Source organism: Phocoena phocoena, chromosome 1, assembly GCF_963924675.1.
Source record: "Phocoena phocoena chromosome 1, mPhoPho1.1, whole genome shotgun sequence".
In the NCBI taxonomy this organism is placed as follows: Eukaryota; Metazoa; Chordata; class Mammalia; order Artiodactyla; family Phocoenidae; genus Phocoena; species Phocoena phocoena.
The window spans coordinates 38,921,560-38,993,100 of NC_089219.1; the positions used below are offsets into that span (position 1 = coordinate 38,921,560).

Consider the following 71,541-nt stretch of genomic DNA (forward strand, 5'->3'; position numbering starts at 1 on the left):
TAAATAGACTGAATATATACTGTGCTATTCTTTGACCCTTGCTTATATATATTTATGTCATTTCAGGACACCATGGAATTGCTATTGGCCCCTACAGAGAAAAGCTACCGGTATTATTTTTCAAATTTCTAAGCACTTTAATTTGCTTCACAGAGAACCATTTCCAGTATGTCATACTTTTCGTTTTTTTTTGCGGTACGCGGGCCTCTCAGTATGTCATACTTTTAAAAAAATGTATGAATTTGTCACATAAACAATGCTACAAAGAAAAAAATGTAAAGAGAAAAATTAATCCAAAATTCTACATTCTAACATATCAATTGTTTTCATTTTTCTTATTCCCTTTCAGTCCCTGACCACGTGACATGCTCTTTATGATAAGACCTGGTAAATGTTCAGTGTTATAAACCCTGATGTGCCTGCTATTAGGCTAGTCGTGGGATTTAAAGAGCTATTGTTTTCACCAGGAACAGGGAAGTTGGAATCAGTTACCGGTTCTGCCCTTATTTACTAAATTTCTCCAAACACCCAACTTTCCCTTTCTGTATTTACACTTCTGAGCTAAGCTGGACTGCTGCTTTTTCAAAACAACTACAGCTTTGCTTTTAAGCAACATCATATTTTTAAGGGGGACTGTTAATCTGTTAATTTATGCACAATTCCTTGAGACTCAAACCTCTTGGGAGAGGTAATAATAATAATTTATGTGTCAAGTCATGTGACTTATTTTACTTATTTTTTAGAGCTTGGATTGTTTGGAATAAAGACTAGAATGAGCAAATAACACACATCGGTAAATTCTCTGTAAGTATTTGCCACACTGATTTTTTTTACCATCATCCTGATTTTGCAGACAAAGACACTGTAGGCATAACCAAACTACCTAGGCTTGCAAAGTTAACAGGCAAAAACACTGTAAGACCTGCCAAAGACAATCTCCCTTCACTGGTCAGGCTGCCATTCTGCAGTATGGACTGAGCTTAGCCGACAGTCACTCCCAGGAGGGTTGGCATATTGTCTGTTGCCAGATTTGGCACATCAGCCTTTAAAAGACCATGTTTCTTTTAACCAATGCTCTCAGAATCTTTGATAAAAGCTCCTTTGATAAAGCATTACAGCAATAACCATGCAAATCTGAATAACGTGAATCTTCATTGTAGAACCTCCGTTAAGCATCAGGCTGTGTAATGGGCTAAGCATCCCTCCAGGAAATAGATCACAATATAACAGATGGCTGTGAAGTCCTGAATGCAAAGCATATGGCCTGCCACCCACCCACCTGTGCCACCCACATGCCCTATCTTTGCTCCATCACCCAGACTGACCCTAGAAACCAGTTCCTAGGTATACTCAAGAAAGGTATTTCTGGAATTACAAGGAAGTAGTTGCCAAAGACCATTGTAGATAGAACTTGAGTGGCAACAACCAAGATATATATTCTGAATCTTCCAAGAACCTTGGAGTTCCCTTAAGAGAGCAAATCACGTTATAACAGTAAGACATTGTCATGTTGTACAAAGAGTAATCGGACATAGTCTCTTCCTTCAAGGAGCTCTAAATCTAGTATGGAGATACACAATACGCCACAGTGTTAGGCCAGAAGTAAACAAGGAACGGAGTAAGTGTGGTGGTGGTGGTAGTGGGTGTAGAAACAAAAGAGGGGCACCTAACCCAGTCTTGGGAATTTAGAGAGAGCTTCCCAGAAGAAGTAAAATCTGAGCTGAATCCTGAAAAATGAACAGCACATACCAGCAAACAGGTGTGGTCAAGAGTGGGAAAATGAAAGTATGGGAACAGATATCTAAAGGACAATTATGATAAACAGGACATAAATGGTGACAAGGCCCTACTTCTCAAGACCCTCAAGAGTTCACTAGGAACATAGCTATACTCTGGGAACAGTATGCATACACTGAATATATGCCCCAAAGACCTAACGTACTTGATAAATAAACTCATATGGGTAGGAGTGGGTTTTGAGGATAGCTCTTGTTATAAATCTTTCTGAGATCAGTCTTCTCATCTGTAACAGAACTTACTTTGAAGGGATTTTGTGAGTATGGAACTTTTTATCTCATAAAGGGTCAGTAATGTATAGAAAGAACGCATATTTTGAAGCTATACACACTAAGTTTGAGTTTGACTTTGCTATCTACTGCCTCTGTGGCCTTGAACAAAGTACTTCTACTTCCTGGTTCTCTTTTTCAATCTGCAAAATGACAGTACTAACTTCATAGCATTACGAGCATTTTATAAGGCAAGGCTTGATGTTTAGCCAACAGACAACTGGTGAGATTGTGTTGGTGGTTAAAAGTGAATTATTTCCATGAGTTAGATATAGCTTCTCTCCTGAGAACTTTGAATGCCCTCTTCCCCTCTCCTGGGACACCTAGGACCTCCTTAAGACCCCACAATTAAAGGACTGATGCCTGGCACAGCAAATCCCCGGCACAGAAATCTCTATAAATATTCTGATTGTACTGATTATTTAAAAGTTTGAATATCATCCAAAAACTAAGTAATATAAGTGAAATCCTTGGCACATAGTGGATATTCAATAGATATTAATCAAATTTATGTAATCTATGGATTCAATCTATGGATTTAGGTAGGAAATGGCCCTCTACCATTTACAGGTGAAAGCCATTTACTCAATATATTCTTATTGAGACATTTTCTTATTGAGGGTCTGATTGTTTGCATCTAGGTGGAACTCATTGCTTCTCTGCCACCTCCAAGGAGTAGAAGCATAAGGCTAAGGCAAAATGAATGCTTTGGGGACAAATGAGGACCAAGGCGCTGAGAGTTAGACCTTTCACTCTAGACAAGCAGAGGGGTTAAATGTTCGAGCATCAGAGTAGCACCGTGTCATTTACGGATCCTAGCCTCCTTGGCTTGGCTCCATGGGACTGCCTGGTGTGGTAAACAGGTGTCTTGGAAAGACACTCCCATGTGTCTCCTCTCTCTACCCACAGCACTACTCAAACCGAACACTTCTGGTCACCAAATGTGTGTGACGTTTGGGCTGGGGGTGGTGTTCCCACGTCAAGCATTTCTTGTTGTTGTAATCCACTAAGGTTTGCTACGTAAGAACAGATAACCAGAATAGGCCCAAAGAGCCAACAAATAATAAACTGTCCTTTTGGCCTAGTCTTGTTATTCCTGGAAATAACTTCCTGGAAAAACCTTGGCAGATGTGGGTATCTAGGTTTCACTTTTTTTTATATCTTTCTTCTTTAGTATTTTCCTCAGTTGCCTAGCATGGTTGGCAGGAGATGGGCAAGGTGGAGGATACTAAGGACTTAGCCTACTGTAGTCAAGTTCTCCAGGGAGTCAAAGAGAGAAAAGTCACTACATATTGCTCTAAGTATACAATGAAGTTTTGAACCCAGACTCATATGTGGAATCATTAGTACTGGTGGATTCTATCATGGGAGCCAGAAAGACTATCTTTTTGTTTCTCTCCTAACGCATGTAAAAAGGGCACAAGGCTTTCACTAAAAGCCAAAGAATAGCTTCCTAGACCCTTTTCCACAGACCCCCATCCCCTTAACATCTTTCAAATCTGGCAATTATGCCATAAGAGATACAGAAAAGTCACTTAAGAGAACATGCACAATGGAAAAGAGGCATATTTGCTTCAATATGGCCTTTTTTTGGTACTCCTACTACCTCTTTATAACATGACCAGTTATTCTTACTTTCAGCTGACATGTCCTAGGTCCTCCTCCCTGGTAGGTGGAGGATTTGGAGCGTTCCTCTAAGCTTGGATTGGACTTCTAACATCAGGCATTCTGCTAGGCCAGGGGGCAGCAACTATAGCCTGTGGGCACCTGTTTTGGTATAGACTTACAAGCTAACAATGTTTTTTGCATTTTTAAATGGGGGCTACCATATTAGACAGCATGGCCCCTATCGCCCATCCTAAATGAACTTTGCCTTGACCCTTATTCTCAGTATTGTTTTCATCTACTCATCTCCTATCCACTCCTTTTTCAATCGGGATTCAAATTAGATATAGTGTATGATTTGCTTTGGGCAGAACTGTAGAGTTCATAAGTTTCCCTGCTGCCAAATCCAATTTATCTGTACTCATTTGTTTTTAACAGTGTTCACTACTACACCACCACAATCCCACCCCAAACACTCTCTTTGGGGGAACACCACATTCTCCTGGTTTTCCTCTTACCTTTCTGGCTCTGCCTTCTCAGGTTCCTCCTTCTCTCTCCAACTTTTAAAGGTCTGTTCACTAAGACTCATTCCTTGGACTCCTTTTGTTCTCAAGGTTTTTCCCTAATGCAAGGGGCAGGGAAATGGAGTTATAGTTAAAAGGGCTTCCTGCTGCAATTAGAATATAATCCAAACTCCTTTCCTTAACCAAAGGGCCTGACTGATCTGCCGTCGGCCAAACTCTCCCACCTTTCATTCCCTCCTTCGTTTCACACAACTCTGATCTCACTGGCCTTTCAATTGCTCTAACAGTTGAAAGTTTTAGGTTTTTTGCACTCGCCTTTTCTCTCTTTGTGGGACACTCTATCCCAGTCTTTGCCTAGTTTTGCTCTTTGCTATCCTTATGCCTTGGCTTCTATGTCACCTCTTCAGAGGTCTGACTACCTTACCCAAATTACATTCATCTCTTGTTATTCCTCCTTTTGGTTCCTTCAAAGCCGATATTGCTATTTGCATTTATTTATTCGTGTGTCGACTTGTTCAAGTCGGCTGCCTGGCCCCTGGAATTTAAACTTGCGAGCAGGGACAATGGGCTTTGCTCTCCCGTGGGTCACATCCCTTACGCCAGCACAGGCCCGACACCAGGAGGCTCAGGATAAAAGACCCGCGGACCGAAAGAATCAATGAGCCAGCAGAGGGGCGGGGAGGACGCGAGCGCGGCCCGGCGTGGGGGACGTAGGGGCGCGGCTAACGAGAGAGCAGCGGAAGCCCGCCCCTTCCGGCCGCGGCGCGGACGCCTCGGCAGCCACGGCGGCTGGACCGCGGCTGGCGCCGGCTCGGCCCGCCCCCTTTTCCGTGCCCCGCTCCCGCTCCAACGCCTGACCGGCCGCTGTCAGCTGCATCAGCGTCCTACCGAGCCACGGTGCATGCTTCGCCGTTGCGGCCGCCGGCTGCTGTACGTCCTAGGCCTTAGCTTCCCGCTGCTGACCGGCCGGCCGCTTTTCCTCTGCCCGCACCGCCTCATGAGGCCGCAGGTCGTGTTCGTCCTTGGCGGTCCCGGCGCCGGCAAGGGGACCCAGTGCGCCCGCATCGTCGAGGTGAGGCCCGGGCAGCCGGCGGCTCCCTGTGCTTGACCGGACGCCGGGCCGGCCAGTCCCGCAGCGCGCGTCTGTCCGCGCCTCCCCCACGCGCCCCACCCCACCCCACCCACCCCCCACCGCCCCGGAGCCGCGGACTACGAGTCCCGGCGACCGGCGCACCGTCGGCGTGGCAGTGGTTCGAGGGTCCGCCGGCGCGCGGCATGTCGGAACTGGTGGTCCACGTCCGCCCGCCTCGGGGGGACCCAGAAAGGAGGGGGACCGCTTGGGATTGCTTTGTTCCTGCGCCCCTCTTTTCTTACATTTTGGGGACCAAGTTCGTCTCGAGAGTGGGCTGGGAGAGGGATCCCGGGAGGGTCCGCTTCCGGGGCCCCCAGCGCGCAGAGGTCAGTGTGTCGCTGGTTGTGGGGCGGCCGGAGGCGGCAGCAGCGTCGATTTGGGTTAGAGGCTGGATGAGCCCAGCGCTGCCTGAAGGGGAGACCGGTTTTTCCACCACGCCCATTCCTGCAGGCCCGCTAAACTCTGAACCGTCTACTAATTGGTCTTTATCCTAGAAAGGAGACGCGGGCGACAGGGCGTTACTTTAGGTGTTCTGAACCCGTCCAAGTCAGTACCAGCCCTGAGGCTCAGCCCGGGTTGGTGTGGTTGGAAAGAGCCGTGGAGTATGAGATCAAACTTCAACCTCTGGCCCGGCTGCCAACTTACACTGAGTCCATGGCCAAGTCACTTCCTCTCTCCGAGTCTCGGTTGCCCCCACTAGAACAGTAGAGGCTGTGCACACAGATTTAAACTCAATATGAAATGCCTCCCAAGTCTAAAATGGTGTTACTTTTTTCCCCCAAAGCGTGGTAAGGTTAATGCTTCAATTCCGTTAACAATTTTCGAACAGATACATGGTTAGCTGCAGTGTGGGTGAAAGGCTTATTGGAGAATCTGGGGAATGCTTGGGAGAGAAGGAAAACAGAAGATATCTAGAAACAGAAGAGCAGACCAGTAGTGCTGTAAAACACCAAAGAATCCTTGTGAAACTCGGTGACCAGCAAAAGTTTTGACCCAGAACTTCTAAAATAGTTTCCTCCTCTTTTCCAGGATATGGCTTTTATTAGCTTTGGGATTTTACTCCTCTCCCAGGTTCATACAACCCACTCCTGTCCTATATTTTATTCTCTAAAGAGCATCCAGAAAAAGTCGGATGGTAAAATCTTCATTATGTGTTTTACAGCTGTATTTATAATTGTTGATCATTTGTAAGACTATAAGTGGAGCTAATTCAACCAAAAGATACATAAATATTTTTCTCCTTATTTTTGTTCGTTCTTTTCACTTTTTAAAAGACATGACAATTGGATGGTTTCAGGTTTTTGTTGTATATATGAAACCTCTTACATGTAAATAGCATAGTAGGGGAAGGAGAAAAGACTTTATTTTTGTTTGTTTTTTATTTTTATTGAAGTATAGTTGATTTACAATGTTGTATCGGTTTTAGGTGTACAGCAAAGTGAATAAGTTATACATGTACGTATATCCACTCTATTTTAGATTCTTTTCCCATATAGGCCATCACAGTATTGAGTAAAGTTCCTTGTACTATACAGTAGGTCCCTATTAGTTATCTGTTCTATACACAGTAGTGTGTAAATGTCAATCCCAATATCCTAATTTATCCCTCCCCCTCCCTTCCCCCGCCCCCGTAACCATAAGCTTGTTTTCTACATCTGTGACTCTATTTCTGTTTTACAGATAAGTCCATTTGTACCATTTTATAGATTCCACATGTAAGAGATATATGATACTTGTCTTTCTCTGCCTGACTTTGTTTACTCATGATGACAATCTCTAGGTCCATCCATGTTGCTACAAATGGCATTATTTCGTTCTTTGTTATGGCTGAGTAATATTCCGTTGTATATATAAACCACATCTTTATCCATTCCTCTGTCAAGGACATTTAGGTTGCTCCCATGTCCTGGCTATTGTAAATAGCACTGCAATGAACATTGGGGTGCATGTATCTTTTTGAATCATGGTTATCTCTAGATACATGCCCAGGAGTGGGATTGCTAGATCACATGGTAGCTCTGTTTTTAGTTTTTTAAGGAACCTTCATACTGTTCTCCATAGCTGCTGTACCAATTTACATTCCCACCAACAGTGTGGGAGGGTTCCCTTTTCTCCATACCTTCTCCAGCCTTTATTGTTTGTGGATTTTTTTTTTGTGGTACGCAGGCCTCTCACTGTTGTGGCCTCTCCCGTTGCAGAGCACAGGCTCTGGAGGCGCAGGCTCAGCGGCCATGGCTCACGGGCCCAGCTGCTCCGCAGCATGTGGGATCTTCCCGGACCGGGGCACGAACCCGTGACAGGCGGACTCTCAACCACTGCGCCACCAGGGAAGCCCTGTTTGTGGATTTTTTGATGATGGCCATTCTGATGTGTGTGAGGTGATACCTCACTGTAGTTTTATTTTGCATTTTTCTAATAATTAGCAATGATGTAATGATGCTTTTTAGCCATCTGTATGTCTTCTTCGGAGAAACGTCTATTTAGATCATCCGCCCATTTTTTGATTGGGTTGTTTGTTTTTTTAATATTGAGCTGCAGGAGCTGTTTTTATATTTTGGAGATGAATCTGTTGTCGGTCACTAATATTTTCTCCCATTCTGAGGGGGAAAAGACTTTACTAGAGTCAAACAGATATGGGTTCAAACCCTAACTGTTCCATTTACTATCTCTTTAATCCCAGAGAAGTTGTTTTACCTTGGGTTCCTCTGTAAGAAGGAAGAAATAACACCTGTCTGGTATGGTATTTATGAATATGAAATGAGGTAAAATATCTGGCATGCATAGATGCAAATAATTTTTTCCTCTGTTTTAGAGTTCCTGTTCTTCATTTATGAGGTTGGTTGTTTTTACTTTGAAGTGCACTGTAGTTTTACTTTTTAAAAATTGGTTTATGGGGCTTCCCTGGTGGCGCAGTGGTTGGGGGTCCGCGCCCCGGTCCGGGAGGATCCCACGTGCCGCAGAGTGGCTGGGCCCGTGAGCTGTGGCTGCTGGGCCTGCGCGTCCGGAGCCTGTGCTCCGCAACGGGAGAGGCCGCAGCCCGTGTACCGCAAAATAAATAAATAAATAAATAAATTGGTTTATGACTGATGTATTGGAATGTATTTAAATATTTTGTTTTTGAATCATAATGTGACTTTTAAGTGTTCACACCCAAACTGATAATACCCATATTACTCCAATGGGTTAAAAATAATCTCCACATTCTGTAATTAGTATTTATTCTTTACTCTGTTTGATAATGGTGGATAATATTTTAAACCTGTTAATTAAGAATTATAAGGTTTCCATGATGAGATATGTTCTATAATGTATTATCTTATTCTTTAAGATTTCAACACTTATATGAGCTTAAATTCAACTGTTTTCTTACAATTCCAAATAGCTTATAATTCAGCAGTTGCTGTCTTCTAGTGGATTAAACAATGGAATGTCTATGGTCAGTTAAGTCAGAGGATTTTTTGTTTTGTTTCTTTTGTGAGTCTCTTGCATTTTTACTCAGTGTTTTATTATACAGGCAAATGTAAGCTGAATCCCAAACGATTGTAATTTTTGGAGCTAATTTTTTTCTGTAGGGGAAACGTTATATAAATCAAGGTTAAATTCCCCAACTATCATGCCATTACTAATTTAGCTAACAGGGTACCTGAAATGTGGCTGAAACAAAATTGTTTCTTTGGGAAGATTACATTAATTTCCAACTCAGGCCACCAGAAGTACATCTTTGGACCCTTGCTACAGAACCTGAGAATATCTGGCCCTCTAATATCCTGGGACATTGCAGTTATGGTTGAGGGTGTCACCACAGGGAAGCTGTTGCTTGTTTTTTTTTTTTTTTCTAACTGTGAATTCTACCTGTACTACTTGCTCTCCCAGACCTTGAGGAAGAAAAGGCAAATCTGATGCAGCATCTTCTGAAAGTGTTGTGAACTGGAAAGGAAAGGTTTGAGGGAGGCTTTGAGATTGAATTTTGCCCATTTAGTTGAACTGATCTTTTTCAGTTTTATTTTCTAACTAATTTTTAAGTCTGTCTCCTCACACTCAAATTTGTTTTTGAAAATTAGCCATTTTCTAAAGCAGTGCAATCAGGAGTCAAGTGCTCAGAGCGGAGTTATTATTGTGGAATAACTTGTGACTAAAAAATCATGATGGAAGATACTGTGTCATTTTTGAATTTTTTAAATTAAGCTTTATTTGTAGTTTTGGCCCAAGAAAAATTATCGTGCCATAACCTAAACTTGTCTGAAAATAACAACCACAGTTTTGCATGTGTTAGCTGGGATATTTAAACCTACTCTCTTTTAAAGATGGTGAACATTCTCCTTAAATGAACAGTTATGCTAAAGTTTATATCCATGCCAAATTGCTTTCGGTAGCACCCCAGAAGCATTTTTATCATCTTGTGTTTTAACTTCCTCCAGGACCTGTATGGGTAACTTAGACATTGTACCCTACCTGCTATGCTTAGAAAGTTTTGGGTGATACTGACTTTAAGTATGTAGAAATCAGAAATTTGATTTTATTTATCTTTTTGTCTCTAGTGTTGAACATTGTGCCTGACGTACAGGTGCTTACTAAGTATTCTTTGAATGAATATATAGCGCACCAGTTTGTCCTGAAGATGTAAAAAAATTTAAAATTCGGTCTCCAGGGGGCGCCCAAGGAGCAGTTAGTACTCCCAACTTCAGGACCAGAAGTATTTGAATGAAACCTCTGTCTTACTCTGATTTCTCATGTAACACTTCAGTTTACTCTCAGTGAATAAATGGTATAGTTGTAAAAATCTGATGAGCATTCTAAAACTTTTAAGCTCCTGATTACAAATCCCTAAAGCAGACTACCACTCATTAAAGAAACGAGATAGGAAGATCCACTGGACATTAAGCTTGCTTCAGAACAGCCTTTCTCCTTTTGGTGGGATGGGCTGGAGTAAGAGATAGGTTTTTTGTTTTTTTTAAAGGAAAGTTTAAATTATCTGTAAAAGAGAGTCCACAGAATCCTCGACTCTCCTGAAGCACCACCCTTTCATTAAGGTAATGATAATGTGGGATTTTTGTTGTTGTTAAGAATTTGGAGGAGGGGAGAATATGTTCAGATTATTTACTATTCTTACTTTTGAAACCTTCATTTTTTTCTTTCCATTTTAAGTTACAGTAGTAATACATATTTGTTGGTGACCTCTAACCCTGAGGTCACCAGTATTAACTGTCTGGTATTAACTCTTTCTCAATATTTTTACAAATAAAAGTGCATATAGTTACCTTTTTAACCTCCAAATGGGACTGTTCTGGTTTTTTTTTTACTGAATGTATCATGGCCCTCTCAGGCCTCTACACATAGACTTAACTTATTTTTATTAGTAGCTGCAGAATAGTCCATAATATGGATGTTACCATAGCACAGTTGTACCATTCCCCCCATTGATGGACATCCAGGGTAGTTTTCAGGAAATTATTCTGCTATTGCAAACAGTGCTTCAATAAATTTCCTTGTAAATATAATATTGCATATGGATGCTTTTATTCTTGCAAGCAAAATTCCTAAAAGTGGGATTGCTAAGTCAGAAGATAAGTGCGTTTTTAATTTTAATTGATAATTGTTTGATTACTTTTCAAAAACATTATACTTACATTTCTATCAGCAGTTGTATGCTTTTTTTTTTTACTAGCACTGGATGATTATCAATCATTTTAATTTTTTCAAATCTGGTAATCTCTTCTTCAAAGTTTTTCTGAGTAAATTACTCATTTTTTCCAAGAAGTCCATTAAGGTGAAAGGCATGATTAGACTTAAAAAAAAATTTCCCTTTACTTGTCATTTATTCAGAAAACATTCTTTGAGAGCTAGGCACCGTGATAATTGCTAAGGTGAATAAGACACAGACCCTAATGTCAAAAGTTTACAGTGAGTTGTGAGATATAGACGTTAAACAGTGACTGTGACAGGACAGAGTGATAAGTTCTATGACAGAAATATACACACAGACCATTTAGATAAGGGACGTTTAAGTTACAGCTCAGTGGGTCAGGGAAGGCTTCCTGGGGGGCAGTGATATGTATGAGCTGTATTTAGAAGGACAGTAGGAAAGAAGCAGCCAGGAGATGTGGGGGAGTGGAGAACACTTAAAGCAGAGTGACCCTTGCATAGGGTAGTTGGAGGTTTCAATTCTGAGAAAAGGCTAAGGAGAGTAAACGGACGCAAGTGAGATTGACCCAGAAAACACTTCCCTAAATGCAAACTATTTGCTCTGTGTTGGGGGGTACTGCCTTCTAGAGGTTCTCAATTTAGAGTAGAGATAAGACACATACTTAATAGAATTTCATGAGAAAAGATATGATTTTTGCAAATATTAAAGTTTAACATTAAATTGTTTTAAAATTGTTTATCAGGAGTTCCCTGGTGGCCTAGTGGTTAGGATTCTGGGCTTTCACTGCCATGGCCTGGGTTCCATCCCTGGTCAGGGAACTGAGATCCCTCAAGCCGTGCAACGTGGCCAAAACAAAAAACAAAACTGTTTATCTTTTAGATTTGCCTCCCTAACTAGATTGTAATGTCTTCAAGGATGGGGAGCCTGTCTTTTGCTCCTGTTCATTCTACTGCATGGTGTTTGAGGTGCCTACTTATCCTTAAGATCTTAGCTTAATACAGGGATTCCCAAACATTCTCAGTTCATGGTCCCTTTAGTGTGTCAGTATTTTTTTTCACAAACACTTTAGTCCAAAATAAGTATCTAACAGTTGTATTTATTGAGTAACTGGATCCAAACAATACTTTATAAGTATTTTCTAACAACTTAGTAGCTGTTTGAAGAAACAGTACATATACATTAAAGGAAGAAGTAGCAACTTTATTTCATTCTTATGTAACCCCAGTCACTTCTAATTGGATGTAAATGCCTGTTGGCACTGCCCAGTTTCTCATAACCTTGGAATCAGGTTAGACGCTTCCATACTCATTTTATTTTCCACATTAATTTTCACGTGGTACTTATTTTTATCACAGCAACTGCCCACCAAAAAGTCAGCGTCACAAAGATGTGTCTTCGAAAAGAATGTGCGTGATCTAAAGTTGAAATTGTGAACTACCCTGAGCTGATAGTTCACATGATATCTAACAGTGTTGCTCTGTTTCCCTTAAAAATGTAAACCCAGGGCACTCTTGTGAATTCGCTGCAGTGCTCCAGGGTACTTTGGCATTCAGTTTGGGAACCATGAGCTAAAAATGATTTCCTCAGTGAAACTGGCCCTCACATTTTTAGACTAGGTCAGATTTCTCTATTATGTGATCTCAAAGCACTTCAAAACATCTGTCAGTTTGTTATTCTTTTGTCCTTTCAGTTTTTAATTCTGTTGTCATTTATAACATTTATGTTTGCAGTTCACGTTTAATTTCATGGTTATTGGATTGTCTCCCTCATTACACCGTAAGCTCCATAAGGATGAGAACCTTAGATTTCTATATTTACTCTTATATCTTCAGTGTCTAGTACAATGTCTGGCATAAATTGATGCTGAATAAACATTTGGTAAGTAGATTTTGAAGCCAGTCATACCTGGATTTCTGCCATTTAGTGAGTTATTTAAATTTTTGGCTCTTTGGTTTTCTCCCCTAAAAATTTGGGATATTAATCTACTTTACAGGGTGATTATGAGGATTAGCCAAGAGAATCCATGTAATAAAATGTCTGGCACAGTGCCTACTTTGTGTTTGCCACTTCATATATGTTAGCATCTCTCTCCTTGCCTATTCTGTGCTTATCTATAAATAGTCAATGAAAGAAATATCTTGAGCAGCGTCAGTAGCTGCACTTCGGCGGTCATTCTTAGTCAGTAGACTGAAGAAAAATTGATTTGCAAGGATATGAACAAATGTCAAAGTGTCATACCAGTGTATTGTCTACTAGGCAGTATGTAGAGTTCAGACTCCAGAGTTAGACTGTCTGGGTTTGAATCTTATCGTAACACCTACTATGTGTGAGATCTTAGCAAAGGTTTAGTTTCTCTATGCCTCAATTTCCTCATCTGTAAAATGGGAACAATAATACATAGTATCTAACTCAGAGGGGTGTTGTGAGGACTAAATGAGCTAATGTATGTAAAGTACTTAGAGCAGTGCCTGGCATGTGATAATTCCTATATAAATGTTAACTATTATTTTTATTATTATCATCATCATCGTACTTTTTCTGTGTTAATTTTGCCTGCCCTTTTGACTTAAGATTTTTTTCCTTCCTGATTTATTCCTTCGTACTTTGGAAGCTGTACGATCTGTTTTTAGTGGTTACCCTAGAAATTTTAAGCACACATATTATTTAACTTAAGTCTAATATTAATATTTTTACTCTCCCCCAAACAATACAAATACCTTAGGACACAACTCTATTTTCTGTCCTATTCTTTTTTTTAGGATTTTAATTCTATATTGACTTTTTTTTAATCCCCGCAAATGACCTGTTAATGTTTTTTAACAAATGTTTGTTTAGAATAACTTACATACATACCATTTTCTTTACTGACCATTTATTTTTGCACCTCAGATCTTCCTTCTGAGATCATTTTCTTTCTTGAAGTATATCCTTCAGAAGGTTCTTTAATCAGTATGGGCTTGTGGTTAGGAAATTTTGCTGTACTCTTTACATGGTAGGTTCTTTTTTCCTAGTTCAAGCACCTAGGGTATCATCCTTGAGAGGTCCTGACTTTATGTGGAGCTCGTTGATCTGACCTCCAATCCTATTTAGGTCTCAATCTTTGTCTCATTTCCCCTCTCTGGGGAGCCCCCACAGGGGCTCTAGCCACCTGTGATTTGGGGATGGGAAAGTCCCCAGGGCAGCCATAGCTCCAGCACTCTCGCGCTCTTCTGGATTTGTGCTTTCTTGATTTATCTGAATTTGAGTTACTCCTTTAATTTTTGGCCAGCTCAGTCATACATTAAAAAATAATAAAATTATATATTAATAAATATACAAATATTAGAGATTATATATATGTATCCAACTACATGAGTGTGCTGTGCTGGGAGGGGTTCCTCTCTTTTTTTTAGTACGTTTTATTTATTTATTTATTTATTTATGGCTCTGTTGGGTCTTCGGCGCAAAGGCTTTCTCCAGTTGCGGCAAGCGGGAGCTGCTCTTCATTGTGGTGTGTGGGCTTCTCATTTCGGTGGTTTCTCTTGTTGCGGAGCATGGGCTCTAGGCTCACAGGCTTCAGTAGTTGTGGCACACAGGCTCAGTAGTTGTGGCTCACAGGCTCTAGAGTGCAGGCTCAGTAGTTGTGGCGCACGGGCTTAGTTGCTCCGTGGCATGTGGGATCTTACCGGACCAGGGCTCGAACCCGTGTCCCCTGCATTGGCAGGGGAGTTCTTAACCACTGCACCACCAGGGAAGTCCTGGGAGGAGTTTCTCTGAATGAATGTATATTTTCCACCCCCATCAAAATTAGACACCTCTACCTAAGTCTGCCCTAGCTCAGAACACCTCTTCAATGTCAGTTCTTCCCCTTATCCTTACTCCCATTGAAATCTACTTGATTTACATCCTTTGGATTAAAGTTTTAGTGATGGTAATCGATTAAACACCACATCCTAGTTAAGATGCTAATAGGAGAGGACTGTGGTCACGTGAGGAGAGTCACTTAGGAGTACAGTATTTTAATGGTTGTCCTTCTGAATTGAAATTGAGAGCATTTCAGAGAAACCACTCTAGTAGTGGGACTTTCAGACTAGATAAGAGAGAAAAGGTGGAGACGGGATAACCATCTTACTCTTCGTGTCATGTTAGCTTGATCACACTGACTCTTGCTAACCTTAAAGCTAGTACTTTTAGCCCAGTTGGCATATGAGAATGTATTTATTCTAACATTTCAGTTAAATTAAGGACATTTTTATAGACTGAACATATGATAAGAGCATTTAGAACTTAATAGAGAACAGGTGTGGCTGAATATACTGTTTGCTGACAGTTTCCTGCTGCTGGTGAACAAAGCTAACCAAACAGCACTTTGGTAAAGGAAGAAGCCCCAGTTATTACGTACCATTCTTAGAAACTTTCACTTTGAGGAACTGGATCCCAAAAAAACCACATGTTCCATGCTTGGTTTCCATCAGTTATCTTCAGAAGACCGGTAAGTTGGTTCCATTTATCATTAGGGTATATTCTATACCAACAATCAATTGAATATGCTTAGTTTGGGGCTCTACAAAAGACTGCTTCTTTGCTCACTTTGTGTTTGGAATTTCCATGATGTATTAGTCATTGATGTTTGCCACTGAAAAGTTCTATGTGTTTAACGTATAAGACTTTAGGTATAATAAGGTAGATAATAACATGAATTTCTGTTCTCTTGGTGTCTACTGGGAGTAAAGAGACAGTCCAGAAGATGTTTTATTGATATTATGTAATTGGGAATTGACTTGATGGTTAATTTAGGTTTTTAAACTGGAAATTTTTATTTGCTACTTATTTAATGATTGTTGGGTGAGGCAAGTGGAAATGGAAATGGTGTCACAGGTGGAGAAAGGCAAGAACGAAGCAAACGAAGGATGGTCAGAATCTGGCTGAATGATGGGTCAGATATGCCTGGCTCTGTGTGTGGATAAAGTTCCTGATCTTCTCTCCATGCTAGGATACAACAAAATGATAAAGTCCATGAACTTGGAGTCTCCTTTTTAATTTCCACCGGCAGATTCTGTCATGAGAAGGCCATAGTAGCTTGATGGCAAGACTCTGTATTTCCATGTCTGTCACCTAGGAATTACCTCAGAGGCCCACTGTGGAATAATCGTCACTGAGAGTCAGGAGACCTGAGTGCCAGTTTCCTGTCTGCTAACTAGCAAGTCAGCTTATCTCAGTTTCCCCTTTCATAAAATGAGAGGTATGGAAATAGGTGGTCTTGCCAGCCCTACAACAGTTCTGTATACTGAGACTTCATTGTTAGATAGTGTTGTAATCCTGTGTAGTCACATTCAAGAGGCATGTTATCCAATCATTATGAATATGTGTATCTTCTTTGCCATTCTATGCTGGATGAATGGGAGCACCAAGGAATTGTATTTAATAAATTCCCACTGTATTTCATGTTTACATAGAACTTCAGAGTGATAACAAAGAACGTGTAAAGGCAGGAAAAGGAGTAGTTTTTTGAAGTAGAACAATTGTGTGTGAATTTTTTTAAATTAAAAGTATTTAAGAAATGGGACATTGGAGCCAACTTCCTTACAATATAGCGTAGTAGTAGAAACAATGTAGACTTTGAAGTCAGTTGTTGGTTCACATCTCAGTCTAACACCTGTGGCTATGTTGCTTAACTTTTCTGATTCTGTTATCTTCATCTGTAAACTGATGATAATAATGACAACTTCACTAGATTGTTATAAAGATGAAACAGCATAATGCTTCTACAGTGTTCAGCGCAGTACGTGGCACTCAGTAAATTCGTAAAGGCGAGCATTATTTTAGAAAAGATCTACAGTGAAGAGATCAAAGAGTAATTTAGATTAAAGTAGTTTTGGGGAGCATTGTATTCCCATTGTTTACTACAGCATAAGGAAATGATTACCCACACTAATCAGTTTACAGATTTTTAAAAACCCAGGATGGTATTTTAGAGTCTATCATATATGAAAGGTCTTTCTACTTAGAGAAAATGTTTGGAGTTAACTTAGATTTAAAAATCCTAGAAAGGGCAAGTGGATTTAAGGAAAAGTTTATAGTATACATGCTCTTTATATTCAAAATAGGTTACTAGTTGCCAGATGGAGCTAATGACCTAATGATTGGATAAGTTTCATAAGTTAAGCCTGAATATGTACCCTACCTGTCCTGTTATTAAAAATATGCATACTTTTACTTTTGGTTACTTTTTAAAAAAAATATTTATTTATTTGGTTGCACCGGGTCTTAGTGCGGCTCATGGGCTCCTTAGTTGTGGCATGTGAACTCTTCGTTGCGACATGCATGTAGGATCCAGTTCCCTGACCAGGGATTGAACCTGGGCCCCCTGCATTGGGAGTGCAGAGTCTTAACCACTGCACCACCAGAGAAGCCCCACTTTTGGTTACTTTTTAATTATATAAGTAGTACACATACATTATAGAAAAATTAGAAAACACAGATGAGTAAAAAGAAGGGTGTAAAAATTATCAGTAATCTTACCATCCAGAGAAAACCACCATTAATCAATATTTCGGGACATATTTTTCCAGAGATTTTTTTTTTTTTTTTTTAGTAGGCTCATACTCTGGAAACCTGCTTTTTACTTATAATATCACAAACATATCACCATGTTAATAAATGCACTTTTACTACATAATCTATATGATATTGTACTCTGTAGATTACATACATTATTTAATTAATTGATTCCTTGTTTTGGAAATTTTGTTTCTGACTTTTCAGAAGTTGTATTCTGTGTTTTTTAAAAAATACTTGGAGATATAATTTATATACCATACAACTCATCCATTTAAAGTGTAGAATTCGGGACTTCGCTGGTGGCACAGTGGTTAGGAATCTGCCTGCCAATGCAGGGGACACGGGCTCGAGCCCTGATCTCGGAAGATCCTACATGCTGCAGAGCAACTAAGCCTGTGCACCACAGCTACTGAGCCTGAGCTCTAGAGCCTGTGAGCCACAACTACTGAAGCCCATGAGCCACAACTACTGAAACCCGTGTGCCACAACTACTGAAGCCCACGCGCCTAGAGCCCATGCTCCGCAACAGGAGAAGCCACCAGTGCGTGAGAAGCCCACGCACTGCAATGAAGAGTAGCCCCCACTTGCCACACTACAGGAAGCCCGCACTCAACAGTGAAGACCCAACACAGCCAAAAATTAATAAATAAAATTATTAAAAAGAAATAAAATTTAAAAAGCATAGAATTCAGTGTTTTTGGTATATTGTTATTAATTTTTTTAATTTTGGTAAAATATATCATGAAATTTTAACCACTTTAAGTACGCAGTTCAGTGGCATTAATTGCATTTACAGCGTTGTGCGGCCATCACCACGATTTCTAAAACGTTTTCATCACCCCAAACAAAAACTCTATTAGGCAATAATTTCCCATTCTTCCCTTCCCCCAGCTCCTAGTAACCTCTAATCTACTTTTTGCCTCTGAATTGCCTATTTTAGGTACTTCATGTAAGTGGAATCATACATTTGTCCTTTTTTTTTAATGGCTTATTTCACTTAGCGTAATGTTTTCAGGTTTCATCCATGTTAGCATGTATCAGAACTTCATTCCTTTTTATGGCTGAATAATGTTTCATTGTATGTATTTATTATTTTGTTTATGCATTCACCTGTTGTTGGATAAGGGCTGCTTCCACCTTTCCGCTGTTGTGAGTAATGCTGCAATGAACACTGGCATACAAGGATCTGTTTGAGTCTTTTGGGTATAGAGCTGGGAGTGAAATTGCTGGATCATATAATAATTCTGACTTGTTGAGGAGCTGCCAAACTGTTTTCCACAGCAGCTGTACCATTTTACATTTCTGCCCGTGATATGTGGTTTCTTTATCCTCACCAACACTTACCATTTTATGTTTGTTTGTTTGATTATAACCACCCTACTAGGTGTGCAGTGGTATCGCATTGTGGTTTTGATTTGCGTTTCCTTAATGACTAATGCTGTGAGCATCTTTCTTGTCTCACATGTCCTTTTTTTTTTTTAAATAACCATCCTGAAGGGTGCACTGGCATCTCATTATGGTTTTGATTTGCATTTCCCTGATGACTAATGAGGAACTTTCCCATACTGGCCATCTGAATATCTTCTTTGGAGAAATGTCTGTTTGAATCCTTTGTCCTTTTTTTTTCCCCCCAGAATATTGCATTAAAAAAACTGTCTTTTGCAATTTTTAAAATTGGGTTATTTATCTTTTTATTGCTAAGTTGTAAAGTTTTAAAAATATATTTTTGGTACAAGTCCCTTATCCAGATACATGATTTGTAAATATTTTCTCCCATCTTGTGGCTTGTCTTTTTATTTTCTTGGTAGTGTCCTTGGAAGCACAGAAGTTTTAAATTTTGGTGAGGTCTCATATCTTGCACTTTAGAACATACAGTATGCTTTCTATTGCCTGTGGTGCAGAGATTAAAAGGTTGATAAAGTGAGGCCAGAACTGTAAAAGGTATAACTGGTAAGTGTATTGTGCCTGGGACTGAGAGTTGAGGGTGGAAGAGAGAGGAGATAGTGGTAGATGGAAAGGAAGAGTGGGAGCAACAGATTCTTGATACTTCCTTGACTGATTCCAGGGCATAATTGGGTCCAAGTCAAGTCAGGCTAGAGAGGAGGGAGAGGTTGTCCATTTTGCAAAATGGTTTTCAGCATTCTTCCTGTTGTGTAGTCGTGGCAGGAAAGAAAGCTTTCCATAAAAATTTCCCATAAGCTTACCACTTTTTAGGACATTTCCTTTGTGTGAAGAAGTTAGATTCTAATCAAGAACCAGTAATCCCTTATATCCTGTTCTACATTATATAAATGGGTACAGTTGTCTATGGTCAACGTTGAATCCCAGGCTGGGCTAGGATATGATGGCTATACCATCAAAAATGTATATTCTTAGACTGACTTTAATTTTAGATTGAGAAAAATGTAATCATGAAGGTAAATTTTATACCAAAAAAGTTTGGAAACATATGCTATTTTTTAAAGCCAAATATTGATTTTCCTCACACTTTCTCCTATTAGCACAGGTTGATGGACTAAAAATGAAGATGATTCTTTGTTGTCTAAGCTAGATTAATTTTCTCTTTTTAAAAAAAGTCAGTTGAGAGTGGTTGGCACAATAAAGTTCTGAAAGTGCTCCAAGGGGTCATTCTGGAGACTAGAAGTAGTGTGGGTACATTGTCTGTCATGGAGGTGTCATTTCCAGAACATCTTGCTTATAATTTTGAACTCTAGTGTCTAGAGTAAGGCTTCACTGAAATATGTTTCCTTTTAAACTTTTGCTGCTGTGCCTTTTGGATCCTCTCAACTGAGTATGTCTCTAAATTTCCATCTGTTTTTAGGCTATAAAACTGGACTGTTTTCTGTCTCTTTCTATAACTCTTGACTTCATGCCCATGCAGTGTGTTTCAGTGTTGCTATATTATACTTTTGTTTCTCCTTTGTTTAAGGAATGGATCACTTTCCAGAGAAATTTTTATCTAAACATTTGACTTGATTTTTGCTGCTATTCTCTACAGTGATTTAGTTTTAAATTTTAAATAAGTTTGTGATTGTACAGGTACTGTTTTTCTTTTTTCTTGAACTTAGATAATGTTTTTTTACAGCATTCCATTACACACATTATTGATGGAGTATATTCTTTTATTTATTTATTTATTTATTTATTTATGGCTGTGTTGGGTCTTCGTTACTGTGCGCAGGCTTTCTCTAGTTGCAGTGAGTGGGGGCTACTCTTTGTTGTGGTGTGCAGGCTTCTCATTGCGGTGGCTTCTCGTTGCAGAGCACGGGTTCTAGGCACGCAGGCTTCAGTAGTTGTGGATTGCAGGCTCAGTAGTTGTGGCTCACGGGCTCTAGAGCGCAGGCTCTGTAGTTGTGGCACACGGGCTTAGTTGCTCCGCGGCATGTGGGATCTTCCTGGACCAGGGCTCGAACCCGTGTCCCCTGCATTGGCAGGCAGCTTCTTAACCACTGCGCCATCAGGGAAGCCCTTAGACAATGTTTTTTATGTAAGGATTTTTATTCCTAATGTGAGGCAGTTCATTTTGCTGTTCTCTTAGGATTTGATATTAATAAAACACTTAAATCAACAATCTTACTTTGTGATGCTGTATAAAAAATAAATTAATTAATTAAATTAAAATTTTAAAAAACCCAGTCTTTGTGATATTTGCCATTTAGAGATGTGTGGATAGAATATATGCTTTTTTAAATTAAAAATTTAGTAAGTTTATATACATGTACATTGAGATTCAAACAATTCAAAAGTACGTAAGGTGAAAGTTCTCCTTAACCTTAGCCTACTCTTTTTTTTTTTTTTTTGGCTGCATTGGGTCTTCATTGCTGCGCATGGGCTTTCTCTAGTTGCGGTGAGCAGGGGCTACTCTTCGTTGCGGTGCGCAGGCTTCTCATTGCAGTGGCTTCTCTTGTTGTGGAGCATGGGCTCTAGGCGCACGGGTTTCAGGAGTTGTGGCACACAGGCTCAGTAGTTGTAGATCGTGAGCTCTACAGCACAAGCTCTGTAGTGGCGCACGGGCTTAGTTGCTCTGCTGCATGTGGGATCTTCCCGGACCAGGGATGGAACCCGTGTCCCCTGCATTGGCAGGCGGATTCGTAACCACTGCGCCGCCAGGGAAGTCCCAGCCTACTCTCCTTATGTAATCACCTACCAACGTTTTTGTGTGTGGCTTTCTGGTCCTCTTTTGATGTATTTATACACAGATAAAAATGCACGCACACAAACGTTGTCTATTGTTATTTTTTTGCTTAACAGTGTATCTTGGATAGCTTTCCATTTCAGAACATGCAGATAGCTCAACTCCATTCATAATATATACAGTAATCTATTTAACTATTCATATATTTGTGGACATTTAGATTTTCTGTTTACAGATGATGCTGACATAAACATTCCTTACATATGTCTTTGTGTGCACATGTGCAACTATTTCAGTAGCACAGCTCCTAGAAATGGAATTACTGAGCCAAAGGGTATGCAAACTTAAATTTTGTTAGACTCTGCCAAATTGCCCTCTAAAAAGACTGAACCAATTTACACTCCCACGAACTGTCAGGATGCTGGTTCTTCCCCACCCCCACCCTTGCCATAGCCAGATATGTCTTTATTTTAACCAATCTGATGGGTGAAAAATGAAATCACGTTGCTTTAATTTGCATTTTCATGATTACCAGTAAGGTTGAGCATCTGTTGTTCTCTCTGAATTGTTTTTTCTTTGCCCATTTTTGTATTGAGCTATTTTCTTTGTTAGTAGGATCTCTTTGTATACAACGTATATTACCCTATCACCTTTGTATGGTGAAAATATTTTCTCCCAAGCTATTGCTTGTCATTTGGTTATATCTGTGATAAGTTTTTATTGTTCACGTGGTCAAACATAAATCTTAGCTGTTTTGGTTCTTGTTTTGGAGTGTCTTTCTCTATCTCAAGATTATTTTCCCCTGGTACTATCCTAGGGTTGTTTTGTTTTTGTTTTTGTTTTTTGCTTATATTATATTGTTTTAGAACTCTAATTTACCTGGAATTTAGTTTTGCATATGATTTGATGCAAGAGTCTAATTTTTTTTCAGATGGGTAGCCAGTTGCATAGTATCATTTATTAAATAGTTCATCTTTTCCCCATTGATTTTTAGATGATGACTCTATCACTTATTGAATTCCCATTTATACTTGGGTCTGTTTCTGGACTCTGTTGAATTTCATTTTTCCGTTTGTCTATTTTTATACCAGTATCATGCTGTTTTGATTACTGTAGCTTTATAATATTTTATGCCATCTGGTAGGACACGTTCCCATTTGTAGTTGTTAATATTATTTTCGAATTTGGTCATTCTCTCACATTTACCCTTCCTGATAAACTTGAGAATCAACTCATCAAGTTTCATTAAAAAATAAATAATCCCAGGTGAAGTTTGATTGCGGATGCCATCAATTTATAGATTAATTTGTGGAAAATTTAAATATTTACAGTATCGAATGTTTCTATCCAGGAACATAGAATGCCTTCTTTTTATGATACTGATTTTAAGTGTTTCTAGTTTCTTCTTACAATTCTTATATACTAGTTTTAGATTTATCCCTAAATTTAAGTTTTTAGTACTGTTTTGTATAGGATTTTTTAAATTGAGGTACAATTGACTCGAATAGGATCTTTTAAAATGTATATTTTCTAATTAGCCATTGCTAATTGGTTGGAAGGCTATTGATCTGTTTGTTTATAAGAAGATAGTAAGCATTCTTGTTCTCATAAGATTTTTAATGTACTCAAATACATCTGTGATGCCAGTTTTTGGAGCCTGTGTGTTTGAGGGTATTTTCATAGTGAATTGCATTTTCATGTATCATATTTTCCTTGTTCTATAGTTATTCTTTGACTTCACTCCTTTATTGCTATGTAATTAGTAGTTTAGGCACTGATTATCTTGGACTTTGCTCCAGGAATAGCCTATATGAGTTAGTCTAACTCCTCCCTGACCCGTCTGAGTGCTCTCATAGTAGGTCTTGAATCTAGTAGCGTAGACCATGTTTTTAGGAGTATGTTCTTCATACTCCTAGTTTTAACAGCTAATAATGATATTTGGCTGTGGCTGATAGTGTAATGTAGTATAGATATGATTTCTGGTAGTATAGATATTATTTCTGTTTTACAAATGAAGAAACTGAAGTCTAAAAAAGGTTAAATAAATTTCCTAGAGTCACAGTGGATTGTGACAGAGTTTAGTTATAAAACCTTATCTCGGGCTTCCCTGGTGGCGTAGTGGTTGGGAGTCCGCCTACCGATGCAGGGGGACACGGGTTTGTGCCCTGGTCCAGGAAAATCCCACATGCCGCGTAGTGGCTGGGCCCATGAGCCATGACTGCTGAGCTTGCGCGTCCGGAGCCTGTGCTCCGCAACGGGAGAGGCCACAACAGTGAGAGGCCCGTGTACCGCAAAAAAAAAAAAAAAAAAAAAAAACCCTTATCTCACATTATTAGTTTGGTGTTCTAAGTATGTGACTTCATGCACGGTTCTTATGTTCTTCTGATCCTTGCTGAAGCCTCTGTGTTTCTCTAAATGCGTTTCTATATTTGTCTGATAATGTTGCAAGTGCTCAAATTTTACGTTTGCATATATTACTGAATTCAGTGTTTGGTATCCTTTGCACATTTTTCTCAAGTGTTGATTGGTAAATCCAAATAAATTCTAGTTCTTAAAGAGAACCCAAGCTGTTAAAATGTTGTGGTTATTTTGTAGTGAGGCTCTTTACAGATTGTATTCCCAAGTAGTTATATTTCTTAGGGTGACTTTCTTACTTTTGGTATTCCCTGGGTAAATGATATTCTCATTTTAATGTTACTCACCTTTTTTTAAAAAAAATAAGTACAGTTGGTACTGTACTGCTTAGTGTTTAAGAAACCTCTCTTTCATAAAGTGAATAGAGGCTAGAGATTCATTTGAGTGGTTTGATGTATATCCTCTGAGTGTTATCACAGGAATTAACTGTGAATTCTAGGCTCTTAGACCACCTGCAACAGCGTTTGTGTTGTAGTGATATGAGTGTGTTGCTTGTAGGCTCTGCAGTGACTGTAAGAATTGATTATTTAGGGCTTCCCTGGTGGCGCAGTGGTTGGGGGTCTGCCTGCCGATGCAGGGGACACGGGTTCGTGCCCCGGTCCAGGAAGATCCCACATGCCATGGAGCGCCTGGGCCCGTGAGCCATGGCCACTGAGCCTGCGCGTCCAGAGCCTGTGCTCCGCAACGGGAGAGGCCACAACAGTGAGAGGCCCGCGTACCGCAAAAAAAAAAAGAACTGATTATTTAATTAACAAGATGAGATGAGTGTTTCTTAAGATTAACAAGACCTCTGTACCTATCCATTAATGTTGGAAATTTTCAAATTATTGCCTGTGAGCTCCTGGAATCCCTGGAGGCTTCTGGGCCTCATCTTCATCTTTGACTGTTTTCCATCCCTTTCTGTGATAGGGAATGTGGATTGATTCAGAATGGCTGAGATGAATTAAAAGAAGTAAAAATACTGGAAATGACCAACTGGAATGAAATTGGAGTGTGAAAATTCCAATTCACAGTTGCTATAGGGTCCATTTGGGATGTAGAACAGATGCTAAAATGCTCAGTATTCTGAGAAGTCTTCTGCAAAATGTCAGAGGGATAGTGAGGCCTTACACAAATGAGAAAACAGTCTATTTCATGGCTTCTAAATCACCCTTTCTTTAAGTTTTATTTATTGTTCTACCTTCTTGTCATTGCCTCTGAAGAATCACCTCTTCCCCAAGCAGACAGTGCTGGTAAAGACTGAATTCCTTAGGAAAAGTTAATGCAAATATGAAAAATTGACTTTATTAATTAATAGTAGGGCTCAAGTCACTGTAAATATGTAAGTCATTATTTCATCCTTTGTGAATATAACCTATTTATTTCCCCAAATTAGCACATTGCCTGGCACTTTATAGAGACTTAATAAGTATTTATGGATTTAAAATAAGTTCCGGGCTTCCCTGGTGGCGCAGTGGTTGAGAGTCCGCCTGCTGATGCAGGGGACGTGGGTTCGTGCCCCGGTCCGGGAAGATCCCACATGCTGCGGAGCGGCTGGGCCTGTGAGCCGTGGCCGCTGAGCCTGCGCATCCGGAGCCTGTGCTCCGCAATGGGAGAGGCCACGACAGTAAGAGGCCCACGTACCGCAAAAAAAAAAAAAAAAAAAAAAAAAAGTTTGATGTATTGCCTGAATTAAGGTTTTCTTACATGAAGAGCAAAACATTGAGGAAAATAAAATTGTGCTGTAATTGTCTGCAGTTGAATGGATTATATCCCTCCTCTTTTCTCCTTTGCAGGATATAAGCTTTTAAACTATCACTCTTTAATTAGAGAAAGAAATATGCTTCATGTTAATTTGGAGTCTGTCTGCTAAAGATTTTGCCTAAGAAAAGATTTAGCTTGGTTTATAACTTTCATAGTTTATAGTTAATATGTAGATTTGTAATTAAATAGGCATGGTCAAACGTGATGTACACATTTGGAAATACAATGAGGGTGGACTAAAAATGAGATTGGAAATCAGCGAGCAGTTTAAGTCAGATATTATATTTAACCTTTCTCCCACTGTCTTCTTTCCTTCCTATGCCTCCTTTCCTCCTTCCTTCCTCTTTTCCCTACCCCTTCCCTTTCTCTCTCTCTATCCACTCCCATTCCTCCCTCCTTCCCTCCCTCCCTTCCTTTCTTTCTTTCTTTCTTTCTTTCTTTCTAACCTCTGTAAATTGGTGATTTTAAGAAAAATCCTTTTTCTAACCCTCTGTGGGTAAAACTGGAAGGAACCCTAAACAGTTCACCAATTTTAAGCATCTGGGCACTGTACAGCAGTTCTTACAGTCAAAAGTAAGTTCTCCAAGACTGGCAGGTAATGTTACTGGAAAGTGCTTATCAGACATCTCAAAGTAATCAGAAAAAGTTCTGTTGGAAATGCCTTTTGAAATAAATGATAGCCTTACGTGAAGTGTTGCTGGGATGCTGTAAGCTCTAAAGACATTGTTTGCAGCAGTGCCAAACTGGTGAGTCTGGATGGCTCCGGATAGCATTTCCAGGTGTTATGCTGAAGGTGCCTTGTTCACAGTACATAATCAGAATTAGATTTTTAAGGTTCACTAATCTTACGGGGAATGCAAAGTAACTTAGTCTTAGATGCTTCATAGATGTGTCAGCTATTTAAAGGACACCAATAGTTTTAATTCAGTTGCTTTAAAAATATATTTGTATCTGCTATCTCTGCTGTGTTCCCTCTATGTAGCTCAAGGCTCAGTAGCAGTCCAGTGGCACTTTCTAATTGCCATACTCACAGGAGGAGGTGCCTGGCATGTGGATCTCCTCTGCCCCCAAGGACTTGCCATTTACACATCATTTGTACCTTGAACTCTTTTTTTTGCTATTGTTTTGGTTTTGATTCTTTTTGTTGTTGTTTCTATTCACATAGAATGACATTACCTAAATTTAGAAAGGAGGAAAGAGAATTGCTAAGAAGGGAGAGAAGTTATCGAGATGATTTGAGATTTGATACCGTAAAATTGTCAACATTTGCTTAGCTGTAGTAACAGAGTGCTGTTCTGTACTTGTTGAGAATATGGTGCATTTCTCCTCCCTCCAAATCTTAGTGTCTAATTCACAGAAGTTATTGAGTTGTTTTTCAACTTCTTAAAGGAGAAAATGAAAGTAAAAAAATTTAGACGTTTACTCTAAATGAATTGAATTTATACATTTGTCACTAGAAAACTACTATTTTTAGCTGAATAGTGGCTTGTAATTGTAGCTATTATAGTTTATAGTGTTTATAATTTGCTGTGGTTTAAATGTTGGTCTTAAGACTGTAATTAGTGACCCACTAGATTTTAATTGCTAGGAAATTTCAGAGAATGTGAAAAAGTTTGGGTTAAGCCTGGGAAATATCCATTCTTGCTTTCCTCAAAATTGGCATCAGTGACTACTTAATGACAGCAGAATGCTTTGAAAACATGCTCTTTAAAGTCTAGCTATAATTAAATACCATAATAACTAGTGTGTAAGTGATAGTTGCTTTTTTGTTGTAGAAACTCTGTGGTAAGTGGAAAGCTTCAGCAAAATCCTTAAGAAAAATATAGTATAAAAAAGTAACTGGTAAATAGAGGATGTTAAAAAATGGAATGTGGATGAGAAATAGACATATATAGATTTGACATGATTATATTTATTTAAATTCCTTATCTCCTTGGACTTTGCAGATAAGGTTGTTTTCTGTGTAATTTTTTAAAGACATATCATTTGTACACTTCTACAATTTACAACTAGTCTCTCTTTTAAAAAAGTGATATGCCAAAACCCATTGTAATGTAACGTAAGCTTGCAGATTTGAGCTCTTCAATGTCAGGAAACAAACAGTGTGTGTACTAATTTCTAAATTACTAGCTGGGTTTCTAAATGTATATGTTGTTCATACAGCCAAGGCAATCTGTACAGAGCAATCTGTATTGTTGGTGTTTCACTGAGCGTTTGCCGTTGTTTAGCACTGTTTGTCTCTGCATTTATTCAATATTACCATATGCTATAATCTCTAGACCAGATGAGAGCATCCAGCAAGCATAGACTTCCAAGCAGGAGCCAGAGTAAGCAGTGGAAAATGAAGCTGCTGTAAAATTTTGTGGACAGCCGTTGCAAAATGCTTTCTGAAAATTGTACATAGTAAATGGGAAAGTAGGTCACATCTTGTTTTTCATAGTCTTTTCCATATCCATACCCGTCTTTCAAAAATTTATACTTGGTGATAAAAGTAGGCATTTAAAAATGGTGTGGTGTGAAAATAATTTTAAAATAACAGTTTAAATAATTAAGTACTTTTGTATTTATTTCCATTTTCTGTAAATGATGGGAGTGTTTTTAAAAGCCTATTACAACAACTAAATACACTTTTGATCATTTCTTTTCATGCAAGGAGCTGTATGCCTAAGAGAGACATGAGTGATACTGTGGTTCTTGTTTATTCTCCTCAAACTTTATATCCAATTTTAGTCAGCAAATAAGCTATTTAGTTTTTCTTTGCTGACTACCTTATTGTTGGCTTACTTTAGTAATAAACAAGAACAAGTTTAGCCAGCAATAGAGATAGAAAAGGAGTAAAGAATGGCTTCTGCAATCTTAAAAAAAGAGAGAGAGAGAGAGAGAAAACTCACTGTAGCCTCAGTAATTGAGAGAGTTAAGTTTTGTAAACTGTGCAGTTGAAACATTCTGTTCTGGAAGGAGGGGTGGGAGTGTGGGCCGCCTCAAATTTTAACATTGAAATTAAAGATAAAATTTAAGTTATCAAATACTTATGATACACTTACTATGAATGAGATAAAATCCCATTTAGGGAATCTTAAAAATTTGGGACTAGATGATTGCTGTAATTGAACATTGAATATAGATCTCAGTATTCTGATATTTGAGAGTAAAAATAATCTATTTTATTATTATGAAAATTATTATTATGAAAATAGATTTTATAGTTCTTTTGATTTAATAAAAGGGAACATGCTAGTTCATGTGGAGGAAGAAGCTTTTCAGTATTCATAATTGTCTCTTAGATCTGTATTGTTTTCTCATTCCAACCACGGGGAAATGGCAGAATAACACTATAGCATCTTATGTGACTTAGTTCAACTATTATCCTATTCCCTGACCTAATACATCATTTGTAAATCCTTAATAATGACCATCACAATTGTAATACTACTATACTCCTGACCTTTCACAGTGTATTCATATCTTTTATCTCACTTAAGTCCTTTGATTGGTCTCTCTGTCAAAACCTTTAAAGCCGGACTTCCCTGGTGGCACAGTGGTCAAGAATCCGCCTGCCAACGCAGGGGACACGAGTTCGAGCCCTGATCCGGGAAGATCCCACATGCTGCGGAGCAACTAAGCCCATGCACCGCAACTGCTGAGCCTGTGCTCTAGAGCCCATGAGCCACAGCTACTGAGCCTGCGTGCCACAATTACTTAAGCCTGTGCGCTCTGGGGCCCGTGCTCTGCAGCAGAGAGAAGCCACTGCAGTGAGAAGCCCACACACTGCAACAAAGAGTAGCCCCCACTCATCACAACTAGAGAAAGCCCGCGCACAGCCATGAAGACTCAGCACAGCCAAAAATAAATAAATAAATTTATTTTTTAAAAAACCCAAAAACCTTTAAAGTGAATACATATATATATATACACACATGCACACACATGCGTGTATGTAATAATATAAAAATGCTGTGTATATTTAATATAAAAATGCTTCCAGGTTATTTAAGATAAGTATCTTCATGATGGCAAGGAGGTAATTGATGGCTTTTATCTCCTGCTACCTGTCAGGCTCTTTGGTAGGCATTTTATATAAATACATTATCTCATTTAATCATCACCACTGAATTATAAAATAGGTATCTATATTCCCATTTTACAGATGAGACCTCTCTAGTCACAACTAGAGAGGTGGGAAATGGACTTTCGAGAGTGGTAAAGAAGATACAGGCTTAGATGGAGAGACAGTGATATTCTAAGACACTATTTGATTATGTGTCCACTCTCCAGAGTGGTCAGGAAAGCTAATTTCATGGAGGGGTAGGACTTGTACTGTTTACTGAGAAAGGGAACAAAACAGAAGAATGGGGTTTGTGTAAGTGCTGATGAGTTCAATTTAGATGGGTTGAGTTTAAGGGAGGGAGGATCTTATAGAAGGTGGGTACAGCCAACTGTGGTAAGATTTTGGGGGTTTTGCCTTGAATTATATAGATTTTTGTTAGACATTTCTTTGAGCATTATTAATAACATTTAAACTTTGTGTTTGTGAAAGAATATGATGAGCTGTTAATGCCTTGAATGGTTAAATAAGTTTCGGGTTGATTGCATGATTTGTGAACATTATAGCTACCATATGCTACATAGGTTAAGGATATTTTTTAAGCAAACTGGATTGTATGAAATCTCTCTTCAGTTTTTCTTTATTATTTATTTATTATATAAGCAAAGCTTGTTTATTATAGAAAAATTAGAATATAAAAGTTACCATGAAGGGAAACAAACAGTAGTCCTAACCCTGGGTTGAATGTATTTTGATCTTTTTCCTATGTGTTTGTTCTTTCAGAAATATGGCTACACACACCTTTCTGCAGGAGAGCTTCTTCGTGATGAAAGGAAGAACCCAGATTCACAGTATGGTGAACTCATTGAGAAGTACATTAAAGATGGAAAGATTGTGCCAGTTGAGATAACCATCAGTTTGTTGAGGAGGGTAAGGAGTGTGAATGCCAACCAGTTAAAACCAACAAGGAACTGAGAAATTAAATCTGCCTTCCCTTTGAGTAATGAAAAAAATCAGAGTATTGAATTTCTTGATTGTGGAGGGTGGTCATGGTGTTTGAGAATGGCAGAACTGGAAGTTCCACTTTCACCTGGGAAGAAATTGGACAGTAGGAAACATTCTCTACCTTGGTCTAGGATCAGCTACAACTGAACATTCATATGTGTACACTTGACCCTTCCCAGCGTGCAGACAATCCATCCTCCTTCCACTTCTATTTCTTTTTCCTCCTTTCCCTTTTCCGTTTTCTTCCAGACTTTGTCCCTCCCTCCCTCTTTCTTTCCCTTCCTCTCTCCCTCCCATGACCCTCCCATCGTTGCCATTCTCTCAGTCTTGATGTTTCTTTTTCTGGTGCATGCGTCACAGTCTTCAGTGTGAAATGCTGAGACTAACAGCTATCAAACGAAAATAGGTCCAACCTAAAAACAGATACCTTGCATTTACATGATATCTCTCCACTATAGATTCTCAAGATTATAGTCATTAACAGATATTTTCACATACAAGAAACGTGAAGGAGAAATGGAAGAGTGGGCACAGCAAGAAATAGTTGAAGCCCAATGGAAGAGATACATGAGCTTCTGATTGGAGCCAGAGAAACTTGAAGAGTGGCTCATTCACACACATTCTTAACTCTTGTTTCAGAGATTGGAATGCTTCCATTCAGAGTAACTAAATCCTCTCTCCTTGTTCTCTGGATTTAATGCCCTTTCTCCACTTTTATGCTTAATTGTGAAAGAATAGTCTACATTTTTTACTTTTTCATTTTCTACTCTTCAGCTCTTTGCACTAAGACTCTATTTCCATCTTCATTGAAACTATTCTTGCTGATGTTACCAGTGATCTCTATCAAATCTAGGGGATATTTTCAGTCATTTTTCTTGTAGCCTTTAACTTCCTGTCTTTTTGAAACTCGTTCCTCCTTTGTTCTCCGTGACACCATTTCTCTTGATTCTCTTCCTCCTTCAGTGACTGCTATTTCTTAAATCTCCTTTGATAACTCTTCTTCTGCAAGTTTCTTAAACCATGATGCTTCTCGGGGTTTCGTCCTTGGTCCTCCTCTTATTTTATACATTTCTTGCTGGATGTTGTTAGCCATGTCCAAGGTTTACACTGTGCTAATTATCCCAGAATCTATCTATAACTCTAGCACAAATCTCTTTTTCTGAACTCCAGACCTATATTTCTTTTTTTTTTGGCTGCACTCCGCCTCTTGGAGGATCTCGGTTCCCTGACCAAGGATCGAACCTGCACCACCAGCAGTGAAAGCACGGAGTCCTAACCACTGGACTGCCAGGGAATTCCCCAGACCTATATTTCTAACTAACTATTAGGCATCCATCTGAATGTCTCACAAGTATCTCAAAATCAACATGTCCGAGTCTGACTGTATCATCTAAAATGTGATCACCCTTTATTTCCTATCCTGGTTAATGGTTCTACCATCTACCGAGCGGCGCAAGCCAGAAATCTGGGAGCCATCCTATATTTTCCACCTCTTCCTCAATTTCCCGAATCCACTCAGTGAGCAGATCCTTTCAATTATCTTTCTCTTTATCCTCTTCTATTTATTGATAGTTTTTTTCTCCTCTATTAGTACTATCATCTTAGTTCAGATCCTCTTTTTGTCTTTTTTTTTTTTTTAAATAATATTGGGAAGAATGCAGACATTATGTTGGGAAATCAATCACTGAAATATATTTTTCATTTTTTACTTATTTATATTTTGGCTGCGTTGACTCTTCGTTGCTGTGTGCGGGCTTTCTCTAGTTGCGGTGAGCGGGGGCTGCTCTTCGTTGTGGTGTGTGGGCTTCCCATTGCAAGCCCGTGCCCTTGTTGTGGAGCACGGGCTCTAGGCATGCGGGCTTCAGTAGTTGTGGCTCGCAGGCTCAGTAGTTGTGGTGCATGGGCTTAGTTGCTCAGCGGTATGTGAGATCTTCCTGGACTGGGGATCGAACCTGTGTCCCCTGCATTGGCAGGTGGATCCTTAACCACTGCACCACCAGGGAAGTCCCAAGATCTTCTTTTTTTCTTATTTGGACCATCACTAGAGCCTTATCATTAGTCTTTTGCCTTTAATCCATCTTTGTCCCCTTCTAATCCATCCTTCATGGATGATTTTTTTTTTCTAAAGGTGATGGGAGCATGTTCTTCTACTACTTAAAATTTCTCAGTGATCCTGTATTGCTTGCAGAATAAAAACCAAATCCTTAGTGTGGTATAACAAGTTCTTCATTAATTTTGGCCCTACCTACTTTCTAGTCATTTCTCCTTCCACTCCCTACACGCATCCTAAGGTTCACCTCTACCAGCTTATTTCAGATTCATCAAAGCTGTTATGCTTCTTCATTTCTGAGCCTTTAACATCCAGTTGACACCATCTGGAGTACCTTGATCCCTGTCTGCCTGCCATTTCATTATTCAGAATTCAGCTCCTCTGCCACCTCTTCGGTAAAGCTCTTCCTGGCAGTTTCCCAGGTAGTTTGTGCTTGCTTCTTCGTTTTATCACAGCATCCTTGCATACCTCAGTATAGAACTTAGCACATTTACTTCCACATATTTGTTACACACTGGACTGTGAGCCCGCCGGGGGCCATGACCTTGCTCTTCATGTTCCTTGATGGTAGGCCTTGCATGAGTATGTTGAGTGAGTAGAATATTGATGTACCCCTTCAGATATCTTCTACTACCATAATTGGGATAGAAATGCTATAGCAGGAGTCCAAAAGCATTCTGAAATTTTGTGGATATTGGAGAAGCTAGATGCTGGGTTAAAGCCAACCCTCAGATAAAGGAATTAGGGGTCCTGACAGCCATTGTTCTTCTTGAACCAGGAAAGTTTGAGCACTGAGGGAACTGGAGGTCGGTTTGCTTTAGAGTAGAGGCTCCTCTGGAGTTTGTCAAAGGCATGCATCTGTGCTTATCTCATGGTGCTTGATAGTGGTAAGGATTTGGAGATTCGAGATCTGCATCTCCCAGTCACATATTTCCGCATTCTACCTAAATTCAGACTTTGGAAGAGGATGGTGAAATGTGCAATTCTTGCTGTCTTTCTGAATGTATTGTTTCCTTTGCTACCTGTGTTTTGGTGTGGCCAGTGGCATTTAGGTTTAAATTAGCTTCAGTTTAAAAAAAGAAAAAAGAGTATTGACTCCTACACTAATAATTAATGCTAGCAATCTCTTTATATATCCAAAGCTTTTTGCAGTTGGACTTGAATTATTGCAGAGAATCTGAGTACCTATAGAAGCAGCATACTTCCTACCATAGCAAAATGACCTGGGATGAGGAAAGGGAAGGCAAGATAAGGGTCTCTATTGACTGGAGCAAAGATACTGGTTAATGCTTATTTTTCTCTTTTTGCTATTTATAACTTCGTGAAAATAATATATGCTTAACAGTAGAAAATTTTAAAACTACAGAAAAAAAATTGTGTGTGTATGTGTATAAAATGGGGGATACATAACCATAACTCTACCAGGTTGAAGCAAACATGTTATTTCCTATAAGTCTTTTTTTTCCTATGCACCCTCCATGCTTATGATTCAAAGAATAATAATAAAACACACCCATATAGCTACCACTCTGCTTAAGAAATTGCATTAATATAGTGTTGAACTTAAATCTTCCCTTTTTCATTAGGAAATGGATCAGACGATGGCGGCCAATGCTCAGAAGAATAAATTCTTGATTGATGGGTTTCCAAGAAATCAAGACAACCTTCAAGGTTGGAACAAGACCATGGATGGGAAGGCTGATGTATCTTTCGTTTTGTTTTTTGACTGTAATAATGAGGTAATGAAAATCTTTATCTGCCTATATGGGCTTTAAAACAGCTGATGGTCAACTGTTAGAGAAAAAGAAAGTGATTTGTTTCACTTATATTTACATTTTATATTGACAGCAGTGTTTTTTGAATTGGTAAGTTGGATGCACAGAACAGCACTATCTTAAGATATTTGGCATCAGCAATATTGTGGGCCTAAAACTTGCTTTATTTTCAAAATAACAAGAATTTGTGTTTTGCGTTAAGAATTGACTCATACCATGTTAGGTAATGAAGCTGCATTGTTACTTCTTGAGTAGGCACTATTATCAGAGAGTATCTTGCCTTAGGATGTCGTTTACTGGAAAAGAAACACACATTTCTGGGAAGTTGGGAAAACTTTCAACTTTAAAGAAACATGTATGATAGCCTGATTTGTCTTCTAAGAGTGAAATGAAAAAAAGCAGGAAAGCAGTCTTTTTCTTTCTGGTGCTTCTAATAACATACCCAGACATACTTTTGAATAACTAAATGAATTTCTCGGTATCTTTTTTTTTTTTTCCCCCGGAATCATTTAATTAAAAGGCCTGACTCTGTATGACAGCTGTAATATAAACTTTATTAAATTAATGCCAACGGCCTGAAAGAATAAGAATCAGCAGTACTGCCTTGAAGGAAGTTGACTATTCTTAGGTTGAATTGCAAATGTGCCTGTGGTGGAGAGACTTGCTGCAGCCTTTGAGTTGTTTTAAAATGTAACTCTCTTTTTCCAACCCCCAAAAATATGTTTTCACTTATTCTTCAGAGTTAATTTTAGAATGTTACCACAGCTTTATAACTAAGGAATGTTTATTCACGATTAACAAGGGATACTTTATTCAAATGCAAATATGTTAACTCTTAAATATTTGGATATTTATGGCATTATCAAAAAGTAAGCAAAAATGGAACAAAGTTTGACGCATGTAATTCATACCTAATAAGTTAATAATAGATGGAACCATACACATAGAGATCATCTCTTTATTGCGGTTTGAAAAAAAATACACAGGAAAAACTGAGTCATGAATGAATTCTTATTATGCTCTGTACTTATTTAACCTAGTTTATATAAATTGAACCACATGTTTCAACTTTGCATGTTGATTAATGAATTAAACACATTGGGTTTAATGCAGGGTTTTGTTGGTAATCTCTTTGAACTTCTCTTTTCAGGTTTAAAAGACTGGCAAATTCATATCTTTTTAAAAATAACTTTTTATATATTTCTCTTTTTAGATCTGTATTGAACGATGTCTTGAGAGGGGAAAGAGTAGTGGTAGAAGTGATGACAACAGAGAGAGCTTGGAAAAGAGGTACTTTGCAGTTTTTACACATTGCCACCACGTCTCAGTTTGGAACTTGAGTAACAGATTAAACACGTGCCCCATTTTGGACCAGAAAAAGAAAATGTCATGCTTAAATATGTAGAATGGCTTGTCCAAAAAGCTGATAAGGGAGGGAGCCAACTGGGTTTTATTCTGTATTGTCCCCCGATCTGTCCTAAATAGGGGAGAGAAGTATGCTTAGAGCTTCGCAATATTTGCTTCTGTTGCAGAATTCAAACCTATCTTCAGTCAACAAAGCCAATTATTGACTTATATGAAGAAATGGGGAAAGTCAAGAAAATAGATGCTTCTAAATCTGTTGATGAAGTGAGTATCCGTAGCCTGCCTGGTAGTAAAGTAACAATGTGATTTGGGGCAGGGAGGGGAGCAATATGCAGGAGAAAAAGAAATACCGTGACAGATTAGTTTGCTTTTCAAAACACTGGAGACTGAATGAAAAGCTAGGCCTTTTCTTCTTTTTCTAAATTAAAGTATGTATATTTTATCAATTTACAATATTGTGTTAGTTTCAGGTGTACTTCTTTTTGAATACAGTCTAAAATGGGTTTTACAATTTCAGACTTGTTCTTTGTAAAAAGTGGGTGGTGTATTAATTCCAAACCTCTTTTCTCAAGCACTGGAAAATTCGCATTTTGGGCCATGATCATGTTTTAAAAATCTGTAACATGAATAGCAAATCATCTAGCTGAAGAGTCCCCGGTTTCTTTCATCTCTTCCATCACAGAGCATGTAGCTCCAGAGGTACAGGGTTTCCACGGCCCAATGCTTGCCTCTTCCTTCATGAATCTTGGGTCTCTGTACTGTGGTTTGTGGACTCTCAGTGCCCAGCCGCTACTAGTGTCTCTTAAATTCACCTAATCTTTCCCTGATTCCCTGAATCATCTTCCCCTGGACCTTTTTTTTATCGTATAGTCATTTTTGGTTTTTTATCCATGGTCCCTTCCTGTAGAGGTGAGGTAATACAGAAGACTTAGTGTTTTAGAATCAGAACTAGGAAGATAAGCCCCTTCAGTTTACTTTTACTTTTTATAATATTGGTAGCCTATCAAGAAGTTTGTTTTGTCCTAAAAGCACTAGTAAAATTATTGAAGCAACACGTTCATAATTATTTACGGTATTGTACTACTGTCTAAAGTAAAATAGATGAAACTAAGAAATTATAATGTGTTTTTTTTTAATAATCCATTTTGAAAATTCATGTAAAATTGACTTTTAACAGGAACTTAGCCATATGGTGTTTTAACAATATTTGCCTTTTAAATTATTATTATTATCCTTTTCCTTTACAGGTTTTTGATGAAGTTGTGAAGATTTTTGACAAAGAAGGCTAACTCTAAACCTGAAAGCATCCTTGAAATCAGGCTTGAATATTGCTTTGATAGCTGCTATCACAACCCCTTTTTAAGGCAATTTTAATCTTTCATAATTACTTCTCAATTAATGGCTGGAAAGTATGTAGTAAGACAGATTTTTTATCTTCATTTTTTTTTTTTTGGTCACAGGAGTAGACAGTGAATTCGAGTCTAACTTCATCTTAGCTATGGTGCTCACAAAACAAAGAAGGGTGTTAGCTAGTTCTTTGTTTTTATTCAAAAAGAATATCCCTTTTATAGTTTGTGCCTTCTGTGAGCAAAACTTTTTAGTATGTGCGTATATCCCTTAAGTAATTATAACATGTTTGGATTAGGGATTCCCCACGTCTTTTTTCTCTTGCAGGATTTAAATTTCCAACCTGTTAAGTGAATTTATGGACCAAATTCTAAGGAACTTTTTGTGTAGTGAGTTCTTGGACAATGTGTTTGGTAAACAAAGTCATGAAATGAATTCCTAGAAGTATTTTAGTATTTATCAAATAGCTGACCATTTCCTATAGAAAGGTAAGAAAACGTAAGCTTTGCTTTACTACAGTTTGTACAGAGTTGTTTGCAGGGCATAGTCTTTGCTTCCAGGGGTTGGGATGGGGGCACTGGGGGTTCAGAACCTGGTGGAATTGTCAGTTTTATTCGACATAAATCTGAGGGTAAGGGGCAAGGATCACATCTAATGACATGTGTTCCTTTTGCTCTGTTATATAATGTTATTAATGATTAAACTGATCTTAACAAAATTCCTAGTAGTGGAACCTTGAAATGCATGTAGATTTATGGTAAAATGATTTGGTTAGTGTTTTATTAAGACTTCAAAGCTTTTTTTGTTTGTTTTCTAGACTAAGCATAGGATTAGCTCAAAGCAGAAGAAATCTAATGGTTAAATTTCCCATTTGTATTTTATTTTCTTGAATACTTTTTTTCGTAGTTGTTTAAGAAGATTTAAAAATTGCACTTTGGTCAGAAAAATAATAAATTTATCTTACAAATGTTTGATTCCCTTCCTGGCTACTTTTATTCAGTAAATTCTTTTCTTGGCATCATGTTGAAGTATTAAAAGGTACAGAATTCTTTAAAAAGTATAGAGTCCAAAGGAATTTTCTCTTACATTCATTCTTCCTTTAAAAATCTCTGGAAAATTTTTCTCCTTACCTTTTTCTGCCATCACTAATGCAAAGTGGTATCCAAGGTTCTTAATGTGAGATTTATTAAAATTTTTCTCATTTTCAGCACTTATACTGTTTGGTATACAGGGTTAAACTGGGCAAGGAATTTTGATTTTGTATAATTACATTTTATATTTAAATCATTGGGAATAGTGAGGACAACTTACGGATGTTCTTAAATTGTAATAGATTTATTTATTTCTGTGTGTGTTATGAAATTCACTTATTAGTGATGAATTTTCAACATACTTGCCATAGAAAACAAAGTATCCATAAGTACTGTAACATATTAGCCACTAAAATCTGTGTTAAGATTATCTTGGTTTCTTGGAAGAGATTGTAATGAATTCTTATCTAGTGATTTAATCTAGCCAATACTGAGGGGTTTTACTGGTAGTGGTAGTTCAATCAGACAGCTGTAGTACGAAGCAAGAGTAAAGACTAAGATTCTGAGAACATTCCTGCTCACATAAGTGAAGAAATCCATTGGATGGGGATCTAAATATTTATATTTATATTGTGAAAGCAAACTTAAGGTTTTTACGAAGACTGCTGAGACTAGGTGCTTTGCTTCCTTTCATCACATATCTTTCTGTGGCATTTGAGAGCAAAAACCCAGAAACATAGTAATTGCTAAATTACGAGGCTTTCCTTTTTGTTTGCTTTTTAAGTAGAAAAACATGTTGGCAATATTGAGTTTAAGAGTTGATTGAGTTACATCTGACTTCACTAGTTTTGGTCATTTCACTTATTAAAGATACAGTCGTCAGTGAGTTTTTGACTTTAAAGACCCCAATGGAAGGCTTGCTGTTTTTAAAAAATTAACTAACGTTATTTTTATTCGATGATGTTGGATGTGTATGCATTGTCAATATTTAGTGAGTAATCCCAATAAATTCTGTGCTGTGGGCTTTGCTGTTTGCTGGTTCAGATTTCTATTCTCTCAAGCACACCGAAGATCAAGAAGTATCATATTTAACATGTGGGTCCTCACAGGGCAAAAGCAGAGTTCAGGATCCAAGAGAATTTTCCACTCTGTGTATGATGTGTATGCGTCTTGAATTAAGCAGAAAGCATGACTTTATCCTGTTCCTTCAAGAAGTAATCCAGATTGAGGCACAAGTAGCCCAATTCATTACTGGCCTGCAGCATTAATTGCTTGTCTCTTTGAGGGGGAAATTGGCAGCAGGCAATGTGTATCAGGATGCGGGGTTTTTTGTGGCCTTGTAGCTTTGTCCATGTAATTTAAGTGGTTGCCTGACATTCCAGTGGTCCCTGGAGATAATAGTGGTTGACAGTCTTGGCCAGACAAGGTCAGCGTCTTTTCCCTGGAGGTTTGGTCCTTCATCTGCAGACATATACTAATTGCACAAGCCACAGTGCTACAAACACATACTCTGCCTTCCAAGAGTTTTCTATCTAAAACTAACAGTCTGACGTGGACAGACCTTCAGATGTCTTCTGTTGGCTAACTTCAGTCATTTTTATATAGCTTATTGCAATTCTCCCTAGCCTTCTTGCATACTTCAGCTTAATTAAGTACTCCTTTATTCTAAGCAATTTTTTTAAATGAAAGGAAGTTCATATATTGTATACCAAAGGAAAAGGTAAAAATGGTCCTAATCACTTATCCCTTTATTTCTTGATCTCTGACTTCAGTGTAAGTACTCCCTTGGATTCAAGTCTGCTTTCCTTTGAAGGGGTGTGGTTATTTTGATTGTGATGTTAATTCTGGACTTCAGCTAAATTCTGCAGGTCATCATCTTTCCTGTTCTGGGGAGAGCTGAAGGACTAAGTTGAATTTCTGGCTACCACCCTATGCCCTATGTCAGCCATACCAGCTCCAGGCTATCCCCAGGGCTCAGACTTCTGTGGGATCTCTGCCATCCCATTCATTCTTCAAAGAGGCTTTTGTTTCATGACTTTGTCCTTCTAAGACTCAGGCATAAGAGAAGTGGGCTTAATTATTTTGTACTGTTCAGTGAGACAGAGGTAATAAATCAGCATTTCTCTAGGTGGTGAAGTTCTTGCAGCCACAGAAAATTGTTTTTTTAATTTTGTGATACATTTGGAAGTAACTTTATGCAACTTCTTAGCACTGGTCTTTGATGCCCTAACCAACCAGAGGAAAAGCATCTGCAGAGGTGGGTTACTACATCCCAACCCTAATGGTAGATAACCCTAAGAAATATTAAGAGCTGTCTTCCACACAGTGAAATCAAGCAGTTAGGCAGCGTACTACAGAATAGCAGATATATTCTTGTTTGGTTGAGTAACCACATTTAAAAAGAGAATGTAAAATTTTTAAAAAGCCATGTATGTGAGCTTTGGGAACACACATATAGTTCCCTTTAGAAGGCTCCCTGGAAGAAATATACTTTCGGTGGCAGTGTCTATGAAATTAAGGGGAAAAAATTGCTACAGTGGACTCAGGATGGACTTCCAAGAAAACTCCTGAATTGGATAAGTTTCCCTGCTAGTTGGTAAATACTTGCAGCCCTTTGAGGACTGCGGGTGGAACTGGCTGTCTCACAGCCACCTGGCTCCAAGGGCTTCCTGAGCCAGAGGGGAAAGATGTTGAATCGGTCCAGCAGTTAGTACTGAAAAGCACAAAGCTCTTGTACGTGGCTCACCCTAGATTGTTTATTAGTTTTATAAGGAAGCATTTTTATAAGTGGCTCCAAAGCAGCTGCCAGAACTTGGCCAGAGTCCCTATGAGCATTGCAAGGCTGCATCAAAGTGGCTTTGTCAAAATGTAAACCTCTGTTTTGTTTTCTTTTTATTCTATTATTTAGTTTTGGCTGCGTCAGGTCTTAGTTGTGGCATGTGGGATCTTTTCTTGCGGCTCATGGGCTCTTCGTTGCAGTGCGCGGGCTCCCCTCTAGATGTGGCGTGCGGGTTTTCTCCTAGTTGTGGCGTGCAGGCTCCAGGGCGCGTGGGCTCTGTAGTCTGTGGCACGCAGGCTCTCTAGTTGAGGCGCGCGAGCTCAGTAGTTGTGGCACATGGGCTTAGTTGCCCTGTGGCATGTGGGATCTTAGTTCCCTGACCAGGGATCAAACCCATGTCCCCTGCATTGTAAGGCAGAGTCTTTACCACTGGACCACCAGGGAAGTCCCAACCTCTTTTAAGTTATCAGGTAATGTGCGCAAAAGGCACAACTGTCATCCTATCCTCAACTAGGATGGTGGTCAAAATGAACACATTATTTACATTATTTAAGGGGGAAAATGCTAAAGTTTCATGGCTAACTTTTCGATTGAGTCAATATTCCCACATCAAAATGACCAAGTTAAAACAGCGGCATCAAAACCCCTCTGGTGTTGGAACTTCCCCAGCGGTCCAGCGGTTAAGAATCCGCGCTTCCACTGCAGGGGGTACAAGTTCAATCCCAGGTCTTGGAACTTAAGATTCCACATGCTGCGTGGTGGGCCAAAAAGTAAAAACAAAAAAACAAACACCTAGTGTCAAATTCTGTGTCAGAATGTCTGTGTCCTATCCAGTATCAAACGTGACTGAGCAGAGACTGTATCTGTGTTCCTTCCTCTATTTAGGGCCTTTACTTAGGTCTGGATAAGTGCTATTTAGGGAAAGAAGGTAACTGCTGACTTGAGGCTGCTGCTGGTAGTGTGTACTAATGGAAGATTCAGAAATTTAGGGGATGGGATGGGATGAGGGTAGGGAGAGTAAAATCATTTGTATAGAGGAGCAAGAGCTGGTTGAGCCCAGTTCTGCTTCATACATAATGGATTTCAGGTGTTAAGGTGATGTCCTTAACACCCTCTATCTTTATCCTGTGGTTTGAGTAATTTCATGGATATTTCTGAGTTTAGGTTGTGTATTTGACTTAGGAAAGGAGCTATTTAATTTACAGTCATGAGCTAAATCATTGTTTTATATGACAATACACAGATTATGGCCAGTTGCTGAAATAATAGATGCATATAGGAGGCATTAGTACAGTCTATAATCACATTCATGCAAGGATCTGCCATCTTAATTGAGCTAGCTGGTCACATTAGCAAGCCAAATTTCGGAGATGCTACCCCTTGTGACTGAGATCAGAGGGTTAGTTACAGGAGAAGACAGTAGCACTAAAATGATGACATTACAAAAAAATTGGCCGTTCCTTCAAAATATGTTTGATGCAGGTTTGTGAGGAATACAACAGTATACAACCTTTGGTTTCTTAACTGTATTGTGTTTCTGTAGAGTGCTTTTAATGCTGGCAAACTTTTTTACCTCTGATCTCATTTTGTTTTCCCAGCAAGGCAGGCTGCGATGATTCTCTTACCGACCTGTTTCATGGATGATTAAGCTGAGGTCCAAGGAGCCCAAGTCAGTTGCCCCACAGTCTCTGCACCTAGTAGTTGTGCGTCTGGAAGCAGAGCCCAGACCTCTGGGCCTTACCACATCTGCCTCCTGTCTTTCTGGTAGTCCATGCCTACCTGTAATTAAGCCCAGTTTTGAAGTGTGACCTCTAATACCCCACCAGACTTCCTCTGTCTCTAGCCCATTACCCACATTTATCTTCTCTATTACACATATGCATAATTTGTGAAGTTTCTTTGTTTACTTCCTGCTGATCTCTGCTAGATTATAAGTGCCAGGAGAGCAAAAATGTTGTCTGTCTTGTTCATCTCTGTTTCCTAGTACCTGCACATAGTAGTCACTCAATAAATATGCATTGTAGGGCTTCCCTGGTGGTGCAGTGGTTGAGAGTCCGCCTGCCGATGCAGGGGACACGGGTTCGTGCCCCGGTCCGGGAAGATCCCACGTGCCGTGGAGCAGCTGGGCCCGTGAGCCATGGCCGCTGAGCCTGCGCATCCAGAGCCTGTGCCCCGCAATGGGAGAGGCCACAACAGTGAGAAGCCCACGTACCGCAAAAAAAAAAAAAAAAAACAACAACAAAAAGAAAACAAATATGCATTGTAGTTCTTGATCAATGGAGTCTTTGGGAAAGAAGTTTCTAAGAGGTCTTAGCTGTATTTTTTTATTCTCTTACTGACTTGGCACAGAGTATATTCTTAATAGGTTTTATTATTAATACATTTTATTGGCTATTGATGTAGCAGGGAAGAGAGACTGAGGAACGTGATGAGAGTCTGTGCCTTCACATAAGAACTCAAATACTGAGAAGTTTCCCTAAGCTTTCTTTCTGCTTCCCGGGTCCCCTCCCCAGTGCCTGGGATAGGTACTCAAAGAAGTTTGCTGATGGTAATGCTGTTGGTGGTCAAGAGGTGCCTGGTTGGCATTGGAGAAGAGGAGAAGTGTATTCCGGGAGAGGGAAACAGCAGTAGCAAACCCACCCACATAGAAGCAGAACTAGGCCTAGAACCCAGCTCCCATTCCTTAACACCAATATGCTTTTACCTCTGTCATTACTAACAAGGATTTGGGAAGGCAAAGTGATATCTTGTGATGCTTCAGAACCAGTACTTTTTAATGGATTTCATTCAGTGTGCTGAGCTTTTAGTCAATGTCTTTTAAGCCATTTTTTAAAAGCCAGTGCCTCAGACTCCACCCCAGAAATTCTGATTTAATTTTAAAGGCTCCCCAGGTGAATCTAAACCAGTGGTTCTCAGACTTTCAAGTGTATGAGAATCATTTGCAGGGCTTCTTAGACCCAGATTGCTGGGCCCACACCCAGAGTTTCTGGTTCAGTAGATCTGGGGTATGGTCCAAGAATTTGCATTTCTTTTAAAGTTCCAGGTGATGCTGATATTGATACTTTGAGAACCACTGTACTAAGCAGAGTGGCCAGAGGCAGTATTGGAAACTCCCAGCCTTGCATCTTTACGGGCAAGGGACTGTGTGTTCTTGGTCTTTGTTTCCACGGTGCCTAGCATAGTGTAGGTACTCAGTGCGTGATGAATTGACAAATTGATAACAACCTTAGTGGAAGCTCACAGCTCAAGCAGTTGCCTAGCCTGCCATCCCTGAAGCTCATGGGTTGAGGCAGAAGTACTTCAAGAAGATCACAAGTGTTCCCCCACTAAGGAAGTTGTCAGATAGCCACCAGCTTGACATAGGAGAGCTGCCTTCATCTCTCTTAGTAGCTGCCACTGTCTTGAAAGGTAAGGCGAGCCCAGGGGACCACTGTCACTTTCTCTAGACTTCTGAAGAAAGATGGAGTAGCTGTGTTCAGTGTGGGCTTGAGGGCAGAGCAAGGGCAGCAGAAGCAACATAAGGAAGACCTTTGAAAGTCAGAGCTGACCAACAGTGAATTGACCTGCTTGAGGACTTGACGAGCTCCCGATCACTGGAGGAAGCAGAGCCTAGGACTCTACTCCGCGGGATGCTTTAGTGTCTTCTAGCCCAGCGATTCTTTCTTTCACAGACCATCCTGTTCAAGTTGTAGTCTCAGTCTGAAGTCCACCTGGCAGCCCAGCCACATCCTCTGGTCCCTCCTGAAACCCAGGACACAGAACAGCTCTCTGTCCATAGTAGCAGGGAGGAGAGACTGAGGAACGTGATGAGAGTCTGTGCCTTCACTTAACTCAAATACTGAGAAGTTTCCCTAAGCTTTTCTTTCTGCTTCCCAGGTCCCCTCCCCAGTGCCTGAGATAGGTACTCAAAGAAGTTTGCTGATGGTAATGCTGTTGGTGGTCAAGAGGTGCCTGGTTGGCATTGGAGAAGAAGAGAAGTGTATTCCAGGAGAGGGAAACAGCACTAGCAAAAGGATGGCAGTGAGAATGCGTGAGGCATAGGGGAGACCATGTTCCAAACAGTGGGAGATGGGAGTATGCAAAGATAAGGTGGAGAAATACAATGGACGGACCTTAAAGACAAGTAAAAGAATGTGGATTTGTCCTGTGTCTGTTTAGCTGGGTCTAGACCAGAACGCTGGGTAACTGCTAGGCTGGATGAGCCAGTGTGACAGTCTTCTCAGATTTTGGAAGCTGCACTTTTCCTCCTCTTTATTCTTCTCTTTCTCCTCCTCACTGTAAGCTGTCCCTTGAGTTCTATTCTGAACTCTTAATGGTTTTTCCATCTCACTAGGGACAGTGTGCAAACCCTCCTTGGCTTGGCCTGGTTGGGGCTGGGCCCAGGGCCGGCTCAGGAGAGCCGGGGAGAGGAGGCGGCTCCCAGCAATAAGCAACCCACAGAATTGTGTCTGTTATTTATGAAAAAGTTTCTGGGTTTTCGGCTAATTGCAAAAATACATAATGGATGCTTTTCGCATCTGCTAGTTATTCTGGAACAGGCCTGCATCCAAGAGCAAACTTTAAACAAACAATAAGATTATGGAGCTTAACTATTTCAATGTGTGACAGAAAAGAAAGCCAAGGCCCCAAAAGTTGCATTAATACACATGCACTCAGACACAAGCAAGGGGACGACAGATACACATACATACAAATATACAGATTCACATCCTGGTACCAGTGCACACAAATGCGTGCTTGGGTACTAGCACCTAGTACATACGTGGACGTACAACTCGAACACATGTGCCCAGTCACAGGCACCAGTGCACATACACACGAAGACAAATGCACATGCATGCACTCATGCACATGTATACCCCTACACAGTTGGGCAGCACAAGCGCGCAGACACAAAAGCACACAGACACACAACCCCAGACACCAGTGCAACAAGTGGTCCTCCTAGGTGGGTGAGTGGGTCTTCCCAGTCCAGAGGTAAGTAAAGTACTCAGCTGGGCACTGGCTGTGCCTGGGTGGTATCGGGTGTAGTTATTCGGTGTGGCCACCAAGGGGCACCCAGGATCCATACTGCATCCACTTTTTTGCTGGTTCTGTCAGCCCGTCAGTTGTTTTTGTACCCACAAGCTTGTGTCTTCCTGTTCCGGATCCCTGAACAGAGCTGAGAGGCTCCTTGCTCCCAGCTCCAACCTTCTAGGACCCACCGTATTCATTCTCACCTTGTCCCTGTCTCAAACCACTGAAACAAGCACAGGTCTCCATCCCTCCTCCCTCCCAGCTGAACATATACTTCAGAGCCCCCTGCTCAGTCCTCAGACTGCTCTTTGGAGAAGTGGATCTGTCAGGTCTTGATCATAATGTAGCCTCCACCAAAGCTTCTCTCCCAGGAGCAGCTGTGAAAATCCCACCTATTTTTCAAAGTCTGCTTCAGCATCTCCCTGTGCAGGACTGCCAAAGTTAACAATGTGTGTTAAAATAATTGAATAGATGGGTTCATGTCCAGCTCAACACCTGACTCTGCCTCGTCCACTGACCCCAGCCGGAGAGGTCTCTCACCCTCTAGTACCTGCCTCCCGGCTTTTTATGTGCTTTTATGAAACAAATCCAAGCTTTAATACACAGCAAAGCAGAAGTCAACCCCTTTCAGCATCCCTGACAGGTAGCTACCCTAGTAACAGAGAAATCACCCCTTCCTGAACAGCCCTCTTCACTGGGTCTAGAAAGTTCCTCTGTGTTCCTTCTCCATAAACATTCTCAGCTCCTTCATGGCAGGGGCTGTGGCAGGCTCCGAACAGACAAGATCTCTGCCCTTCAACAAATTAGTCTAGTGAGGGCATTTAACCAGTACAGCATGAAGCATGCAATAGTACAGTAAGTACAAAGTGCAGGGGAGAGTGTGATGAACTTTCCAGAGGAGTGAGGTGGGGAGTCAGGGAGACATTTACGGAGGGAGTGAGAGCTGAACTGAGACTCCAAGTGAGTAAGCACAATCCTTATAGTTCTGTAAACTGAATGTTTACTGTCAGAGGTGAAATTCCAATTCTAACCCGTGTCTGCCTACCTGCAGTCTGAGAGCTTAGCCACTAGTCCAAAACACCTCATACGACATAAATAAAGTAAGAGTTTGGGGGCAGCAGGGAGGGGAAGGGCATGCCAGGTGTTTTAGTTTTCTATTGCTGCCTAACAAATCATCACAAACTTGGTGACTGTGAACAACACCCACTTGTTACCTCAGTTTTGTAGGTCAGAAGTCTGGGTTCTCTGCTGACAGTATCACAAAGCTGAAATCAAGGTATCATCTGGAGGCTCGGGAGAGAATCCACTTCCAAGCTTCCGTACTGTTGACTGAAGTCAATTCCTTGTGGTTGTAGGACTGAGATTCCTGTTTCCTTGGTGACTGTTGGTCATGGGGGTACTCTTGGCACTAGAGGCTGTGCTCGCATCCTTTCCATGTGCCCCCTCCATTTTCCAGTCAAGAAAGGCAGACAGAATCTTCCCCGTGCTTCAGACCCCTGACTACTTCTGTCACCAGCTGGTCAAGCGAATCTTTTTTTTTTTTTTTTTTTTTTTTTTTTTTTTTTTTTTTATGCGTTACGCGGGCCTCTCACTGTTGTGGCCTCTCCCGTTGCGGAGGACAGGCTCCGGACGCGCAGGCTCAGCGGCCATGGCTCACGGGCCCAGCCACTCCGCGGCATGTGGGATCTTCCCAGACCGGGGCACGAACCCGTGTCCCCTGCATCGGCAGGCGGACTCTCAACCACTGCGCCACCAGGGAAGCCCTCAAGCGAATCTTTTATGCTTTGTTTATAGATGCATCTGAAAACTTAGAAACGAGTAAACTGTTTCTCATGTAATTGTGTTATCACTGTTCATTGCAGATCTGGGGATTCCTGGATTGCATATTCTTACTTGCACCACTTTTTCTCTTCCTCAAATTCCTAACTGCCTTTATCTCTCCCTCATGTTTATCCAATCTCTCTTTTATCCAGTCTTCCTCTCTCACCAGAGACTTCCTTCCAAGTCCCTCTGTTCTCATGCTGTAATGTGATCAGCTAGTGTCCAAGCCTGCTGGAAATCCATCACTTTAACTTCCTTTCACAGCTTTCTGTGTGGGGTCCACCCTTTTTTGAAACATGTTTCCCACTTTCATGTTTATGTCCATGTTTGTCTAGAGCACACCCACACCCTCTGAGTAACCACCTGAGGAAGAATGCATAGGATGTAAATATTCTCACTCCTGGCATGTCTCCCTATGTCTTCACTATATCTGTATAGTTGATGGTTCGTACGGCTACGTTCCCTCAGCACTTTGAAGCATTTCTCTACTAACATAGCATCCTGTGTTGCTGCTGCGAATTCTGAAGTCACTCTGATTACCATTCCTTTATGACCTTTTTTTCTTTATTTTTATCTTTCTCCCATCTGAAAGCTTTTAGATCTTCTCTTTATCTCCCTGTATTTAAAAAGTCAGGATATGGTACCCAAGGGCAGGTCATTTTTTCATTCATTTTTGGGTGCACATATTGAGCTCTTTTAATATGGAGACTTTGTGAACTTTGTTCAAGGGAACTTTTCTTAGGTAACTTTTAAATATAAATTTCTCCATTTTTATCTGTTTTTGCTAGAATTCCCATTTAGATTTTTAACTTCGTTTATTGATCCTTTATGTCTCATATTTTCTACCTTCTTATCTTTTTATTTCACTCGGAGAAATTTCCTTAACTTGAAAACATTGAAACCTACTAAAATTTGAAATATATATTTAAATATTCAAGAGCTCTCTCTTGTTCTCTGGTGGTTTCTTTTTTCTTCATACCGTCTAGTTTTTATTTTATGGATACACTGTCTCCTTGAATCTCTATAAGGATTCTATTGAGTGTAAGACTTTTTTCATTTTTTTTTAAGTTCTTTTCTGGTCCTTGCATTATTTCCATTTCCTTTGGGGTCATTTTATTTGTTTGTCTTACTCTTTCAGTTTGGTGGCTTTCCTCAGATGTTTGGCAATCCTTGGATGTCCTTTCATATTTACAAATGAAGAACCAAAGAGCTTGCTGATTAACTAGTGTGCATGCCTCAGGTTGACTGGGCAGTCAGTCAGTCTATAGTAGAGGACTTGCTTCCCCTACTCCCACCCCGATATCAGAACATGAAGGTCTTTCATCTGGGGACAATAGGTTGCTCCAGAAGGCCCCCCCGCCCCGATCTCCCCCTGGAGAGTAGACCCTGACCTCTTGGTGCTCTGTGCCTGGCGTTGGGGAGAGACTGTCCAATGTCGATTTTTAATTAATCCCCTGTTTTAAGCTCTGTGTCTTGCTGGTTCTGCCAAGACAGGCTGCCTTCTTCCTTGGCTGTATCTTCCTCTCCGCACACTCTGTCCTAAGGCTTTCTCTGCCCTCCTGCATCAGTTACCACTCCTCCACCTGCTTTCTATTGTTCTGTTGTAATAGCTTGTCTACTGAGGTTACCTCACCCATTATCTTTATTGTTGTGGTTTGCATCCTTTGTGTATTCCTTAATAGTCATTTTATCAATAGAAGTCTCTCAAGCAAAAGGGGCATAAAACAAGAGTCAACTTATCATCCTCAAGGACATGTCAGCCCAAGCTCTTCCTTATTATCCCTCTAATTACAGCACTGGTCCAGTTGTGAGGTCCTCCAAGTGTGTCTCCTGTGCGCACACTCTCCTCTCCTGGCCCCAGGCACCTCTTCCTCACCTATCAAGGCTCTCTCCTCCTCAGGAAAGGACCGTAAACTCCTTTACTCTGAGGGTGCCTGTCAGAGGGTGAGAACTTCAGAGAACACAGTCCCCATTGGTTCAGACCTAACAAATGAAGAGTGAATGGTGGGATCTCATCTAGGGCTTAGTTTAGGGAAGTTCTACCTCAAGTGTGAGGCGGGTCTTCTAGGCCTCGAGGCCCTAAAATGCTCCCATGTTACTCACTGGTGATAATATTACGAATGTGACTCCACCAGAGGACTGAGACGGCCCAACTGTGGCTGGAGAGCGGCTGCTGCTTCTCTGCACTACAACCCCTGCCCCCGGGCCTGGACTTGAACAGAAAATCCAACTCACTCCGGCTTAAGCCTTTAGAACATTATTTGCTTACTTAAGTCCAGAGACTGTGTGGTGGCTCATAGCTAACAAGGACCATGACCCTTTCCATCTTCCACATCATCGTCCTCAGGGTGTAGGTATGGTAGATTACATTTTCCAAAGATGGAGGCAGCAATATCTCCCATGCCACTTGCTCTTCTGCAATGTGACCTTGCCATGCCTTCATTAAGAGGTGGAGTCATGGATAAAGAAGATGTGGTATATATATATACAATGGAGTATTACTCAGCCAAAGAAGAGTGAAATAATGCCATTTGCAGCAACATGGATGGACCTAGAGATTATCGTACTAAACGAAGTAAGTCAAGCAGAGAAAGACAAATGCCATATGATATCATTTATATGTGGAATCTAAGCTATGACACAAATGAACATATCTACAAAACAGAAACAGACTTACAGAGAACAGACTTGTGGTTGCCAAAGGGAAGGGGGAGTGGGGGAGGGCACGATTGGGAGTTTGGGATTAGCAGATGCAAACTAGCGTGTATAGGATGGATAAACAAGGTTCTACTGTATAGCACAGGGAGCTATATTCATATCCTGTGATAAACCATAATGGAAAAGAATATGAAAGAGAATGTATATATATATAACTGCGTCACTTTGCTGTACAGCAGAAATTAGCACAACATTGCCAATCAACTATACTTCAATAAAATAAAGAAAAAAAGGTAGAATCTAATTCTCTTCCCCCTTGAATCTGGGCTGGCCATAGTGACTAGCTTAACCAATATAATGTGGTAGAAATGACATTTTGAACTTTCAAGGTTAGGTTATAAGTCTTGCAGCATCTGTCTGGGCCTCTTAAAATGCTTGCTGTTTGAGACACTTGCCCTAGGAAACCAGCAGCCATGCTGGGGTCACCCAAGCCACATGAAGGGGCCATGTGCAGGTGTCCTGGTCAAGAGCCCCGGCTGAGCTCTCACTGGACATCCAGCATCAACCGTCAGCTATGTGAGTGAGCCGTCTAGGACATCCAGACCAGGTGAGCCTTCAGATGACTCCTGCCCGAGCCTCCACCAGATTGTAACCTCACAAGAGACCTCAAGTGAGAACCATCTCGTTGAGCCCAGGCAACCTACAGAATGGTGAAAGATAATACTTAACCGTCGTTTTAAGGTACTGAATTTGGGGAGGTAATTTGTTACATAGGAAAAGATGACTAGAACAGTTGGCTTTCTTCCTCTCGCCTGTAACCTCAAGTTACAAGATGGCCTCCTCAACTACGAGCATCATTACAAACAACCACATCTAAAAACAGAAGTAAGGAAGTAAGTACAGACCAAAGTCTTTCTGCTTGAGTGACGTTAAGGGGGAGGAATATCTTACCCAGAAGTCACCCAGCAGAATCCCCCATATTCTCATTGGCCAGAACTGGGTCACACAGCCTCTCCTAACCACTAGACAGGCTGGGTGCAAAGGAATAGGAGGCTGGGAATCACTGTCGTTTGGTCAACCAACAGCGTCGGCTATACTTTGTTGATGTGGTGGTGGTTCTAGGGGGAAGAACAATCAGGTGCGAAAATGACCCCATGCCGAAGACGGAACCTTTACTGCTCCTTCCAGAAGCGAAGCTGCCTCAGTGGGAACAAGTTTATTGAAAACTCCTTTAGGTAGGAAGCATGGTGTACTGCCTGGAGTCCCCCGCTGGGAGGCAGAACCTGGCTCTAGAGCTTGCTAGTGGTGTGGTATTAGTGGGTTAGTTCCCCATTCTGTGCCTCAGGTTCCTTATCTGCACACTGAAAGGATTCCTTCCAACTCCTTCACGTTAGAAGCTGGGGCAGAAGGGAAGTGCTGGAACGCTTACAGTGTGTGGAGGACATGCACTGCCCAAGTCAAGCTCGGCAGAGCTTGCCTCTGGCCACAGATGTTGGGATTTGCCAAACAAGCCCTAATCACTTAATGAGAAATGAAAATGGTGCCTGGTTCCTCCACTTAATTGCCCCTTTGAAAACAACACACGGGAGATTTACAGTGATCACCATAATCGCCTCGTAAAAACCCAAGAATCTGAGGACTGACATGCCTCATTTCTGGGAGGAATTAGAGGCAAAAATTAAGGCAAGGAATTCCTGGCCTGCCTTGGCCTTGGCTCCCTGGAATCCAGGACTCTGCCCACAGAGAGCCTGCCACCCTGGACAGCCTCCTGGCCCAAGGAAATATGGCTCCAAATGCTCCGCAGCAGTGTTTCCTCACAGGTCTGCTCCCTGGATCTCTTTGTCATTGGTACTGCCTAAGGAAGGTAGACCAAATGCCAGAGGGCCTGACATCCGTGAGGGTCAGATGGAGGTCCTCAAGGAGGAGAGAGAGGAATCTTGCTGCACCCACTAGCGACATCTGAGCTAAAGGACAGGAGGGCAGGGGAGATGCGGAGGTGGGAGCACAGGCTGCCCCTAGTCACTGGAAAGCCGCAGCTCTCAGGTTCTCCTGAGGCCATCCACCTTGATTTGCACACCTCCCACGACAAGGTGTTCTGACCTCCCAGGACATCTACTAAGGTAGCCTGGCAGGGAGAGGCTTCACGCTCAGCTCAGCAGAAGTCTCTCGCCTTTCACTGCCTCGTAACGACTCAGAATCGCTGAGTGTCAGGGTTAGAACTGTCCTCTGGGTTTGCGTCTCCAACTTCTCCCCTCGACAGCAATATTCCTTTCTTTCTTCCCTCTCACTCTCCTCTACTCATTCATTCAAAAATATCTATTAAATCCCTGACGTGCATCAGAAACTACCGATTCTTACCACAGTAGCCAGAGTGGTGCTTTTAAAACCTGAATCAGATCACTCTCCAAATCAAAGGGAAGGCGGCTCCTGCACGGCCCTCATGACCCGCCCTTCACCCACTCTGCTCCAGCCATGCTGGCCCTCCTTGCTGTTCCTGGAAAACACCAGGGACCCTCCACCTCAGCGCTTTTGCCCTTGCTGTTCCCACTGCCAGGAAGGCCCTTCTCCGGTATATCCAAATGCCTCCCTCCCTCACTTCCTTCCAGGCCTTTCCTGACCTCCCTACATAAAATCGCACCCCTACTCTCTCTATTATCCTCCCCAACTTTGTCCATCATGCTCATTACCTTCTGAGACACAGTCCACTCTAAGATTTGCTGATTGTCTCTCTTTCTACACTAGAAGGTAAGCTCCAAAGGGCAGGGATTTTTGTGGGTTTTTTTTTTTCACGATTATATTAAAACACTTAGCACAGCAGCTGTCACATGGTAGGTGCTCAGCAAATATCTGTGGAGTGAATGAACCGTGTGGAGAGAGCAGAGAAAAAGATAAAGCCCCCACCCTTGTGGAACTTAGAGTCTGGTGGCAGAGGCAGACGGTAGGCAAATAGTCACCTGTAGGACTAAGTGACTCAACTGCGGTAAACGCTGGTGGGAACGTGGCAGGTGGAATGAGGGTGATCTGACCACAGGCCAGACAGGCCAGTTGGCGGAAATTTGGCACAAAAATCCTGTTTGCGAGAGGATTGGACATGTAGGGTGATGAGGGTTTGGGCCGCGAAGCTTCGGGAGGAAAAGGTGCTGGAGAAGTTTGGGGTGCCACCTCTAGACCCTCTAAAGGCAACGGGACTCTGTGACGAGAGGGTGGCCATCCGTGAACTGGGTTCAAGTCCCCGCTCCTCTGCCTCTTCCCAGCCACTCACCCTGGGGCAAGCCACCTCAGGGCCAGAGCACTAGGTTCCTTGTCTGTGGGCTGGAGAAGGGATAACTAGGCCTGCCGGGAGGAAGGGATGAGATATCGGGTAGAGCCGGAGCCTGTAGGTGCTTGGTGAGTGCCAGCGCCTTTCTGGCCCCTTTCTTCTTTGTTGAACTTTTCAACACCCAGTCTCTTTTCAAACGGCTGCTCCGCCTTCTCTCCTGGCCCCTCACAGCCTTTGGGAGCAGTATGAGGAAGGGAAGCATCTAATCAACCTGAATGTCAACTGCAGGTTAACAGAAATGAACAGGACCTTTGGGGGCAGCATGTGACAGAGGACTAGACTGATTTCTGCTGAGCCCCAGCCCCTCCTGGGCTCCGGGCCAAACAGGGTCGGCTTTGGGGCTATTGACTACATCTCCCATCAGCCTCCGGGCCGATGCCTGCTGACCCATCATGGGACCATGTGACTAGAATGAAGCTTGGGGTGGGGGATGGCTGACAAAGCTAGTGACACAACTAGTGTTGCCAACTGCCAGGCTCTGGGAGGAGCCCTCCTTGACTGACAACCTAGAGAGAGCTCCCAGCACAGACCCATGCACGCATATACACGTGTTCGCGTGCGCACACACACGCACACGCATATCCACACACAGCTCCTGGCTCCACAGCCCCCCCCCCCCACCACCAACCCCCATGGGAGGACGAACTCCCTGCTCCCTCACATCCTGCTCTCTCTCCTGATTGGTAAGTGGGGGAGGGAGGTTGGTAGGAGGCAGCAAACACATCACTTCTTCGCGTGGTTAGCGTGGACAGTGGCTACACTCAGGCGTGTGGCAAACTCTCCCGTACTGTTGGCCGGCTCCAGGGTTAAACAGCGGAGAAGCAGTGAATCAGATCTGAGTCTTGGCCTCAGGGATCACATTCTATTGGGGACAACAGACACTTGCACAGATAATTACTATATAAACTACACAGCAGAGGATCCAAGAGGGAACCTGCAGAAAGAAAACCTGGCTTACACTTTGGGGGTTGAGGGTGGTGACAGGAAAGGCTTTGGGATAAGGTAGCCTTTAAGCTGGGCTGAGATTGGATGGAAGGGCTCCTAGGTTGGTAGAACTGCGCAAAGTCACAGAGGTGGGAGAGTGAGGGGCCGGCAGGAAATGGCAAAATGCCTGATGTCAGCCTAGAGCACAGGTGGGATGTAATTGCTTTCACCACAGCGATTCGGTTTGTAACCAACCCTGAGGAACCCTCCCAGGGGCTAATGCCTCCCAATCCTTCCCTGCATCCGCCGGACACCTCGGATGGCTTTGGATGGCTCCTAGGGGACCAGAAGACCACTGTCTTTCTTGTTTGCTACTTCACTGCCCTGCTTGGCCCTACATTCGACTCCTTCAAATTAGCCTCTCTTGCATCATCTCAAGTGTCCCCTGGAGGTGCTCCTGCCTCTTCTCTCCCTGCTTGCATGCATCTCATCCTTCAAGGACAGAGGAGTCCTGCTTCCTCCAGGGAAGCCCTCCTAACCACTCCAGCTCACTCTGGCCTCCTCATCAGATCACCTGAAATGCCTGAAGTAACCATGTGGTTCACTCAATGACCCCTTTTCAGTAAAGGTGCTTTGTCACATGCTGTAGAATGATGCTACTTTCACAACAAGAAATTCACTAGAGTCTGTTTAATACATGCATATGTATACCTGATTCACTTTGCTGTACAGCAGAAACTAACAACATTGTAAATCAACTACACTCCAATAAAAATTAATTTAAAAAAAAGAAATCCATTAGAGTCTGTTTAAACAAAGAAAGGGAGATTGATTACAAGGGACTTAGAGTCTCAAGTGACCTAACGCAGGAAAGGACTTGACCTAGCTCAAGACCCCAGGGGGATGGTTCTCCCCACCTCTATCTCAGCCTCTTTGCTCTTTTCTTTTCCCAGACTGGCCTTCTCTGCCCTTCTGATCAGATGGGGGAAAACATGACAGTTCACAGCACCCATCATATCCAGCCATGTGGAAAGAATCTCCACATTTTCAAGAGAGGGTGATTGGACCAATTGGAGCAGGTGTCCCACTCTGGCCCAATCAGCTTTGGGAGGGGAATGGGGTCACATGGTGCTAACACGGCTGCCAGGCTACCCCTCTGGGAGTCATTCCTCACAGTCCTGGGGGTTGGTGAGTGGTCTGTTCTAAGAGAAAGGAATTGTCATGAGCAGAGCAGATACTCCAAAGGTGCCTGTTACATATCTGATAATGTAATGTGACTATGTGCTCATGAATTTCAGTTCCAGACTATCCTACTGACCTACTCTGCGACTTCAGGCAAGTCCCTACCCTCCTCTTGGGGTTGCAGTTTCTTCATTTGTACACAGAGGATGGTGGGTCTAAGTGTTCTACTGGGCTCCCTAACTCTCTTGGACTTTGGGCCAATTACCCTTTTTGAATCTCAGTTTTCCCATTTATGAAATGGGATAATGACATCTACTTCACAGAGTTATTGTAAGACAGCATGAACATATCTAACAAGCGTGGGGTACAGAAATGCTCAAGAAATGCTAGTGACTCTCGTAGATTTAAATTGGGGTGGCTGCCCTGCTCACAGTGATTTCCTCCAAGGGTCATGGCTGTGATGCCCTCATGTGTTTGGGAGAATTGCTCCTCCTTTAGTTGGGGGCTGCCGTCCTCTGATAGTGATTTGCAAGGAGTGAGCATGGGTCCCAAATTGGATCATTCAAAGTGCTTCTCGGGGGCTTTTTTCCAACTGCTGCCCTTTTGTCTCTGTTTGCAGAACTGTGAGAGCAGGAAGCTTGCCAACAGCCAGGTCCCAAACCTTGTGGAGAAAGTGGTCTGGAAAAGTGATGCTGACATGAAGAGGATGTTTGAGTACTTGGTTCCAGACCTCACTAAATCCAGTTACATCCTTGCCATGAACCAACGGCTCCTGATAATACCTTCTCCCTTCCCTTTCTAAGCCTTAGTATCCTTCTCTATAAAATAATGGGGCTGCATCCTTCCCCCTTTATCTCTGATGCTCTATTACTATGTTCATTAATTTATTCTTTCCATCAATTAGTCAGTCAGCATCCCTTGTGCATCTGTTCTGTCTCTGGCCCTATAGTGGACACTGAGACTCTTGGTAAAGGAATAATTCCCATCGCCGGTTCTCAAGACTCAGAGTTAGGCAGGGGAGGGAGTTAAGCAACCATTCAGGACTGAGTGTGGTAATGGCTGTGACAGAGGGAAGCACAAAAACTGTGGGGATGTCAGAGAAGGAGACATATCCTCATTTGTAAGTCTTCCTGGAGGAGGTGGCAGGAGCTGAGTTTTTCAGATGGGGGTGGGCGCGGAGAGAGGAGGAAGAGTATTCCAGGCAGAAGAACCTGCCTTTGTAAGGGCCCAAAAGAGAATGAGAGAAAGTAGCTGCCTGGGGCCGGAGGGGAGGGGACACAGGAGATGACCTTCTTTGTATTTTCCACCCATGTAACTTCTGGGAAAATAAGAAAAAGCTCCATTTTTTAAAGCTTGGAAAATCCCCAGGGTGGAGTCTTTAAACAGGGATGAAAAGAAGTGACTTCTGACCACAGTAAAGCCCTGGAATGAATGATACTTCCCCTAGTAGGCTGCCCCATTGGTCCTTGGTCCCATCACGAAATCCACGCTCACAGTTGCATTCAGCGGCTGGTCCTAAGGCTGTTGGATCCATCTAAAAATAGGAAGGCCTGGAGCCTAAGGCCAAGCAGATGACAGAAGAGCAGCCCAGGAAGGCCTGGGAGGAGTGTAAACATCCCCACCTCATAGGAAACACACTCATTACATTCTGAGCAAAAGCGGTTAATGATGCACCCTGGAGAAAATATGCAGTTATTGCCCCCAAACATGCCAAAGCCCTCCTAATGACTGCACGCCTGCTCCAAAGCAGAAACTGTTCCAGATGCTGCTTCTTGTCTCTGGGAGAGCCCTTCCTTCTTCCTGCCTGAGGTTCCGGAATTTTCCTTGGATTCTAGTCCTTAGGGAGACATATAGTGGGCTGGGGTGGGCTGGGGTGGGGAAAGTGATTGCCCTCCTGGGCCTCATAGGGGCAGCCTAGGGGATCTCTGCCTTACAGACTGCTGTGGAGGCTGTGCCTTCCTGCCTGCCTGGTGTGGTGGGGGAAGAAGGGTGCCAGGCGCAAAGCTGGGAGCCAGCGCTCTAGATGACGCTGGGGTGAGGGAGGTGAGCTCTAAACTGGAGTATTTTCAGCTTCTGCATCTATAATGAGTAATGAGTCTATAGGGAAGCAGTAATTTGCAAACTTGAAGCCCCAAACACACTCAGCAATGGCTGCCACTGGACGAGCCCTGGGCTTGGAACTATCTCCTGGCTGGGTGACTCTAGGCAGTTGCCCCACCTCTGTGAACCTCCATACCCTCATCTGTAAACTGGGGACGGTTTTGGAAATTAACATTTTTTTCTCTTGTTAAAGAACTCATGCATGCTTATTATCTATTTTTTAAATATGTGATCAACCCGTCTTTGTGATACACTCATATGATTTCAATTCAAGAGATGCAAATGGAGGAATTCCCCGGCCGTCCAGTGGTTAGGACTCTGCGCTTTCACTGCTGAGGGCCCGGGTTCAATCCCTGGTAATGTCTTCCTCTCACTCCTGTTTTATAACCACACCATTTTTCTTCTACCTTGGCAACTGCTATTGGTTTCTGGTGTATCAAATGTATAAATTTTAAAAACTTTTAAATGAGGTATTAGCACATATAAACACAGCAAAGTGCATATATCTCAAGAGCAAAACTTGGTGAATAATGTTTATAGTTTTAATTCCTAAAAAAAAAAAGAAAAATAACCCCAATCTATCACCTAGAGATAAAACTGTTGATATTGTGGTGTACTTTCTTCCCATTCTTTTTCTATGTATGTGTACATACATAAACATTGATACCATACTGTGTGACTGTTTTTGGGGTTTTTTTTTGCGGTACGCGGGCCTCTCACTGTTGCGGCCTCTCCGGTTGCGGAGCACAGGCTCCGGACGCGCAGGCTCAGCGGCCATGGCTCACGGGCCCAGCCGCTCCGCGGCATGTGGGATCTTCCCGGACTGGGGCACGAACCCGTGTCCCCTGCATCGGCAGGCGGACTCTCAACCACTGCGCCACCAGGGAAGCCCTACTGTGTGACTTTTGTATGCTGTTTTTTATATCTAACATTATATCAAAAATATTTCCTCATGTCATTAAAAAGTCCTCAAAAATGTTCTACTTTCAACGTTTGCCCAATGTTTCAAGGAACAGAGCAAACCTACTGCAGGACATTAGGTTCAATTTTTCCCCTATTATAAATAACATAGTGATGACCACCCCTGAATGAACATGCATCGTTGAGCACATCCCTCAAGGTGAATTCCTAGCAGGGGAATTACTGAATCAAATAATATGAACTAAGTATTCGAACTCAGAATAAAATGGAGAGGGGCGGGGAGCGGTCAGGTCTGGCTCACAGAGCTGCTGTGTTAGGGATGTTCTGCAGGGCTCTGGCCTAGTGCTGGACACAGACACAGGGTTCCAGGAGTGTGAGCTAAGGGGTCCCAGAGCGAGGACAGGTCAATGCCTGCTCCTCCCCCCCCCCCCCAGCCCTGCCCTCTAGGGCCTCCCTCCCTGGAGCCTTCTGACTGCCACAAAGGAGAGTCTCGGTCTTGTCTGAGCTTTATTATTTTAATCACTGGTGCTTTGCCAAGTCGTGGGCTGGTGAATGTTTAACAGCTGGATTGGGGGGGAGGGGCACGGAGTAGAGAGGAGTAGCTTCTGATTTGTAGCATTTGTCAATTTCTGGTGTAAAACCTCCCACCGTGACTGATTTCAAACTACCAACATGTCACTGAAAGCAGGGCTGGGAGGAGATGCGCTACTCTAACCAGCTGGTCGGAGCCAGCTCCAGCACTCCAGTTCTAGTCTTTCTACCTGCCCGTCTCCCACTTCTCCCTCTTCTTAACCCCTCCCCATTCATCCCCCACCCTGAGGCTCATCCAAGGTGATAGAGAAGGAAGACTCTGTGGGATGTGAATGTGGCTAGAGAGCGAGAACATCCTCTCCCAGGTCTCTAAAGGTAAAACTGAGGCTGGGGAGGTCAAGATGATTGCCCCAGCTCACCCAGCCAGGTGATCCTTCACAGGGTATTCTTCTCTGGCCCCTGCTCGGGGGCACTTCTCAATGTTAGCCTGTGCCTGCTACTGTGGGAATACGCTGGCTTTTCTAACCACTCCTCTTCCTCTCTGGTGACTCCAGTGCCTGGATCCACAAGAGGTTGGGTCCCAGGCCTTGCCTTCAAGGAGCTGAGAGCCACGTAGGGAGGCAGACACCCGAGGCAGAGAGGCGAGTGCTCTATAGAAGCTGCCCTGTTCAGTGGACTCCAGGCTGGGCTTCCAGACTCCTCGCTTCTCTCTTTATAGCAGACTTTGTCCCTTCCTCCTTCTTAAGGGAACCTGTTTTGTTTCAGTATCCACTCTCTAACACACAGCAACCCACTTCATATGAAAGTGACCCATTCCTGGGAGTAGGTAGGTTCTGATTTGTCCTAGTCAAAACTGTAATTCATTCCTCCTTGCCAGTGATTGGTTTAGGAGTGGGGAAGTGATCCAACTCTGGCCAATGAGAGCTGAGGAGACATTGGGGGAGGGGGAGGGGAGCTTTTTTCTCCTAAGAAATAGGCAGAGAAGGAGACAACCTCTCTTCTTCTGGATACTTGGAACTCAGTGTTGTAGTTCTGGGTGCTGTAATTATCTGTTGCCAGCCTGAAGATGAAGCCAACCCATGAGGAACCACAGAGCCAAGAGAATCACAGAAAAGGGGAGCCAGAGCCCTAACTGTATCCTGCCTCTGACCTTCTTGTTAGGGAGAAAACATATTTCCCTACAGCCTAAATCACTTTGAGTTGAGATTTTCTGTACTTGAAGCCCAAAACATCCTAAATGATAAGACCCTTCTGGTCTATCATCCACATTGCAAATGCAGTGATTACTAGACAACAGCAATCTTATCATATCACTTCCTGATTCCAGTCCTCCCATGGCTTCTCTGAGGAGTTAGGATAAAGTCTTTGTTCAGTGTCTTCTCTCCCTGACAGATAATGTCAGCCCCTCAGGATAGGACTGTGGTTCTCCATCAATGGCTCCCTGGTGCCCAGCATAGAGTCAGCCACAGGCAGGTACTAGTAAATACCGTTGAATAAGTGCAGAGAAGGAGGAGTTGGGGGACAGAGTCCTAGCCTCCATTTCTGGCTTTGCACTGACTTGCTTTGAGACTTTAGGCAAGTCTCTCCCCTTCCTGGACCTCAATATCCAAAACTGTGAAGAAGGTCTATTGGACTAAAGTGGTAGTTTAAGAATGGGGATTAAGGGACTTCCCTGGTGGCACAGTGGTTAAGAATCCGCCTGCCAATGCAGGGGACAGGGGTTCGAGCCCTGGTCCCAGAAGATCCCAGATGCCGAGGAGCAACTAAGCCCGTGCGCCACAAGTACTGAAGCTGGTGCGCCTAGAGCCCGTGCTCCGCGACAAGAGAAGCCACTGCAACGAGAAGCCCACGCACTGCAACGAAGAGCAGTCCCTGCTCGCCGCAGCTGGAGAAAAGTCCTCGTGCAACAACAAAGAACCAGTGCAGCCAAAAAAAAAAAAAAAAGACTTTAAAAATAGTCCACATCAAAAAAAGCTTAAAAAAAAAAAAAAGAATGGGGATTAAAAAATACCTCTCAGCTGCTCCATATGATAGCACTTGTGCTTCTAATATCCACCAACGGATGAAAAATTAAAATGACCACAAAGCTTTTCACTGTGGGTATTTCTCAGTCACAGCAGCTTCGACAACCATTTGCAGAGCATTCATACCTGTGTGTGAGACACATCGTGCGTCCTCTTTACAGACAACACAGGGTGCCACGTGGTTTCCAGATGACGTGCTTTAGCTAAAGGGCCTGTCGGTTGGGAATCAGTGGCCCAGGTCCTCTCAGAGTTCTCCAGGCCCTGGGTTTATGTGTCTAACATGGACCACGGGAGCTGTGCCACTTGCTCAGGATCACACAGCGAATGGGTGGTGGATTCTAACTCACTCTTCTCCAGCCCGACTCCCTTGGCTCAGCCGGCCTGGCTGACAGCACCGCTCTCTCTCAGCTACCCTGGAAATGAGAAGCAGGGAGGCCCGAGAGCCCTGAGATTGCCTAGGGTACAGGTGAGGTGGATGGCAGAACGCTGACAGTCCCAAATGACATGGAACATGCTTCAGATGCCAGGTGTGTGGTTTAGGAGCAGCTGGAATTACACGCTCAGGGCTGCACCAACATTGTCTGCGTCTGAGCCTGAACCGAGTCTGGACCTTGCAGAGGCAAGGACTGCATTGGGGGTCTCAGCCCAGGGCCGCGGAGCTGAGCAGAGAGGCAGCAAGGGCAGGAGGCAGATTCCTAGCTGGAAATCAGGCACAGGGATCTTCTCCCTTTGCAGACACTTGTGGTCATTTGTTCGTTCGTTCGTTCATTCATTCAGCAAGGTAGTCAGTCAGTCACTCAACAATGCTTACTGAGCTGTGCAGCTCTGCAGCCTGGCACAGGGTCCAGGGATGAACTGGGCACAGAGGAACGCAAACGCAGAGCACGTGCTTAAGGCTCAGGCCAGAGGCGCGGGTGGGCCTTTTGCCTGCCGAAGGAGAAATGGGGAAATGTTTTCTGGAAGATAAAATGATTATCTTCTGTGAGTGGTTCTCAAAGGACAAGGAGGAGTCTATCAGGCAGGTTAGGTGGAATCCTTCAGAGGGAAAGATGGGCCTTCCCGTTAATTAAAGTCTTAGGAGATCGAGGGGCTGGCTGGAAAAGTAAATGAGACTGCCTTTGTATCCAAAGCTGGCAAAGCGGGTTTGCTCCAAGTGGGAGAGGACCTCGCACTTTGCTGAAAATGGCTCTGTAGAGAACGTGTGTGTGCTGAGGGGGAAACAGGGTGCAGGGGGACGGGGGAGAAAGGAGGCGGTGGGGCCTCGGGTGGGTCAGGTCGTGTGGCCCCTGCCAGCCGTGTTAAGGATTCAGCTGACTTCTGAGCTGATGGGGAGCCACTGCACGTGTTTAACCGATGAGGCATGGCTCCAGCTGCTGAGGAGAGAAGGAACCGGAGTGGGAGGTAGGGGTCCCAGCCAGGAGGCTACTGCAGTCGGCAGTGTGAGAACTGACACTGGCCTGAACAAGAACTGAGACAGAGGGACGAGAGAAGAGACAACAACTGAGAGAAACTTCTGAGAACCAACAGGTCTTGGTGAGTGGAGGTGGTCAGAGAGGGAGAGAAAGGAGTAGAGGGTGATGGCCAGTTCCTGGATGTGTGACAAAGTAGAGGTTTAAGGTACCATCTGAGATGGATGCTGGAGGCCCTCTCTCTGCCCTGGTCTGAAGTGAATGGGTGTGAAGGGTCTGATGCTTTCACAGAAGCAGAGCCTTGGTTCACATGGCATCGTATGCTCAGCCTCCCATCTGGCCTCTTAGCCTCCAGCCTCTTTACTCTCCAGTCTCTCTGCTGTCACACTGATCTAAACAAGGAATCTGATCTTGTCACTCCCCTGCTGAAAAATTTTCAAAGGCTTCCTGTTGTCTCTAGAAAGAAGTAATCTCCTTAGCCCGGCAAATAAGTCATCTACAGTCTGATTCCATCTACCTTCTTTGTCTCAGTCCCCTGACACTCTACGCTAGCCACAGTGAACTATAATAGTAACAAGAACAGCAACAACAGCTACAATAGTTCCACACGGTATTGATGTGTTCCAGGCAGTGTCCTAAGAACTTTACACATATTAGCTCATCTAATTTTTAGTAGAAAAATACTGAAAGTCTTGTGCTTCCCAGAATGGACTATATCCCCTTGCCTTTAGACCTTTGCACCTGAGGTTTTCTTGTCCTGGTAGCCAGCCGTCCATCTGATTCACATTTATCCGCCATCAGCTTGTGCCAGGCACTATACTAAGTGCTAGGGATCCAAATATGAGTGAGACATGGTACCTTCCCTCAAAGTATACAGAGTCTAGTGTGGGAGACAGACACACGGAGAGTCAGTAAGGTAAGTGCAGTGATGAGATGAGATGGGGCGCAGAGAACGAGCCTTCACCCAGCTTGGGCCTGCTCGCCCCCCCACCCCTGCAACTGGAGTTCTACCCCCTCCAGGAAGCCTTCTGGCTTTGCCAGCCTGGGTGGGCTCCCTTTTCTGTGTCCCTGCAGTCCCTTCTCTGCCCGCATCACACACCGACCACACAGTGAAGGGAGAGGACACTCTGATTCGTCACTGACTCAGGACCCAGGGCAGCCTGGACACAGACCCTTGGGATTTGCTGAATGGAAGTGCTTGAGGTATGAAGAGGCACCAAGAGGAGCATCTTCCTCCTGGGTTCTTCTCTGATGCTGTCTCCAGAGTCAGGCCTGCCCTTGTTCTCTTTCCCGAGGCTGGCGCAGGCCCCTCAGCCCAGAGAGCGCTGCAGGGGTCAGGCTCTGCGGGTAGGGCTGGGGCTGCTGCTTTCATCCCTAGTTCAGGAGAAGCCTGGTTAGAAAAGGCCACACCAAAATGGGCACCCAATATGCCCCCTCACCAGGCTGCAACTGTCTGCCCCAGGCTTCCTCCTCTTTTTTTTTTAAATTTAATATTTATTTCTTTAGCTGCATCAGGTTTTAGTTGCTGCTCGCAGGATCTTTCGTTGTGGTGCAAGGGCTCTTCGTTGGGGCACGCAGGCTTCTCTCTAGTTGTGGTGTGCGGACTCAGTAGTTACAGCACGCGGGCTCTAGAGCGCATGGGCTTAGCTGCCCCACAGCATGTGGGTCTTAGTTCCCCGACGAGGGGTCGGACCTGTGTCCCGCGCATTGAAAGGCAGGTTCTTAACCACTGGACCACCAGGGAAGTCCCTGCCCCAGGCTTCTGAGGAAGGAGCGCCATCTTGGACAGCTCTGGTCTTGGAAGAGAGAGGAGTTCCTGCAGCAGCCCTTGGGATCCCTGGGTGGCAGGGGTTGAGGTGAGGGTGTCTCTGAGAGTTCCTTGAGTTCCTGAGCCCATTCTGAAGCCTCTGGGCTATGGGTTCTGTGGCTGCTGTGATGGACTGCTTTAGAAATAAATGGCTCTAGAGTGGTCTCAAACTAGGGGTATTTGAGAAACTTTCTAGGAAGCCTTATGGGGTCTGGTGACAGCTCAGGCTGGTCCCTTGAACCCTCATTGGGTTAACATAGTTCTTTCTCTCCAGAGCTCTGGAGGGGCAGTCAGGGGGTCCTCCTACAGTGGCTGTGAAACGTGGGCCAAGGACCTGAAATGACTTTCAGCCTCAGCCCTCTCTCCCAGGCGGAGTGGCTGGGAAGCTCAGTCCCCCACCCTCTCTGCTCCTTGCCTCGAAGCCCATCTTGGCTCCTGGTGCCTCTGTAGAGGTGGGGCTGGGGGCAGGGAGCCTTGGGGGCTGATGCTAACAGCTTTGGACAGGGTGGGAATTTCCACTCCTATCTAGGGAGCCATCAACACTGTGTGCCCTGACCTGGGCCTTTGGCCTCCAAAGGGCAGTGGGAAGGCCGGCCCCAGGGCCAATCCCTGGCCATTAATCCCTCCTGCCAGCCTGAATATCCACCCAACGTGGTCAGACAAAGGCCTGCCCGGCCCAGCCACTGTGTTCCTCCCGCCCCAGGGGCTCCACTCAGACGCTGGGCCGCCTGGAATCCAGGCCCATGAGAAAGGGGCCGCCTTCACTGGCCATCTTATGCCCGGATGCTCAGCCGCATCCCGTCCGGCCCAGGGCCTGTGAAAAGAGGGCCCAGCCACGCTGAAAACAAGGATTAGCCCTTGGGCCACTCCCTGACACCGGCCTGCTTGGCTCCGGGAAGCAGGCCCAATGGAGGGGGCCAGGCAGACACAGAGAACTGGAAAAGTCTGGGTTCTCACCCCTTTGGCCCAGCTCCCTGCCCCCACCCTTCCCAAGAGTAGCACAGCCAACCACACATTCAGTATCATTTATTGAACATATACTATGTCCCAGTCTCTACACATGGACTGGAAAATTGAAAGTGTAAGAAAATTGCAGTCTGCCAGGGGAGGTAATAAGAGCCATTCTCCACAACCCGCCCCCTACCCCAGGAGGCTGTGGGAGAGGCATCTGGAAGGGAGCTTCAGCCCTAAGGGACGGTGGGAAAGATGGTGGCTCTGGGACGGTGGGAAAGATGGTGGCTCTGGCTCTGCGCCTGAGTCTAGCTGCAGGGTTCTGCTGCACCTGGCTGAAAATATGCAGGCTCTGAAGTCACTTCTCTGGCTCTGCCTCTCTCCTTCCCTTCCTGGTTTAATACCAGACGTGCCAGGTGAGTAGCAGAAAGGAAATCTCCTATTACCAGTTGCCAATGTGGGCCAGGCCCTTTCATACACGATCTCATTTGAACCTCATAACAATGCTGAGAGTGTCCATTACTGTTCCTCTTTGGCAGGCGAGGGAACTGCGGCTCAAACGAGCAATCGGCAGCCCAGGTCACTCGGCTCTCGGAGCCAGGTTCCCTGCTGCTGCCGCTGCTTGTCTTGCCTTCCTCTTTGGTGAGCTGTTCATTGCGACTGTACCATCTTATGCTCCTAAGGCCTGTGTCAGGCAGTAGGATGCAAGGTGGAGAGGGTACTGAGGTCAGGTCTGTTTGTGTATAAGCCAGGCTGTCGCTTCGCTGTCGTGAGTGTGGCGGGGCGGGGGGAGGGGTTGTCTCTAGATCTCCGAGTGTCATCTTCTCCTTCCTCTCTGCTTCTACAGCCCCCTCTGCCTACCTCTCCCCGAGTTGTTTGTGTGTCCACCTCTCCACCAGAGTGTGAGTCTCTTCACCTCTGTCTCCCCTGAGCACTGGCAAAGGGCCTGGCACAGAAGTGCTCAATGAATGACGTGGGCTAATGAGGCCAAGAGAACTGAAGGAAGGACGGATTTGGATTCATGTGGAATTGACAGCACTTGCAGATCGCTTGGACGTGGGGAGTGATGGGGCAGGTAGGAGACCGAGATGGTGTCCATATTTCTGATCTGGGTGGTGAGGGGCAAGGGGTCCACTGGCTGAGATTTGAAATGCAGGACGGGGAGGAGGATGGGGTCGGGGGTGCACGAGGTTGAGCGTCATGCCCAATGCACACTTGGACATGCTGACCTGGAGGTCAGCAGAGCGGCTAGGCATCAACTTTGCAGCTGAAGTCGTGAGAGCTGGAAGGCCTCCAGAGTAAATGATTTCTACAGTCTCGGCTTTAAGCTACGGTGTTCCTAGTCTTGGTGCCAGGGCACTGAACTCTGGGTTTGATCCCATTTGCCACCTACCAGCTGTGTGAGGTTAGACAAGTCTCTTAACCTCTCAAAGCCTTAGTTTCCTTACCTGCAAAACAGGGGTATTAATAGTACCTACCTGTCAAGGTGTTCACTTTTAAGTGAGCTAATGTGTGTAAGTGTTTACCACATACACAATACTCTGTAATGGTGGCTGATACATTATCAGCTGAGATTGGAGCTGGGAGAGCGGAGTCCTGGAGCTTCAAGTTTGGAATTTGAAGTCCTAGGCCCTCTGGCTGCTATAGCTAGTTTTGATCATCTGTACCCAGGGGCACTCCACATCAGGGCCAGAACTGGAGTGAGGCACCTAGGGCCCCAAATTTAAGGAGGCACTGGCTCTCAAATGCCGACCCTGCACTTGTACCACCCCAAGAGTGAGAGGCCCCTTAAATCTGGGCCACTTCAGTTGCCTTACCTACTCCCAGCCCTGTTCCCTTGAACTTGCCTACCTCTAAGACAGACAAGTCTCTTTAAGACAAGATTCTTTCATCCTTTAGTTCCCTCCAAGCTGGGTCTGGCTTTCCTGTCACTTTGGAAAAGTTTCCTGAAATAGGCTCAGGGTTGCATCTCTTCTGAACCGTGTGGTGTGTGCTGGTATTTCCTAGAGCCAGGTTTTAATAAAGACTAAGAGCACCCCGCCTTCCCCAGTGAGATGCGAGTCTGGCATTTCTGGGCCAGTAAGCAGCTCTCTCAGACCTCCAGTCTGTGGAAGCACTTGGGGGTCACTCTCTGACCCCGTAACTGCTCCTTGGAACTCTGGGCTGTGCAGGCTGTGTTTTGTGCATCTTCCCAGTGTGCATGACATGAGTGTGTGAGAAAGGGAGCCCTCTTTCTAGAAGAGAAGGTGCATGGAGAAGAGGCAGCCAGAAGGCAACTCCAAGTTATAGATTTTCCAGGGGGCTCTTGATTTAAAGCCGTCAGTCCTGCAGTTCCCAAATCTGCTAGCTGGACCACTTTTCACGATTTTGTTTTTTCAAAGGATGCTGGCCTGGATGGGACAAGATTGTGGGGGAGATAGCAGAGATCGGAGATGCTGACCCTGGAGCCAGGAAACATCGTCCCCTGAGACAAGCCGGCCTCCTGCTCTCCCCTTCCCTCACCCTACCTTTCTCCATTGCCTAATGTCCCAGGGTGGGCCTGGAACCTCCCGGACCAGCACAGTAGCGGGATGCTGAGGGCTAGCAAGGCGGCCAGCCCTAGGTGGCTCTCATCTCTGCCCCAGCTGGGGTTGGAGGGACCGAGAGGGGACTAAGAGAGAAGAAGGATGGAGGGGACAGGAGTTGGCTGGGAGAAGCATAATGGGGAGGGGGCCCAGAGAGTGCTCTGAATGGGTGGATTTGTGATTGGCATTGAGCCAAAGGGGTGGAGGTTGAGGGAGGAGCAGAAAGGAAAGGGGGCTGACGGAATCTGGTGGGATAGGGCCGGGGCCAGGGCCAGGGACTGACCCCACGGAGATGAGGAAGGGATGAGGCTGGGTCTGGGGCTGACTGACCCAAAGGGACGAGACCAAGGGAGGGGTGAAACGTTGGGGGGTAGGGATGGGAATGGGGGAGAATTGTCAGCAGTAAGAGTAAGAGGATTGGAAAGGCAAATTAGAGGGGAGGCGCTGGCCAGCGGAGAAGGTCCGAGCCCTCGCCCCTGGTTTGGGGCACAGGGGGAGGGGGCCGTGTCCATATAAGGAGGGTCAGCGGCCCCAGCTCTCTCCGAGAGCTCAGGCAGCCCGCCGCATTCTCATGCCTGGGCGCAGCGACATGGAGCCGCCCGCTGCTTTCTCGGGCTTCCCGGCCCCGCCCTCGGTCGCGCCGTCGGGGCCGCCGCCGTCGCCGCTTGCCGGAGCCGAGCCCGGGCCGGAGCCCGAGGAGGCGGCCGCGGGCCGCGGGGAGCCGGAACCTGCGCCAGCGCCGGGCCCGGGCCGCCGCCGCCGCCGGCCCTTGCAGCGAGGGAAGCCGCCCTACTCGTACATCGCGCTTATCGCCATGGCGCTGGCTCACGCCCCGGGCCGCCGCCTCACGCTGGCCGCCATCTACCGTTTCATCACCGAGCGCTTCGCCTTCTACCGCGACAGCCCGCGCAAGTGGCAGAACAGCATCCGCCACAACCTCACGCTCAACGACTGCTTCGTCAAGGTGCCCCGCGAGCCGGGCAACCCGGGCAAGGGCAACTACTGGACGCTCGACCCGGCGGCTGCCGACATGTTCGACAACGGCAGCTTCCTGCGGCGCCGCAAGCGGTTCAAGCGCGCCGAGATGCCCGCGCTCCCTGCCGCGCCGCCCGCCCCAGCCGCCGGCCCGCCGCCCTTCCCCTACGCGCCCTACGCGCCCGGCCCCGCGCTGCTCGCGCCGCCTCCTCCCGCCGTTCCGGGCTCCACGCCGCCCGCGCGCCTCTTCAGCGTCGACAGCCTGGTGAGCCTGCCGCCCGAGCTGGCGGGGCTGGGCGCCCCCGAGCCGCCCTGCTGCGCTGCGCCCGACGCCGCCTTCCCGCCCTGCGCGGCAGCCGCCTCCCCGCCTCTCTACTCGCCGCCGCCCGACCGCCTGGGGCTGCCCCCGACGCGTCCTGGCCCCGGACCGTTGCCCGCAGAGCCGCTGCTGGCCTTGGCAGGCCCGGCGGCCGCGCTCGGCCCGCTCGGCCCGGGGGAGGCCTACCTGCGACCGCCGGGCTACGCGCCGGGGCTGGAGCGCTACCTGTGAGCCCTTCCAGCCCGGCGGAGTGGCTCGGACCCCTCTCCCCCAGGACGAGGCGCTGCCTGGGGCCCCCACCTGTGCCCCCTTGGCTTGGAGCGCACCTCGGAGCTCCCAGTTCTGCTTGATGGACTGAGCACACCTGTTGCATCTGTCTCTAACCCCCATCTCTGGGGAGCCTCCCGCTGTCTCTCCACCGGACTGAATCCTCCTCCCCACCGCGAACTGTAAGGCCCCCGTTTCTTCGCCCTCCACTGTGCACGCCCCCCACCCGCCAGCGCCCTTTTGGGTCCCACGTCTGGAGACCCTGGATCACCACCTGTGAGCCCTCACCTCGGGTTTCTGGTGAACTCCAAGCCTTCTGAAGCCTGACCTTCGATCTCAAGCCACTTCCCGACTGGCTCCTCACTTCTTTAACCTTCCCTGGTGTTTTTATAAGACAAGGAGTCAAACCCAGGTCAGACTCCCAGGTTTATGACTCCCTTGCTGTTGTCCCTTCATCCCCCCACAAGTTTGTCCCCGCACCCCCCCCCCCCCAGTTACCTGTACGTTCTCGGTTTCTTACTGGGAGAGCGCTCCCCTTCCACACAGACGCACCTGGCTGAGCTCTTGCAGACCCTGAGGACAGTTCTTCATCTCTGAGACAAGCAGCATCAGGGGTTCCTTGACTGCAAGGGGAGTTAGTGGGCTGCCCCACCATATGGAAAACTTGGGAATTGTTAGGTTATTATTTTTTTTAATTAAAACTAGTTTAATTAAAAAGAAAGAAAAAACCTTCCTCTGGGCCCGGTGTGTCGGCTGGTGACTTGGGGGAGTGGTCTGGGGAGGCAGTGGGGGAGCTTTGCTCAGGATCTTGGGTCACCACGTGGGGTGAGCCCCTTGTGAGTTATTAGGCAGAGGTTCATGAAGTAGGATTAGGATGTGATTAAGCCATAGCTGTGCACATAGTAGGCCTGGTAAAATGCCATCACCTGCCGCGGAGGTTGGTAGAGATGAGATGGGGCGTGCAAATGAGTGTATTTGGCCAGTGGGTTTGTCTGCTGTGTGGGATTATTCCCAGCTCCCATGGATAAGGGAGCGTTGGCTACTCCTCCAACAAGGACTTACTGAATGTGCCAAGCACTGGGAATATATCACTAAACAAATGGGCAAGATCCCTGCCTTAAGGAGCTTATGGATCCGTGGGGGAAGAGACATTACCAATCAGTTCTCAGAGAAATGAGACAAGAGCTCTAGAGCCTTCCACTCAAACTGTGGTCCAGGTCCCAGAGACCTGGGAGCTTGTTAGAAATGCGTAATCTCAAGCTCTAACTCAGATCTACTGAATCATCAGATTCCACATTTTAACAAAGTTCCCGGGTGATTAGTATATGCACAGTATTCTGGAGGAAAGGCACCGTGCCAAGGCTGGGGCTCAGTTTAAAAGTCTACTCCCTACCTTAAGGAGAGGGACCAGGCTGCAGAACCACACATGCCCCGCTGGATGAAGCTTGAGGCTGCACCATCAGCTATGTCCCCTGTCTTACCTCCCCTGCTGGATTGGGAGCTGGGGCAGCAGGGACCTGAGCTGACTCGTGACTGTCCCCAGCACCAAGGA

The 71,541-nt window shown here is 43.8% G+C and overlaps 2 protein-coding genes across 3 annotated transcripts; both read left to right on the forward strand.

The window, feature by feature from the left end:
- The first annotated feature begins 4,952 nt into the window (after nt 1-4,952).
- Nucleotides 4,953-38,369, forward strand: CMPK1 (cytidine/uridine monophosphate kinase 1). Of its 2 annotated transcripts, XM_065882961.1 has the most exons (6): nt 4,953-5,267; nt 30,633-30,779; nt 34,491-34,643; nt 35,893-35,969; nt 36,212-36,308; nt 37,292-38,369. In XM_065882961.1, exons 1-6 carry the CDS (start codon nt 5,097-5,099, stop codon nt 37,331-37,333), a joined length of 687 nt encoding a protein of 228 aa, XP_065739033.1. In that variant the 5' UTR covers nt 4,953-5,096; the 3' UTR covers nt 37,334-38,369. The 2 variants fall into 2 exon arrangements, with proteins under 2 accessions (XP_065739033.1, XP_065739039.1); XM_065882967.1 differs by lacking the exon at nt 30,633-30,779 and having other exon boundaries at nt 5,097-5,267; nt 37,292-37,333.
- Nucleotides 38,370-68,999: 30,630 nt separating this feature from the next.
- On the forward strand, nt 69,000-69,953 carry FOXE3 (forkhead box E3). Its single transcript, XM_065889889.1, has one exon. The coding sequence runs from the start codon at nt 69,000-69,002 to the stop codon at nt 69,951-69,953; it is 954 nt and encodes a 317-aa protein (XP_065745961.1).
- The last annotated feature ends 1,588 nt before the right edge of the window (nt 69,954-71,541 follow it).

Bases quoted from the DNA above. Each gene is read 5' to 3' on its own strand.
- CMPK1 (XM_065882961.1), top strand. From the start codon at position 5,097: ATGCTTCGCCGTTGCGGCCGCCGGCTGCTGTACGTCCTAGGCCTTAGC. The intron at 34,644-35,892 runs GTAATGAAAATC...TTCTCTTTTTAG, and splicing joins TTTTTGACTGTAATAATGAG to ATCTGTATTGAACGATGTCT. The intron at 36,309-37,291 runs GTGAGTATCCGT...TTTCCTTTACAG, and splicing joins CTTCTAAATCTGTTGATGAA to GTTTTTGATGAAGTTGTGAA.
- FOXE3 (XM_065889889.1), top strand. From the start codon at position 69,000: ATGCCTGGGCGCAGCGACATGGAGCCGCCCGCTGCTTTCTCGGGCTTC.